The 72,089-nt window shown below is 37.2% G+C and overlaps 2 protein-coding genes and 1 long non-coding RNA gene across 9 annotated transcripts; 1 reads left to right on the forward strand and 2 right to left on the reverse strand.

The window, feature by feature from the left end:
- Positions 1 to 14,898: 14,898 nt before the first annotated feature.
- Positions 14,899 to 32,044, reverse strand: LOC109212965 (ribosomal RNA small subunit methyltransferase B). Of its 4 annotated transcripts, none has more exons than XM_019376706.1 (18): positions 31,735 to 32,043; positions 30,513 to 30,569; positions 30,204 to 30,358; positions 29,935 to 30,048; positions 28,727 to 28,792; positions 27,924 to 28,007; positions 27,760 to 27,846; positions 27,209 to 27,300; positions 27,060 to 27,120; positions 25,307 to 25,366; positions 24,640 to 24,700; positions 23,946 to 24,053; positions 22,991 to 23,109; positions 22,843 to 22,914; positions 22,559 to 22,644; positions 16,747 to 16,843; positions 15,687 to 15,995; positions 14,899 to 15,495 (listed from the first exon to the last, which is right to left on the reverse strand). In XM_019376706.1, the coding sequence occupies exons 1-17, from the start codon at positions 31,907 to 31,909 to the stop codon at positions 15,864 to 15,866; spliced, it is 1,626 nt and encodes a 541-aa protein (XP_019232251.1). In that variant the 5' UTR covers positions 31,910 to 32,043; the 3' UTR covers positions 14,899 to 15,495; positions 15,687 to 15,863. The 4 variants fall into 4 exon arrangements, with proteins under 4 accessions (XP_019232251.1, XP_019232250.1, XP_019232252.1 ...); XM_019376705.1 differs by having other exon boundaries at positions 30,513 to 30,575; XM_019376707.1 differs by lacking the exon at positions 28,727 to 28,792 and having other exon boundaries at positions 30,513 to 30,575.
- A 6,594-nt stretch (positions 32,045 to 38,638) lies between these two features.
- Positions 38,639 to 44,009, forward strand: LOC109212963 (pentatricopeptide repeat-containing protein At5g55840). Of its 4 annotated transcripts, none has more exons than XM_019376700.1 (6): positions 38,639 to 38,827; positions 38,917 to 42,454; positions 42,583 to 42,848; positions 43,047 to 43,118; positions 43,211 to 43,431; positions 43,516 to 44,009. In XM_019376700.1, exons 1-2 carry the CDS (start codon positions 38,737 to 38,739, stop codon positions 42,162 to 42,164), a joined length of 3,339 nt encoding a protein of 1,112 aa, XP_019232245.1. In that variant the 5' UTR covers positions 38,639 to 38,736; the 3' UTR covers positions 42,165 to 42,454; positions 42,583 to 42,848; positions 43,047 to 43,118; positions 43,211 to 43,431; positions 43,516 to 44,009. The 4 variants fall into 4 exon arrangements, with proteins under 4 accessions (XP_019232245.1, XP_019232246.1, XP_019232247.1 ...); XM_019376701.1 differs by having other exon boundaries at positions 43,222 to 43,431; XM_019376702.1 differs by having other exon boundaries at positions 43,255 to 43,431.
- LOC109212964 lies at positions 43,925 to 46,716 on the reverse strand. Its single transcript, XR_002065933.1, has 2 exons — positions 46,462 to 46,716; positions 43,925 to 44,122 (listed from the first exon to the last, which is right to left on the reverse strand). It is a non-coding gene; the product is annotated as an uncharacterized LOC109212964 (long non-coding RNA).
- Positions 46,717 to 72,089: the final 25,373 nt, after the last annotated feature.

The following is a 72,089-nucleotide window of genomic DNA, read 5'->3' on the forward strand; positions in this document are numbered from 1 at the left end:
CTATGTGCCCTTTATTTTAACCACTTTTACTTTATATCTTTTAATAAGAATTGCAACGTCGTGAAAATGTATCTCGAACCACGTTACACCAGTGCACCCGTGGCTTTTGACGCATTTCGACTCCGTTGAGATTTAGAACCCTGTCACATAAATGTGCACCCGTGCTTAAGAAAGTAATATTACAAAAATATGCGCCTAAAGCAACCACGCGTCTTGGCTTTGCGAGGGCCATGAGATTTTGCTAAATGGCACGCCTCGGATTCTAATTGTTTTAAAAAAAATATTTGAACGGGGCCAAGCATCTGAGATTTTATCGGGCTTGGCGCGCCTCAATTTGTTCTAGCTTAACGGTCTTAAACTAATTCATGAGGGTTGCGCACGGCGAGTTATCTAATTAAGGCTCACTTCAATCTAGTTAATGGGCTTAACCCGCTAGAACTAAATGTGATTAAGGGCTTCCCTTCGACTGGCTAATGATTCACACGAGGAGAGTTACTTATTTCGAGCAAGGGATCAGTCTAGCACAAATGGACCTAGGGTCCAACTAATAAACCTGATGTGATTAAACATGGTTGCAGATTTACCACCTGAGGAAATCGGGCTCCAAGTGAAGCCAGGCCCAATGACGTGAGATCAATATTGGGTCCAGTATGGGGCACAGTGGTCCACAGGCGTAAGACTACTTTGAGTTCCGAATTGATATCAATCCAAGTGGGCTCATGAGAGAGCCCAGTTTTTAACGCAGGCCAGCTTCAAACCGCAATGAATTTTCTGGTTCGATACCACGCAACAACACAAGGAAGTAGTCTTCACGTTTGATTTTACAATACATGTTATTCTACCTCAAAGGAATTAAACAATTTCCGATTCTAAAACACATTTCAATACTTTCCATGCAAACACCTTAATCCAAACATCAATACGAGCCTTATTTAAATTATAGCCACCATCTGGGAATTATTATTAAAACTAACACATGATTGTTCCAGCTACTTGCTCACCAAATGATCATTCTTTTCATTTCCTAAATTATTAACAGGCCTATTCGAATTAACACAACGGGCTGCAGAAATAGGCTCAAATTCAAGACTTCTAGTTTTAACCATTACATGCAATATTCAGATGTGAGACCATGAACTACAATCAATCCCAAATGTCTCAACAGTATCGAAAACAGTCTGATCCAATCCCAATTATACAATCCAGCTTTATACACATACAAATCAATTCTAGGCTATACTGTACAACTAAACTTAACGCCTATTTAGCTACCAACACCCACAGTCCAAGCAGCATATTTCAGGATCAAGTAAGAAAGTAATTGTATTCCATTTCAGCTCAGAGTTACAGCAGAGTCAATTCAAGCGTGTACTTGGGAGTCAGTGATCAATAGGAAAGAAGGAAGATCAGCAGCAGTAACAGTTTTAACAGCAACCCAGGAATAAGTTCAAAATTCAGTATTCAATCAGTTGACACAGCAAAGTCAGGAACAGATTTGAAACTCCAGCGATAGATCAAACATAACCACAATTTTTATCACTGAAGCAACCCAAAACCAATTCGAATACCCAGAAATGAACACAGGAAAGCAGACACTCGAATTAAGATCATAGTTGACTCGAATCTCACAAATCCCCTGCCTAGATGACTCAAATTGTCTTCAATCCTCAAATATTGAACAAACACAAGGCAATTCAAGTAGCTCCAAGCTAGAGAATTGAATTCAATGATCGAATCTGAAAATGACCTAGGTAACACTAATATAACATTGATTTTTTTGGATTTTTCTATTAGATTTCTATTGTTTTTGTTTTTTTTTGTTTTTTTGGGTTTTTGAAGATTTGCATTTCTGATCAGGTCTGACATTTGGATAGGAAATTTTGGGGAGGATTTTTTTGAACTCACCAAAAAGAAGACCCCCCTGTACAAGGCAAGTGAATGCCTATTTATAGGCAAATTTAGGGTCCAATTTCAGATTTTCACTTTACCCATTAGTCCCTATCTTAGTTCTATTTTCTACCCCTTGTTTTTTGACTTGTTACACAAGTAACTACACCTATTTTATTAAAATCTATACTAGACTCCACTCTAGAAGGGTCTATACCCATTACAATTCCTGTTCTATCCTTGCCTTGGTTTTGATTTTACCAATCTTAATGAAACTACCCTTTTTTATGCCTAAACTACCCTTTGAACCCTCTTGGAATTACTGAGCTAAACCAGACCATTCCCCTTTTACCCTAGTAACTAGTCAAAAACTAATTCCTATCCTATTCAACTCTAACCAGAAAAATCCTAAAATTAAACTAATTAAACAATCAAGCAATTAAACTTAAGAATCAGTGAACTGGTAATTAGAAAATTGAAACTAGATCAGATTATAAAAAGTGCTCATGAATCAACACAAAATCAAACTAGAAAAGATCGAGGCAGGACAGTATTAACAAGATTAGTCAAAACCTAACACTCTAAATCATCGCAAACCATGAACAAACAATATAGCAGAGTGACAAACTCAATTTAATTTGCAACCTTGTTCGAATAACAGTTTGATTACACAAACAAAAATAGAGGAGATGAAGTAAAAGGCCAAGTATACGATGAAGAGAGAAAAAGAAGATGAAGCAAAAGAGAGCTTACCCCCCGACTCGGATTCAAAGTTGAACTTCTAATTTAACCCTCCGCTACAATGTAAAACCCCTTTCTTTGTCCAGGCACTGATAAAAGCATTAACCTGGGGCAGGCTTAGGACCAAGGAAACCAGAGGAAAGCCTTGCATGCTCGAGTTCCGAATCAATCCTTAATCCAATTCTTAGATTCAAAATTTGGGAAACTTGGTCGATATTCGAAAGGGAAGGAGGACGGATATAGGATGAGGGAAGGACGGGGATGATTTGGTGTTAATTTGGCGTGGTTTGGACGGAGTGACATCATGGCCGGAAAACTTCAAATCAATATTCGAGCATTTCTGGTTGGATTCGAAGGACAGGGTTTGGGGGGTTTGAAAGAGGAGATTGGTTGGATTTGGATGACTTTGCGTCTTGGCCGGAGCTTTTTTGATCCAATATTCGAGCAGTTCGACGGTGTTTTGAGTGAATCTAAGGCCAGATATGGAAAGAGGAGGGGAAAAGGATTCAAGGGTGTTAATTTGGAGGTGGTTGGAACTCCGCCGCCGCCGTAGGCGATTTCCGGCGGCGGACAGCGGCGGAGGGTGGTGGCCTGAGAATCTCTAAGGTTGGGGTGAGAGACGGGAGACGAGGGGGGGTAGGGGGGTGCGTTTGGACACTTAAATATTAAGTGACCCAGGCTTCCCAACCGTCCGATCTTGTAACCTCGACGGTCCAGATTTAATAGACCAAAACGACGTCGTTTTGGGATATAACGGGATTGGACCGGTTTGTTGGGGTGGGTTTGGGCTAATTCTGGAAGGGTTTGGGTTTAATAAATTGGGCTGGGTGATCTGGCCCAATTCTTGGTAGCCATTTTCTTTATTCTTTTAATTGCTTTCTTGTATTTTTATTGACTTGCTTTTATTCTATTTTTGTATTTTTGTATTTATTTATTTTTTCTGATTTTATAAAATGCTAAACAAAACAAAGACCTAACTATTTAACTCCTAAAATTATTTAAAACTTTATTTAAAGATAAGTGCAACAATTAACAATTAAAAGTACAAAGAAACTATTTTTCGCAATTTTCTTTAAATTTTGTTCTAAAACTAATTAATACTAAAATTGTGAAATTAAATCCTAAATGCAAAAACGCATATTTTTGTGTTTTCATATGAATTAAAATGCATGAATAAAAATGCAACAATTATCAAAAAAGGCCACCAAATTCACGAAAAATTACAAAATACTAAAGAAATTGTTTTATTTGAAATTTTGGGAATTATTGCTTAGGGCAAAAATTCCGTGCTCACAATAATACACCATAGTTACTAAAATAAGCATTAATGCGATTTACCCATTAGGTTAGCACCTAAGCAAAGGTTACATCCCTAGGTTTTTTCCCATTTGATAAAAACATCAAAAATAATTACTCGTTTTGTAGTTTTTCTACTTAGTTTAATTTTATTACTGTTAATTTTAGAAGTAGAAAACAAAAACCCATTGTTGGAAGTGCAATTAATTTATTTCACGTACTCTCATCAAGTGCCTACTCTAACACCACTTATAAATTTCCTGTGAAAATCGACCCCGACTCTTGTTGGATACTATTCTTCCAACGACCGTTTTCACTCACTATTAGTGTGGATTGGACGTGGATCAGTAAGTAACTTTAATCCACTTTATTTCAATTCCCTATTACTTTTCATGAGTTTTTAACATCACATCTAGGATTTTCATAGTAGAAATTAGGGATTTGGGTAGAACTTAGAAATTTTGCAAAATTGATAATTAGATCTCAAACTGAGGTCGAATTTCGAAACAAAACACATACCGAACTCGGGGGTGAATGGATAATCGAATTTTAGTCCGAATCTCAGATTTTAACCAAGCGGATCCGGTGTTGACTTTTTCAAATTCATCAAAAATTGAACCTTTTTCATTCGTGGGTAGAGTCTAAAGCTTATTTTGAATTGTTTGTACGATATTTGGCTAGATTTGGATGCTTGTTCGACAAGAAAAGTCGTAGGTGATTGTTGAGTTGGTTGCGCAAAGAGGTAAGTGTTGTGTCTAACCTTGACTTGAGAGAATTAGGACTTGGTCTATTTGTTACGTGAATTATGTGGGAAACAGGATATATGCAAGGTGACGAGTGTATTAAGCATGGTATTAAGCATGCTGGATTGGGCTATTTACTTCCATGTCTTCATTTATTCCATGTTATCTCTTATACATGCTTTAATTGCTACATATTCTTACTAGTTATCTATGCTTTAGTTGTTGTTTGTTATTTAAATGTTACTTATTTCGATTTATTCATTTCTCACTCAATATATGCTTACCAGCTACATGTTCCTACTTGCCTTAATTGTATATTTTCTCTTGGTCACATGTTTTTACTTGTTTGTATTGTCCTTATATTACTTGATGCACTCTATTATGTTATTTCGATTACGTGAGCCATTTAGCTAATCTTGTATTGATGAATTGTCGAGGTTTGGGATTATAAGGTGTTGGATATTCTCCGATTGTATCGGTAGTTCTTTAATGTTCCGCACCATTTCTCCTTTGTGTTGAGATTACGTAATTGGTTGTGTTGAGTTGGTTATGTTAATAAGTTGATGTTGGGAACGCGTTGTGCCCCGCAATGGTATTGAAATTAATAGATATTAGGATTGAGTCGCATACCGCAATAGATAATGATATGATATAATATTGGAATCGGATTGCACGCCGCAATAGTTATTGTGTTATAGTTATTTGTTGTTGGAGAGTTTTATCTCGGAATTGTGATATGAGATTGAGATCTTGTTATTCTGGGGCCCTATGGTAGTTGTCCTTCAGGTCCGTTTATATGAGTTCATTGCTTTATTTCTATTCTTGTATTTAGTTATTATTATTTTGTACAAGTTTACTGTGGGTGACTTGCCATGACCTCGTCACTACTTTGTCAAGGTTAGGCTCAGCACTTACAGATTACATGGGGTCAGTTGTACTCATGCTACACTTCTGCACTTCTTGTGCAGATTTCGGTGTTGGTCCTAGCGGCACGTAGCGGAGACTGCTCGGATTTAACTTCTATAGGAGGCTTGAGGTAGAGCTGATGACGTTCGCACTCCCTGAAGTCTCCTTCTATCATATTTTACTGTTTATTTAGTTTCAAACAGTTGTACTTTATTTCAAACCATATTTGTATTATTTTAGTTGCTCATGTACTTGTGACTCTGAATTTCTGGGAGTAGATTTAGTTCTATGTCATTTATATAAATACTTTGTTCATTTTTGAGTTTATCAGTTGTTAATTATCATTATTCTGTTACTCCTCCGTTCCAATTTATGTGAACCTGTTTGACTGGGCACGGAGTTTAAGAAAAAATGAAGACTTTTAGAATTCGTGGTTCTAAAAAAGGGGGCCAGAGTATTTGTGTGGTTATAAATGTTTCTCATTAAGGGTAGAGTTGGAAGTTTAAGTTAATTTTTTTCCAAATTTAGAAAGGGATCATTCTTTTTGGAACGGTCCAAAAAGGAAATAGGTTCACATAAACTGGAACAGAGGGAGTATAATTTATTAAAATTGGTTAAGTAATTAGATAATGTTGGCTTGCCTAGCAACTGTTACTGCTACACTGTCTCGTTTTCATCTTATTGTGCCGAGGGTCTATCGAAAACAGCCTTTCTACTCCTCCGGAGTAGGGGTAAGGTCTACGTACGCACTACCTTCTCCATACCTCACTTGTGGGATTTTAATAGGTTATTGTTGTTGTTGTTATTGTTGTTGCTGGCAGCTTGCCTAGCAAGTGAATCTTAGGCGCTATCACAACCCTACGATTGGGATTTCGGGTCGTAACAATAACGATGGCTATTTTGTGAGTAGGTTCAGCTGTGAAGAGGATAAGGATTTGGTCATGTGCTCGAGGCCTTATACATTGAATAACAGACAAGTTATCACTAAGCCATAGACTGCAGATTTTAACTTCAATGACGACGTTTTGAAGACAACTAATTACTCTATGGAATTAAGCTGCCCAACCTTCCCCTCAATTGTTGGATTGTAAACGCCCTAATTAAAATAGGAAGCAGTCTGGAACAAGAATCTATGCAGATGACTGTACCACTCAAAACAACAGGATATCATTTGCCAGGATTTTGGTGGAAGTTGATATAACCAGAGATCTGCCAAACAATATTATAGTGAAGGATCCTAAAGTAAAGATATTTGAACAAGAATTATATTTGATAACATGAAGAGTTTAAAGTTGAATTATTTCTACATTTAGAAATATGTCATTTATTTTGGAATATACTAAAAAGGAAAGTACTTCATGTAATTTGAAACAGAGGGAGTAAGCGCAACACCTCAAACTACAGCACCCCATCCAGAATAAAAGGCAGCGCCACAAGCAAGAAACAAGTTTCAAAAGCAAAGAGTTGAATCATAGCCTACAGGAGTAGATGGAAATGTAAAGCAACAAAACATAGACAAAGGGACTGAAGTGCATAAGGGGGAAAGGACCTCCAACTAAACAGAATGAAATACTGGATCAAAAACAGAATGAGGACTGGCAAGAAGTCGGGGGTAGGTCCATAATAAAGAACAATCAGATACTTGAGAATGATAAGCTAGTAGCTATTATAATTTAATGTACTAGTGGAACAAGGAAAGGCAATACATGGAAATTGAAATCCGAATGGGCCTGGTATAATGCAGTGCAGTACAAGTGGAGGAGCAGAGAATGGAGAACATAATCCCATCAACCTTTACCTATCACGATGATAGTTACCTAGAATTTGGTAGGCTTCAATAATGTATTTACGCACAAGGAGATGAAAGTGTTTGTCAGGGAGAATAAAGCTAGTCTTATGGCAATCAGTGAACATAGAGTTCAGAATACAAAAGCCGAAAAGATCATATTATATATATAGTCCTACCTGGGTAGCATTGGTGTATGATATGGATGGCCTGGAATCCTACCAGTGTCCAGTTCAGTATTATAGAAATGCATACACAATTCATACATGTACCGTCCAGATACAAAGTAACAGTAGGGCTTTCCTTTTCACAGTAAAAGACTGGTAAGCTCCACAAGCAACGAAATTCCTACTATATACCCGTGATTAGCAGACATCGGCAGTTACAATTCATAAGATCTTTTACTAGTGAAGATGTAGTTGAAGCATTAAAGGAAATGGATGATCTGAAAGCACCAGGTGAAAATGGTTTTAATTTTATTTCTTCAAGAAATCCTGGTTTGTCATTGGTAAACTAACGCAGTACTTTAATTTTTTGACACAAGCAACATGTACAATCCAATCAATATTAATATATCAGTAACTCTAATCCCTACAATAAAGAACCCCACATCAATTAAGGAATATAGGCTAATCTCCTGTTGCACTACTCTGTATAAATTCATTTCAAAAATGCTTACCGATTATAATATGTGATGAAATCACTGGTTGAGAGTAGTTAGGCTGCCTTTGCGCCTGGCAGGCTGCTTACTGATAATGTGTTGCTAAGCCATGAGCAAGTGAAAGGGTATGGAAGGAAAGAGATGTCACCAAAGTGTATGATTAAGATAGACATACAAAAAGATTATAAGCCTATTGAATGGATATATTTTTTGAATAAGTACTCACAGGGTTGAATTTCCTAGAGAAGTTTGTAAGGTGGATTATGACCTACGTCAAGACCGTGTCCTATTCTATTGTCATAAATGAAAGTCCAACGACCCTATTTGGGGATAATGGAGGGATCAGACAGGGTGACACATGTCCCCTTACTTATTTGTTTTGCCGATGGAGTACTTGACTAGATTACTGAAAACTTTGACTAGATTACTGAAAACTTTAAAGAACAAGCCAAATTTTAACTATCATCCCAGATGTGAGAAGCTAAACATAATTCAACTTAGTTTTGTTGAAGATTTTCTATTCTTTTGTAGAGGTGATGTAGGTTATGTTTAACTACTATATGAGTGCTTCCAACAATTTATGTAGGTTTTAGGTTTAATTGCAAATCAGAGTAAAATCTGGGTATACTTTGGAGGTGTACCAGAAAGGATGATAGGAAGGATTACTATGTGGACTGTAAAATTTTCATCTTATGCAAAAAGATCCAATTTTAATTATATATTTAATTCGTTTCATCGCAAATCCTTTCCTTACAGAAGAAGATAATCCAGAGAGTTGAATCACTATGTAAGAGATTTGTATGACATGAAAATCTAAGGGAAAAAGAAAAGCTTTGGTATCATGGGACAAAATGTGTTAGCCAAAAATCAACAGGTGGATTGAATACAACCAGCCTACATACCTGGAATAAAGCAGCAATACTTAAACATCTTTTGAACCCAAATGAGAAGGACAGGTTGTAGATATACTAGGTACACATATACTATATAAAAAAAAGAGAAGTGTGAATATAACTGCCAAGCAAGCTTCATGGGTGACTCAGAAGATTATTATACATGCCTCAAAATATTTAAGTAAAGCTAACATAAGAGGTTCTGAATGCAGAAAACTACTCAATCAGAGGCATGTACGACAAACTAAGAGGGGAGTCCCCAAAGGTAACCAGGAAGAGACTGTTATGCAATCATCAAGGAAGTCCCAAATAGTTTTTTGTACTGCATCTTGCCATCCAGAAAAGACTTTACACCAGACAGGCTAAGTAAATGGGGCAGCAATGCAGTACAAGTTGCCCACTATGTGAAGATGCAAAGGAGGACCACTAACACATGTTCTTTAATGCAACTATTCAGCAACCATACGAAGAAAGCTGTTGGTATGGCAGGGCATCGATAGAACTGTAAAAGGATAGAGATATGAAATTTTATGGACCATATCACATGCAAATGAGAGGCGCTCGCAGACTGAGGTATACAGGTTGATACTTGCTAGAACCATCTACAACATATTGCAGGAAAAGAACTATAGATTGCTTCAGCAGAAGAAAAAGGGCCCTAAAGATGTACCAGGCTGATTGTGTAAGAGGTACACTGCAAAGGGAGCTTGAGGCCACAGCTAGCCAGATATATGCAACCACTTAATTACTACCCATAGTTGTATTCTAACTAAGCATAAAAGGATAGAAGTTTAGTATTGATTAGAGACTGGTCTTGAACTAAGGTTGGGGCTTTCTGTCCAACACAGGGTTAAATTATACTTGTACATTCTTGCTCCCTTGGTAAATAATATACTTAATTACCAAAAAAAAGAGATCTATGTTGTGTCCATGCAACATATCAATAACATCATTGTGAAAGAAAACACAAAACAGCCCCCTATATATAGAGAGAGGGGGGAGGTTACTATAGAGATAGGTGGATAAATATTTTTCTTTAGTAGGACCCCATCGCTAATCTTAATTTATCTAACATATTAATTAATATTTAATATATAAATAATTTATTTATATATATTTATATAGTTAATAGTAGATAAGACGAATAAATGAGTTCTTTATCTTTTTATTTTTACGAATTGCGAGTTGTCTACATATATAAAAGTACACACACCATAATTAGCATCTCAAAATTAATCAATACATGTATTTCTTTCTCAACGGATCCCTTCCCTACTTACCAGACTGAAGACATGCATATTTCTTGATAAAAAAATAATGAGCTGCAAATCATGAACCTTTTTGTATAAACATGACAGTTTAACTGTTTGATGTATACATGAACATTCTTTAAGTATGTATCAGACATTCCTATCTATTATGTTATTCTATATGTAACGACCCGGCCGGTCGTTTTGAGAGTTAGCGCCCCGATCTCTTATTAACTGCTTTTCCCGTATCTATTTCTGCTATTGTGACTTGCCGAGAGGTTTCGTTTTGAGTTTCGGAGTATTTTGGGACACTTAGTCCCTAAATGGGAGCTTAAGTCTTAAGAATTTAGACCGTAGTCGGAACAGTATGAAGACGGCTTCGGAATGGAGTTCCGTCGATTCCGTTAGCTCCGTTGGGTTATTTTGTACTCAGGGGCGTGTCCGGATTGTGTTTTGGAGGTTTGTAGCTTATTTAGGCTTGAAATAGCGAAAGTCGAATTTTTGGAGATTTCGACCGGTAGTGGACCTTTTGATATCGGGATCGGAATCCGATTTCGGAAATTGGAGTAGGTCTGTAACGTTAATATGACTTGTGTGCAAAATTTGGGATCAATCAGACGTGGTTTGATAGGTTTCGGCATCGGTTATAGAAATTGAAGTTTCAAGTTCTTTAAGTTTGAATTGGAGGGTGATTCGTGATTTTAGCGTTGTTTGATATGGTTTGAGAGCCGACTAAGTTCTTATGGTGTTTTAGGACTTGTTGGTATGTTTGGTTGAGGTCCCGGGGGCCTCGGGTGGTTTTGGGTGCTTAACGGATCAAGATTGGAATGTATGTTATTGCTGAAGTCTTCAGACTTCTGGTGTTTTCGCACTTGCGGAAGGGAGGCCGCAGGTGCGGGAGAAGCGCAGAAGCGGAAAAATGGAGGAGTGCCAGGGGTCGCAAGTGCGAGGTGCATTCCGCATCTCCGATGCCCGCAGATGCGGTGGAAAGACCGCAAAAGCGACCAAATAGCCGCAGGTGCGGCCTCCTTTCCGCAGATGCGGACCCAGCTGTCTTAAGTGATTTTCGCACCTGCATGATTTTTCCGCAGGTGCGGTGCTGCAGGTGCGATGGATGGACCACAAGTGCGGTTTAACTGGCAGAAAAGAGAGAATTCGAGGGTTTGATTTCATTATCCATTTTTGGACCTAGAGAGCTCGGATTGAGGCAAAATTTTGAGGAATTTCCGAAGAAGCTTGTGTGTAACGATTCTTAACTCCTTTATGGTTATATCCCACTAATCTATGGTTAATTTCATCATTTAATTAAGGATTGGAGTTGGAAATTTGGGAAAAAATGGTAGAAACTTCATAGACTAAAATTTCAAGTTTCGGAAGGCGATTTGAGGTCGGATTCGAGTAATTCTTGTATGGTTAGACTCGTGAGTGAATGGGTGTTCATATTTTGTGACTTTTACTCGATTCTGAGACGTGGGCCCGAGGAGGATTTTTGGGTGTTTTTTTATTTTCTTGTCTTAGCTTTGATTTCATTAGCTAGATTAGTTGTTTGTAGCTATATTTACGTTATGTAATTGATTTGGCTAGATTTGGGCCATCCGGAGTCGGATATTCGTGGAAAGAGCATTGTAACGGATTGATTTAGCTTGGTTCGAGGTAAGTGGTTTGCCTAACCTTGTGTGGGGGAACTCCCGTTAGGACTTTGGTACTGTTTGATATATGAGCACCGTGTATGTGAGGTGACGAGTACGTACACGAGCTATTTATTGTAAAACTCCGTTTTTCACTAAGTCTTAACCTGTTTTTTTTCCTTGTTGAAACTACACATAGTACATGTAATAACCTTGTTTGATTCAAAAAGTATGCCTACTTGTTGTAACTGTTTATTTGAACAAGGTGCAACATGTTTAGTGAAAATTTCCTCTTTTAAAAAAAAAAGTTAGTCTAAGCTGTAGAATTCCTTGTTGAAACTGTTGTTTATGTTTATTGAGCTGCATATTTACTTTGGGACTACGGAATGGTATTCCGGGAGATCTCTCTGCACATTTATATTTGGGACTACGGGACGGTATCCTGGGAGATCCCCCTGCACATTTACTTTTGGGACTACGAGATGGTATCCCGGGAGATCCCCTTGCACATTTACGTTTGGGACTACGGAACGTTATTCCGGGAGATCCCCTTACACATTTACGTTTGGACTACGGGACGGTATCCCGGGAGATCCCCCTGTTGCTATTACTGTGTTCAGGACTGTTAGCTTCCATTGAGTTCTATTCTTGTTAGATTTCTATATTTGTTTTATTGTAATATTCTTCTGTCTTATTTCATTATATTTATACCAGTAGGGCCCTGACCTGATCTCGTCACTACTCGACCGAGGTTAGGCTTGGCACTTACTGGGTACCGTTGTGGTGTACTCATGCCCTTTCCTGCACATGTTTTCGTGTGCAGATCCAGGTACCGCTTATCAGCCACATTACCAATGAGGCAAGCCAGTTGTAGAGACTTCAAGGTAAATCTGCCGCGTCCGCAGACCTCGAAGTCCCTATTTATTCCACCCCATGTCGACCCTTTTGTATTTTTCTTCTTTTATTAGACTCCGGAGTATGGGAGTATTGTTTCTTTCTTTAGCTTGTGACTTATGACATTCCGAATTTTGGGAGAGTTTATGTACTGTTCGGAAGTGATTATTGTATATGTCGAGCGGCATCTCATTTCCTTGTTTAAATTTACTTGTTAGTTGATAGCTTTTATGTTTTCGTTCCCCTTTTCCCGCAAATGTTAGGCTTACCTAATCGTAGAGACTAGGTGCCGTCACGACGGTTCACGGAGGAAGAACTTGGGTCGTGACGCTGTATTACCGTAGTAAAATTCTGTCAATGTTCTAAAACAAAGAGTCTATAAAATATTCTGCATATTCATTATCATGACAAAAAATTCATACACCTTGCCCCACCTTTTGTTGTCGTGTTTACAACAAAAAAAGTTTAAATATAAGCCATGTATTGAAATGGTAATACTCTAGTAATAATGATATAATGAAGTAAACTTTTAATGAATAATCTACTAATATAACCTTTGGATAATTCTAAGCAAAATAGGTCTCCACAAATTTCTAAGACTTAGATATATCATATTACAAAAAGGATGCTGTAAGATAAGAGGTTAAACAAAAATTAAATGCTATTTGCATTTAACAACTTACTGGGTCATCATCATGCTAAGGTACCCGGGGCATTTGCATCTATACCCGCTTTTTGTGTCACGTTTTAATTTGTGCTCGCTTTGCAAAAAAATTGCAAGCATACCCGCTTTTTCGCATAACTTCAGCATACGGGGCTGAAGTAGCAAAGGCAATCACGCAAAACTTCAGCATTCTAGTAGACGGGCCTAAAGTTTTTATTTTTGTAACTGGCGAACTTCAGCTCTAGAGCTGAAGTTTTTGTTTTGTAACCGGCGAACTTCAGCTCTAGAGCTGAAGTATTTATTTTTGTAACCGGCGAACTTCAGCTCTAGAGCTGAAGTTTTTGTTTTGCCTTAGCTATGCACAATCCAATCCAAAGCAGATAGAAGCACCATTTCTTTTGGCAAGTCCAAGTAGAGCAGCACACTAAAAACAAGAAGAATAAAGTCGTACTCTAAAGGGAAAAAGAAAACTAGAAATGGTTTCATAAACTCCATGGTGTTTTACTTGGACTTGCTTAGAATTTAATCCCTACCGCGAACTGTTGTTTCCTACAAACCATCATCTTGGTTTCAGAAACTTTTGGATAAATTTGCTTAGAATGGAAGGACTGTCGAACGGTCCCAGTGTTATCATCTAACAAATCTATCTATGCACAATCTAATCCAAAGCAGATAAAATAGGGAAAATTTCACATAAGAACAACTGGGCTCCCTACTTTTCAATTTTATAGCCCATATTTATGGAAATCATCCCATGAACTGAAGTTCCATAGCAGCATCAACAGCAGCAGAAGAAAGAAGAAGAAGAAGAAGAAGAAGAAGAAGAAGAAGAAAACGAAGGAGGAGACGGAGGAGGAGAAAGGGGGCCGAAGTTATTTAAAAAGTGAATACAAGTTAAAAGTTTTTAAAAAAATGGGTATAGGTTAAATGGAGGCGACCAAATAGGGCGCCCCGTTCAATTTTTACAAGGTACCCTTAGCGCCACTACCTTTTACGGAGTCGAAAAATTAAATGGACAGGGCCGGCTCAATGGTAAAACCACTCAAGCAACTGCTTGCTTGAGGCCCCACATCTAAGGGGCCCAAAATTTTTTGATATTATAATAAATTTTCTGATATTAATAAAAGATGTATCTGTATTTGTTGAATTTTTAAAAAAGTATTTAGTATATAAAAAAAAGTATATCTTTCATAAATAAGAAAACTATGGGACCGATAGAGATAACTTGGGAATAGGAATAGTAACTTACGTGTGAATATACACCCACAACTACTTGTTTTACAACTGTTCTTCTAACCGGCACTAACTTGACTACATTGCACAGCACCTCACTCTTCAACTAACATAACTAACTTTTCCCCCAAATTCTTGATCAGCAAATATCTCTTGCTTATGACATGGCCTCCTAGCTGGCATGTGAGTTGTTTTGCGAGCTCCTTTGTGCATCACTAGAGGCCAGTATGTTTCCCCGAGACCCATTTTAAAAACGTTGGAAAAAAACAAGGGAGAAATACTATTGTAATATTCTGAAATCTTAATGACACTAGAATAAACAGAAAAGAGTTTTGGTTCATACTTCATAGTTCATACGCATCAATCATTATCATTAGAAGAAAAATATTATTCAGAAATGTCTCGTTCGCTAAAGTGGGAAGTGGGAACCTTCACATTATATAATCGGACGGACAAAGATTATCTGACTCAAAATACAGTTCAACCTACAATGTCTGATTCCCAAATTCAATACTTAAGCCGCCAAATTTTTATCACTTGGACAACCCTGCCTGTTCACATTTAGTAATTGAGGGGCCACATCAGTCTCCTTTGTGAGTCTTCCCCTTGGCAGAAGACAGACACCATACACAGCGAGGTTTTTGCAAAGAGACGAAGAAAACACCTCAGAATTCACCTAGCAGTCATTCGAGATGTTTTCCCACCTCAGATTCTTGTGGATGAGAGCAATACAGCGTGCCATCTCTGCATGCCATCTTTCAGCACCCGGCCACTGTAATGCCATACAAAATATATTTCATCTTGCCACAGTATGCTTTTAACTTCTATGATTGTTGTACCACATGATGGCCTTTGAGATCTCAAACCCTGAGACTGGATTAAAATCTCGCATCTAAGGCTTTGCGTCACCAGCCTGAAAATATTGAAGGGAAAAATATAACTAACATAATTAAGTAAATAAAAGTATGCTCTTTCTAGCAGCTTAAGCTTCTAAATTAGTTGATCACACAATTCAACAATGTGATTTATTTGACACGCGCATGTTTTACAAAAGAACTAAGTCAAGCAGGAGCTCATAAATATCAAACTGATGGCCAGTGCTACCTGAGAAATATATGACGAGTGATGCTCTGAACTCTTATGCTGAAAGAGCCCAAAAGTTATGATCAGAGAAGGAAAGGCATAAAAGCGGCACTTTGATTGTCTGCAGCTCCTGAAGATACTTTTAGACGACATACTAAGAGTTTGTGAAAACTGAAACATGCTCCACTCATTCTGGATTTATTGAGATCTAACCAGACGAGCTGCAAAAGCTCCATCAAGTTCATGCTTCACAGGATTAGACAAGTAGAAACCTCGTGTAGTGACAAAATCCTCCGGTACATATCTGTTCACAGGATCAATGTCGAATTCCTGCAAGGAAAAAGATGGAGACGGTTAGAGCGATGTGCGACATTCAACTTTTCTGTTACAGGAATAGCAACTCGAAAACCAGCCCCCTCCCCCACCCTTAAACAGAAGAAGATGGAATAATGCTTTTAATTACAATAAAATACAGCACTATCAACTTTAGCCCTGCAAGGTCAGGAATAATGTTGACGATTAAAATAATAGACAGAACTATCGAAGTTAGCCCTGCTAGTTGAACTTTTAAACACATATTTGGTTCTATTTGTTTCTTCGATAAGTACGTCGCTCTATTATTGTCATGACAAGGGTGAGCAATCTGGTCCCTCGAGAAGAAGACCAATTTATCAGTAAACCAGAGAGAAGACGTGGGACAATCAATTTAGGCATGAGAATTCCAGAATAAGATGCCCAAATTATGAAAAAGAAGATATATGAAGACAAGATGAGAGGGTTTATACCAGCAATCTCTCAAAAAATGATTTCTGAAACTCCAGTTTCTTCTCTCATTTTTTTTTTTTTAAATTTTGGAATTTCATCCGTCTTCTATTGGGTGAGAATTATTTGACAACAATAGGCCTGTGCTTTCTATATAAAGCATATAGTCTCATTTAGCACAGCCTCAATAGGAAGCAAAATCCTCACTCCTTATTGCCTGAAATGGGTTTTGAGCATGATATATGTGCAATATCTGATTGTTATGAAAGAACCAACTTTAAAGATAAGAGATAAAGCAATTTCCAGTCAAAATTCTTACTGGATGCCTTAGAAGAAAAGCTTCAATTCTTTCCTCATTTTCTTCAGGGTCAATGGAACATGTGCTGTATATTAGAACTCCACCTGGCTTCACCAACCTGCAGATGCAGAACAAAAGCATAAAGGAAAAGGAAACAAAAAACAGAACCTCATATGTTAATGTGTAAAGCTAGTCCTCAATCATAATGCATATAACCAAGAGGCATTTCAGATTGTAAATACATGTAGTTGCAGTAAGAAACTTAACCAGCTTTGACTTAATAAAACAGGCAAATTGAGTTACAATTTGTTGGGTTTTGGATGTATTTAATTAATATATTAAATACTTAAAGGAGGGTGAATGGGAAATGGAGGGAAATGAAATTTTTGAGTGAAATTTTAAGTTCCCCTCGGCAAATGGGCAGTGTCCCATATTGGAAGAGGAAGAGATTTTTTATGGGTATATAAGCAATTGCTCTTCTTCTAGCTCTTAAAGAGTTGAGAAGAAGGCAAGCCTCGCGCCGTCGTCGTCATCGCTCGCTCGGCTCGGCTTCGGCTTCGGCTTCGGCTTCGGCTTCGGATTTGGTCAAATGATTGATTGATTAACTTTTTGGACCAAATTTATTTGTTAATAGTAAAATATTAACAGAAATGTTATTAAATATTTGTTTTAATAACAGAATATTAATATTAAATCCAATCCGTTTTTCTGTTTTGGTAACAGAAAAGTAACTACCCTCTTCAATTTTCCCTCTTTATTTTCCCTCTTTATTGTTGAGTAAATGGCCATTTATGTAATGGCATTTATGCTGTGGGCGTTTTGCATAAACAGCCATTCTGAAGAGTTGCACCTCTTCAGATTTCAGTCCAACTTTGGCTATAAATACAACACTATTCTGCTTAGAATTTCACTACGATTTTCTGAGTTTCTTCTCCTTCTTCTGCATACTTTTAGCATCAAACAAAGCAAAAAGTAAGTGTAATTTGCTACCGAACTTTGTGTTCGCTGAAACACTGGGGTTTGAAGTACCACTACACCAGTGTGTAATTCGTTCTATCCTGGGAGGAAATAATCCATAACCTTGGGTACTAGGAGGGGATTAAATTCCTTAAGGAAACACTGTGAATTCAGTGGGCTCGAATTGGTTTTATGTCATTTCTGTTTATGTTCATTTCTCTTTATATTCATTTATATTTCCAGAATTATTTTACAAATACAGTCTACTAACAATAACTCTAATGGAGTTTGTAAGAAATTACAACCACCTGAAGTGGTAAAATTTCTATGCCTTGCCATGATCAAATTCATGTATGATTTGGGCAAACTATTGAAAACCCGTCCCACTGAATTTGCTCTATTCTCATTCCCTTAAGAGAATATGATAGCAGTATGTGATAAGTCTGAAAGAAGACAAAATTATTACTATGAATGTATCAATGGATGTGGACGTGGCAATAGACAAAATTATAATCGTCATCATTGTGGTAATGAGAACAATAAGGATTCTCAAAGTAATCCTTCACTTTGTGAAAGTAATACTTGTCATCGATTTGACATGCGATTTTGCAAAACATATAGATGATTATGGTCCATTCATGATTTGAATGTGACAACACGTGATTTATGAATACGTATTCATTCTTGTAAGAATATGAACGTGCTAGTGGTAGTGAATATACCACACTCACCTCTAGAATGAGGTTTGAGAGAAAATAAGAAAATAATATCATTATTATGGCATGAATGGTCATTGGTCACGTACCTATTGTACGCCAAAATATTTTGGTAATGTGATTCTTAAAGAATAACATTGATGCAAGAAACATATCTTGTATATAATTTTGACCATAATCATAATGGTATAACTTTCTCTTTTTAAAAGAGATATTCACCACATGGATGTTGATGAATATGTGGTAGTACAAAATTAATTGAGAACTCTGCAAGCCAATTATATTATTTTGAAAAAAAAAACACAATTGATTACCAATAGGGTATTGTGTGTTGTAGTAAGTCTCAAAGAAACTTATTCAGTTTTCAAAGTATACGCGAAAGCGATTGATTATATTGAGACTATAAATAAAGGAAAGATTTAATATCTTCTATTACTACAACTTGTAGCGGGGTAATATGTATGTGAAAAGTTATCCGCTTGATTCTTTATTTTATACTACACAAATAAAAGAATACCACAATAAAATGAATGTTTATTGATATAAAAACCCATATCATAATAAGCTTGTGGTTTATTGATAATTGCACACGTCATGGTGTAAATCTGAAGTTTATCAATATTGATAATTTATTCAGTTGGCATAATTGGTATATCCATATCAATTTAAGTATGATATGCAAAAATAATAGAGAATTCACATGGGTAAATATTAAAGAACTAGAAAGTTCTTTACGAATTCTCTTATATTGCTTGTTCTCAGTAATTAATAGATCAACTAAAATTGGGATAAAATCCCATGAATGCTGGAAATATCAAAGGTGAATATGGGCCCATTCACCTTCCATGTATACCACATAAGATGCATCTATGAGAAGGTTACATGTGCGATTATTATTAACCCGCAACATGGTGTTTGCGAGGTAACTTGCTCAATAATTTGATTTAGAGCATAATTTCCAGATTTTTTATTCAAGATAATTCATCTTGATAAGTTGGTTTACATCACAGTTGGTTTAGAAAAATGATTATTGAGTGCCTCCACTTAATAGCTAAACAATTACTTATGAGAACAAAATTTTGAATATCAGTTTGATATACGTTATATAAGAAAGTATATTATTTTCTCCCCTCACAAGTGGTTTGGGGTCAGGAACCAAATAATTTCATCTTATAATTATTGATGTGCGGTGTATATTTTTTATTAACACCATAACGCACAAAGATGGATTTTCAAAATTGAGGAAGCAAGTTAGTTTTTCTAACATGAGGGGAGACAAGATAAACAGTTGAGAAAAAGTTACGTGTAATGAATTATCATGTGCACATCTAGATCCTCGAATAAGATAATATGAACTTGAAGTTCATAAAAGATAATTCCTTTGAAATATATTGCAAAGCATGCCAGACGCATTTGCTGACCCAAAGAAAGTAACTATATTCTCATTGCAAATGCTCCTATTAAGTCCTAGAAGGACAAAGTCTATGGTAAGCTTAAAGCGTATAGACAATCGGTTTCAAATAAACTTCTTGAGAAAGAAAATGAGCAAATGATCAAAATGATCATAATAAAGGAGGCAAGTGATCTAGAAGATCACATGACATAACACTTCATAAAATCTCATGAGAGATTCAGATACCTGAATATATGAATGAAGAGATCTCTATATTATGTCTTTATGAAAAATAAGGAGGTTGGAACCGATATAAAATGTTTGTCGGCGACATTGATTAATAGCACTAAATATATATGAGGATCTTAACTCTGGAGAAACAATTCAAGTAGAATTTGGTTTCATATGAAAGACAAGTAGTTTTGGACCTGCAGTTCAAACACTTAACAATATAAAGATAATGGTGTGTGCTATCACCTTTATGTATCTTATATGTCTGGCATGACATGAAAACTTGATGCAAATCTAAAATCTATTTATATGGCTTATTGATTATACTTATATGGCAATCCATGAACGATTTAAAATGCTGATAGCATATGCAATTCTTGGAGAATTTTTTGGTCACGAATGACCACATCCTAAGTGCAACTTGTGCACAAAGATATCTTTCTATCACTATAAGTATGATAAAGTGATAGCGAGGATTTTCAAGGTGCAACATATTCATTGGAGTTAATATGGCGGATTTATTCACCGAATCTTTGCCGATGTCAACCTTCAAGAAGCTAGTGCACAAGATTGGGATGCGAAGGCTCAAGGATGTGAATTGATGCTCTCGTCAGGGGGAGTTAATGCGCGTTGCACTATTTCCCTTACAAGGTTTTGTCCCACTGGGTTTTCTTTGTAGAGTTTTTTGCGAGGCAACCAAAAGGCGTATTGTTAGATATGTGTACTCTTTTTCCTTCTCTAGAATTTTTTTCCCACTGGGTTTTATTTTAGTTAAGGTTTTAACGACGCACATTATCTGTTGAATAGACATTCAAGGGGGGANAGGAGATCAAACAAAGTCATTTATGACGGTTCAACATTGTCAACTAAACTTTTGGTCCATTCTCGTGATGAGACAATGTTCAGTACCAAGGATAAAGCATTAAGGCTTTTTAATGATTTCTAAATTTGATACGGGGTATATCAAATAGTGTATCTACGGGATGACACGTTTAGGAATCACCTATGTAAGTGTGAAGTGTTAGCCGCTTCAAGGAGAACATTGTAAGGCCAGTTCTCTACGCACTTATGAAACCAGGCGGTGTTCATGGCTGAAACGAACACAATAATGAGAACCAAAGACGGTTAAGGGTTGGTTGTGTGACTTGTGGTTGTCTAAGTATACATTAAAGTTCGACGGTTCAAAGATATCAAATCTACCGATTGATCGAGTATATCTGACATAAGTTCACTAAGGAAAGTTCAAAGGGAAACCTACTTATCCAGATGCAATTAATCCTTACTTGCGAATCACACAGTTTTTCATGCATACTTCCGTGATATAGCCATTCCCCATGCATGTGGGGGATTGTTGGGTTTTGGATGTATTTAATTAATATATTAAATACTTAAAAGAGGGTGAATGGGAAATGGAGGGAAATGAAATTTTTGAGTGAAATTTTAAGTTCCCCCCTGGCAAATGGGCATTGTCCCATATTGGAAGAGGAAGAGGTTTTTTATGGGTATATAAGCAATTGCTCTTCTTCTAGCTCTTAAAGAGTTGAGAAGAAGGCAAGCCTCGCGCCGTCGTCGTCGTCGCTCGCCCGGCTCGGCTTCGGCTTCGGCTACGGCTACGGCTTTGACTTCGGCTTCGGCTTCGGCTTCGGATTCGGATTTGGATTTGGATTTGGTCAAATGATCGATTGATTGATTAACTTTTTGGACCAAATTTATTTGTTAATAGTAAAATATTAACAGAAATGTTATTAAATATTTGTTTTAATAACAGAATATTAATATTAACTATTAATATTAAATCCAATCCATTTTTCTGTTTTGGTAACAGAAAAGTAACTACCCTCTTCAATTTTCCCTCTTTATTGTTGAGTAAATGGCCATTTATGTAATGGCATTTATGCTGTGGGCGTTTTGCATAAACAGCCATTCGGAAGAGTTGCACCTCTTCAGATTTCAGCCCAACTTTGGCTATAAATACAACACTATTCTGCTCAGAATTTCACTACGATTTTCTGAGTTTCTTCTCCTTCTTCTGCATACTTTTAGCATCAAACAAAGCAAAAAGTAAGTGTGATTTGCTACCGAACTTTGTGTTCGCTGAAACGCTGGGGTTTGAAGTACCACTACACCAGTGTGTAATTCGTTCTATCTTGGGAGGAAATAATCCATAACCTTAGGTACTAGGAGGGGATTAAATTCCTTAAGGAAACACTGTGAATTCAGTGGGTTCGAATTGGTTTTATGTCATTTCTGTTTATGTTCATTTCTGTTTATATTCATTTATATTTCCAGAATTATTTTACAAATACAGTCTACTAACACAATTAACATCAACCCAGCTTGTATATCTCATTTTCCAACTCTCTTGTACTCAGTAGGAGAAATGTTTATAAAGATATGCGCCTTATTTTGATCCACTTCTGAACTTGCATTATCCTCACCAGTCACCAACATTACTAGGAAAAAGCTACTCAATATTGGCAGCAACAATTAAGGTCAAGATTGCACTTAGTTTATGAATTAAGAACTATGGTTTTACCTGGAAGCTGAATCGAGAAGTTCATCCTGTAAATGTTTAAGCTGCTCCATATCTTCCTGTTTCCTATTCCAACGCAAATCTGCTCGCTTTTGCAAACAAAGAGGAAATATACATTTCAAAAGTCCCAGCTACTACTACCTATGGTTTAAAGAAAGATGAAACAACAGAAGCAAGAATAACAAACGTGACATAAGACGAAGAGGAATAAAGGACCAAAACTTCTAGCACCCATGCAAGCTTACATCGAACAATAAAAATTGCACACATCTCTAGAATGAAAATACCTTAGAAAGAACACCCAGCCCTGAACAAGGTGCATCCAGCAAGACTTTATCCCATTCTACGACCTTATCGGTCTGCCAAAAGTTAAACCAGGGATTAGCAGTTGGAAACTAATATACCATGTTTTTTTTACAACTTGCAAGTTCTTACAGAAAAAGTTCGAAGATCAGCATGGATAGTACTGATAACATCAATAACTTGGTGTAATTTGGCTGTCTCTTTGAGTATCCGCAACCGACCTTCATTTATGTCAACGGCAAATAATGTACCTGACAAACAAGTAAAGCACTGGAGTGTTGCATTAAAGAGTCAACAAACATAACTTTCATACATAAGAAAAGGTTAATGACCAGAATTGCTGGCCAAGCACTATGCATATAACTATTTACATAATCCACCATTGAAATTGCTGAAAACATGCAATGCTTTAACAAGGTTAAGTCACCAATGATCAATAGTTAAAAAAAAAAAAGGCTTTATCCAGTTGTAAAACAAAAAAATATGACGAGCCATCTTGATTCTGAAACTCTCGAAAGAGAAAAATAGATATTACAAAGCAACGAACCTGGTAACTTTTGATTGAGTTACTTTTAGGCAACAGCAACAACATAATACCCAAATGCGATCCCACAAGTGGGGTCTGGGGAGGGTGGGATGTACTCAAACCTTACTCCTACCTTGTGTGAGGTAAAGAGGTTGTTTCCGATAGACCATCGGCTCAAGAAAAGTGTTTTCAAAACAGGTTTGAAAAATACAAGAGTAAAAAAAAGCTAAGATGAAAATACTGAAGAAAAGAAAAGCATTGCCAGCAAAAGTTACTTTTCGGCACCAACAATTAATAAATGTAATTAGCAATGCACAAGGAAATATGGTGTTTGTATAGCAGACACCATAATCTACTTTTCCAGGACAGGCATCCTCACCTACGTTTTATTTCATTACTGAATACACAAATTTAAATTCTGCATGTGCTATGCTCCTGTCAGAAGATCTTGCCTTTAGTTAGCTCCCAAAATATGTAATAGGACAATATTTTTCCATGTAATTTCATCTCTAAAAGCTTTCATCTGTCAGCTATGATGAGCAAGGTTTGTATGAAGGTTACCTTGGCCATTCAAGCGGGAAGCCATGAACAAGGTTTTCCCTCCTGGAGCAGCACAACAATCAATAATGCTCTCACCAGGTTGAGGATCAACAATAGAGACTACTAATCCTGCAGTAATTAGGGTTATTAGGGGAATGATACACATCCTTTTTCACCATTTATGATATTTGTACAGGTTTCAAACTCGAGTATAAACAAATGCATTATCACAATGAGGCCATCGAATTTGGAATATGAGATACAAGTCAATGACCAACAAAATACCAATCCAATTTTCAAGCAAGTGGACATTAGTTTCCACAGTATATAACTTGTAAAAGGAAGGGGAGACACTCTGACAAAGAGTGTGGATCAAATGAAGCAAATCATCATAGCAAATTATGAACAAATGGGAAGTAAGGATGGAATTTTCTTTTTCTTCGCGATGATATGTGAATGGTCCAAGATATCCAAAAGAAGCTGAACTCTCCTTCCTTAATCGTGTTGACTAGGAAAGCATATGAAAACAACTCTGTGCTGTCAAAGCTTTCTTAAATTGGAACTACTCCCCCTGCCCGCTAAAGGAATAGTTGTATATCAAGCCAAGGTTCAAGGGATAACTGAAAATGAAAGAAGGAATCTCTTGTAACATACTCAACTACACATTTACTACAAGTCCACATACTCCACATTTTGAGTTCTGTGAGGCGATTACCGGCACTTTCATCCTGGACTGCACAGAAGCCTTCTTTTAGTAACCCAGCCTGTATAACATTCTGAAAGAAGAGACCTTAAAAAGTCAATTGAGCTGCAAAATACATAAAATGCACATATGAAACTAAGAATTAAAGACCAATTCAAGTTTTAAAATGACATAAAAATATATGACAACACTTCCAATCGACATTATTTGGTGTCATCTAAAATTCTACATTAAGTATGTGACTTCATCTCATCCATTTCTTCCAGCTGAATTTGTCCATAACCAGAATCAGTACCATAGTGGAAACAGTTGAGACTACCTTTTCTATTTCTTTGATATGGTAAACCCCACCCGATAAACTCCTCTATTCAGGAGTCAATGGTGGCCCTTTTCCCAATTTGCTCTTCTGGTGGCTCAAACCCCAACATCTTTGTTAGAGATGAAGGGCCCTATCACTCACATTTCAACAGTTGACACTAACTTTAAATCAAGTCTCTGCGGTAATTTTGAGAGCTAAAAAGTAAAGGAACACGCATTCTGGTTTCTTCTTTATAAGTAACTAATTATCGATCACTACTGAAGTGACCTATCAAAATAGAAAAAATCTACATCAATGGCATAAAGATGGCCTTATAGTAAAGACTGTTTGAGGATCTTAAGAACCTTGTTGAAGTCATACCTGCATTCCAGTTTTAATACGAACAAAATCATCCAAGTATAGAGAAGGCTCATGTGGAACCTAAAGTTCAAGAAAGGAAATGAATGAGCCATTGTAATACACGAAACAAATGCAGAATCTTGCAGAACAATTCAGAAAATATGATGGTCTCAAGTAGTGTCTAGGACACTCATCCTATTTTGTTATTAAAAAAAAGGCAGAAGAAGACTCTGGTATGATGGACTTCTATTCAGAGTTCTAAAATTCTTAACCACCAATGAATGATATCTATTGAACTCTCTTTGGTCAACTAGACATTCAATATTTTGGCTTCTGAGTAAGGTATATGGTAAATGGCCAAATATATCCTTGTACAATGAGAAAAGATTTAAATATACCCTTCATTATACTTTGGGTCCCAATATACCCCTACCGTTATACTATTGGTTAAAATATACCTCTCTTCCGTTAAGTTTGTCCAAAGTGGACATCCGACATTTGAAGAGGTGGATGCCATGTGGCATGCCACCTTAGCGCCCCTAACCCATTTTACCCCTCCCCTCTCTTTGTTTTTCCACCACTTAAATTTTCTTCCTCTCTGCCACCATTCCCACCATAACCGCCACCATGGACGATATTGAATTTCACTCTAATGGTGATATTGGAAGCGTCTGATAAGATAAGTGGCAGAATAAGGAAGGAGGAATTGGACGGAGTAATGGTGGAACTCTCCTGTCGGGGAACTTGCCCTTCACTCTAAACTCCGTACTTGCTTCTCTGATTACAGTAATGCCCGTTACAACATCTATGATCACAGGTTCGTAACATCTTTAAACAAAATATATGAACTGTAAATGTTCAATTTTGAATCTCTTTATTGTGTAGTGGTGTAGTTAATGATTGTGTGTGTATATGTTATGTTCTTGGCGGTGATAGTGATAGTTTATTGTTTATTTATTTATTTATTTCGTTATTTTTTATCGTGAAATTACAGTAGGAAGATATTTCCAAGTGGAGTAGCGGCGGACTCGTACAAGAAAGCAGTGGACTCGGGGATTCAAAAACTCAGAAGCCAAGAAGGAAATAACAACCAAGAATCCTCTGCTAAAATGTTGTTTTTGGTACATAAATGACACTGTTTTTGGTACCTTTTTTTTAACAGAATTTTTGCAATAATATTTTATTGTTATTTTGGATTTTGTTGCAATACTCCAAAAACATCAAAAGAGCTAGCGATTGACTTCCTTCTCCATGACTTTGAAATGGCAGGTCAATTTTTAAATTTTCAAAGCAGCTAGCAGTGTAATTATATTGAATCTGATGTGAACATGAGTGGAGAAACAAACATATATATAAAAAGACTAAACTTTGAATACAATATTGTTTATGGTGACAGTAATGGCGATAATGGTAGTGGAGGAGAAAAAAATTTAAGTGGTGGAAAAAAAAAATAGAAGGGAGGGGTAAAATAGGTTAGGGACGCTGAGGTGGCATGCCATGTGGCATCCACCTCATCAAATGTCAGTGCCACGTAGGATTGGATGTCCACTTTGGACAAACTTAACGGAAGAGGGGTATATTTAAACCAATAGTATAACGGTAGAGGTATATTTGGACCCAAAGTATCAAGGGTATATTTAAACCTTTTCTCATTGTACAGGGGTATATTTGGCCCTTTTCCGTAAGGTATATTACCAAAGATAGAGAGACAAAGAGTCCAGAAGTGATCCTAAATTTTGTTATCAGTATGGAATGAAATGCATCTAAATATTACCTTCAAAATTTTAAGCCTTGAGACCAGATCAGCCCCTGTCAAACCTTTCCCGGTATTTGCCCTAGTTTTGTTAAACGATACGAACACAAAAAGTGTCACACTATCATCCAGAGAACGGGTAAAAGAGGAAAGAAAGCTTCATCATATACCGTAGACTGAAACTGGGAGAGCTGTTATTCCATGTCATAAGCTTAATAGCTTCGTCCCGTCCAAAATACTTAGTCCATCTTCTTACCATCCACTAGGAAACATGGTAAAGGAATGCATAGAAGAAAGATTAAGATATGTGAAAAGATAGTCATATGACTATGCTTATAATACTATAATCTGTGATGTTCTAAAGCATAGAGGAAAAAGATTTGTGATAAGAGGACCATATAATAGACGTCTCATGAAAAATATCCAAACCATGCAACAAAATGAGGGTCATTTTGGTAAGTTCTTAAACAAACTCGCTAGAACTTAAACCAAATCCATATGATTAAACCCAAGCATCATTTTATCTCCAACCAGAGTTATGAATCAATGACAGAACTCACCGTATGGATGAAGAAATATACATCATTGAAACACTGAAACTTCCAAACACGAATTTATAAAATTTATTTGACACAACCATGGATGTACAGGACATTTTGCTAAAATATCAGACTTGGATCTTCTAAGACAAAAGATTAAAAAAGAAACAGTTCAAACGTACAACTGGATGAGAGTAAAGAGTGGCAAGACCACGTGCTTGCTGACGATCATCACCGTCCACTTTTACTGCCGGAAGGGAATCACTCTCCTGCAGACATGAAAAAATAAATGTCAGGGAACCAGTAGATATTGTTAGATCCTATGTGCTGGTGGAATAATACATACCTTAAGGACAATTAGTTTCCTAAGAATCCCATTAACCAAGTTACCGGCACCAGGCCTAAGAGCAACCTTAGCGAGCTTTACATTCTGCAGTTAGATTTTAACATCCGAAAAAAAGAAGTATGCTTACATTACTTTGCATAAAGAATGTTCATCTCACTTATCAAAATGAAACAAAAAGAGATAATGTTTATTTTCAAAAGATATGAAGTGAACATGATATGCTCTGTATTTATCCTTTTCCATTCTAGGATGTCAAATGGATGCTACTGAAATGTGAACTTTACTCATGAGTCATCTCCTAATGTAGCACCCGATATTCAATTTAAATACAAAAATGCAGGTCTAAGCTGCATAGTAGTTTGTCTCTAGCATAGATTGAGGCAAGACAACCAAATATCAACCATCGTATTATTTCCTTTTTTCATGGTAGACCCCCATCCCACGGAAACCCCACCACCCCCCAGCCCAGGGGTCAATGGTGGTCTTTTTCCAATTTGATCCTCTTGCGACTCAAACATCCAACCTCTTGATTGAAAGTGGAGTGCTCTTGCCACTAGAACAACTCCTCACCTATCACCAAGCATCTTTTTTTCCTTTTCTTTTCCCTCACTTCCTCCAAAATTGTGACAAGGCTCCATGCAAGCTCAAAGGTGGTAAGTAGTTATACCATCAGCTTCGTTTCTAGGTTCCCCAGAATATAAATTCACATCCATCTTTCTTGACAGACGTCAAATTAGCTTCATCAGAATAACTAAATCAAAATAGAACAGCTATTGTAGACCAAAATAATGAGCTAAATGTACCTCGTCTACAACAGCATATGGTGGCATATCTAACTTGGTGATCTCATAGAAACCAATTCGAAGAATCTAACAACATTTTCAAAGCAAAAGTCAGTTGAGAGGGATTATAAATGACCTAGCAAAATTCAAAGGTTAAAAAGACATAACGCAGAAGGGAAGAAAAGAGAGAACTCAGGTCCAACACATTTAATTTCCCAAGTAGTCTTATCAATGTCAAGCACTGCAGTGCCCATACAGATGAAGTGCTTAACTCAAACAATATTCACCAATTAATAGGATAGACCACCATATTGCATTAGCATTTCAGCCTCTGAGATGTGCTTTCTTTAGCATTGAGCATACACCTATTTGCCTCATATGTTATTTAGATTTTAAAGCTTATCACTATGTATTTCTAAATAGAAAATAAATGCTCCGGTAATGTATACTCCATTGGAGTGATAGCCATATTGACTATGACCTACCAATGCCACACGAAATAAACCATTCGGGCATAATGACATTCTAAATCTCGCAAGTACATTATGCTTGACAGAACCTCATCAGCCAACATGTATACTAACCATTGTTTAGATTAAGAAGGCGTATTGTAAGTCAAAGATTGCATTCTATCATCATCATTCATTCACATTAATTTTTGTTCTAGGTGGTTGATACAACTCATAAATTTCTTAAAAGGCATATTTGCCAAGATAACCTTGTTTCATAAAGGAACTCCATAGTGCTCCTCTTTTCCTCTTTAGTTTTAATAATTAATTTCACATGGATGCTATTTTAGAGGATTCTCCAAGAATTAAACCATCGATGAAATAACTTTGTTGAAAAAGAAATTTATGACTACTCCTTTAGTTTTGGTACTTAATAATTTAAATCAAATAGATGCTATTTAAGAGGTTCTCCAATACTTAAACCATGGCAACAAAATATATTCTACTGGATGCTCTAACAGGAAAGAACCCAAAAACAGTACTCCCTCCGGTCCAAAATAAGTGATTTTTTGGATGTTTTCACACAGATTAAGAAATCTACCTTTTAGCATTAATTAGCAATAGAATTGACCATATTAACCTTTACTATCTCACATAAACACTCCTAACACATATTCCAACATTATTTACTCCAAGGACAATGTAGGAAAAAAATAATTAATTCATTCTTGAAATCTGGAAAAATCACTTATTTTGGACCGGAGGGAGTAGCAAATATACCTGCAATAGAAGAGGTTCCATGCTTCTGAATGTACTCTCATCATGGCATAAAGAAAGAATCAAGTGATCAAGATATCTTCTCCAGCGAATGGTACCTCCAACAATCTCTGTGACCTACAACATAAATATTTCAAGAAAACCATAAGTACAAGTGATCTGATATTGTGATGGGAAAGAGAATCTTTAGAAAAAAAATGTGAAAATTCATAAGTGAATTAGAAGACAATCAATGACATGGTAGTAAAGAAATGGCCAAGAGAGAAATAAACCAGTCTTAAATCTCTGTCTTCTAAGTGACGAGTGTGAAATCCAAGAGTTCTTTCAACATATCCCATTTCATTCTCCCCTGAACCCTTCCCTTGCTCATTCAGAAGATCAGCAAATGCACCACCCAGCTCTATGCGCATTAATCTCACCGCAGACACTGTAAAATAGACACGTGACATGAAAATAAGAACAAATAAACAGCAACTGAACAAATTTCTTAACACTAGTAAGAAAATGTCAATTAAATGCAAAACGGAATCAACTTTACAATCCGATAAGCAAATTAAAAAGTTGAAATTACAGTGGCTTACCAGCTCTATGAGGAGAAACTTCCAAATTCAGCTTCTGTGTATTCCTTGGAGGACTGCCTGAATCTTGACATAAAAATTCCCGAGTAAATCCAGAAAAGGGGCAGAACTTGAAGTTAGCCTTAAGGAATTAACTTAGATAGACACACTACAACAAGAACAATAACTACGCCGAAATCCCAAAAGTTGGGGTTGGCTATATGAATCCTCACTGATCATGTGACTTCATTTAAACTCGGGAAACTTACACAAATGTCCCAAATAAATCTCAACTTACCAACCTCTAGCCATTAGTCATAGACTTACCAAAACTAGCCTAACAAAAATTGAAAAACCAAATAATAGGGTTCTTTCTCTCAAAGAATCACATGCAAAAATCACCTTCCATATTTTTAAGCGTGATTAGCAACATTAGATACAAGACGGAAAGGAAATTTCATGGACGGGGTAGCAAATAAGGTGATGAAATACAAAAATCTATACAATATTCCAAAAATCTAAACAAAAAAGGAACTTTTTCAATGGGTATAGTTGAAATTCATTGAAAATATATAGATAAGCCAATATACAAAATTTGAGGAAGATTGGAGGTGATTTGGACTGGTTTTGTATCAAAATTCGTAATTAAATGGAGTTCAAAAAAGTCTTCTGCGACACATGTATCAAACATGTATCACGCATGTATCTCACACACAGGTATACATGTGATACACAATTGATACAAATATGATACATGTGTGATACACAAATGATACATAGTGTGATACACATCTCATTTTTTTCATATTCAGCTTTTACTTCGAATTTTCAATTCAAACCACCTCAAAACTTCACCAAATCATCCCAAAACTGAGATTCAAGCTCCTTAAGTTGTGCCCAATCTATTCTAATAACACCCACTCAAAACAAAGCAAAAATTTGATATTTTTTTGCTACAAATAGCTAATTGGCTAATATTAGTAATATTTTATCAATTGGCCAATTTTTGTAATGAGCTACTTATAAATGGACATAGCTGGTAATTTGTCTTTAAACTCATCCCATGCCAATATTATATAGAATAAAGAATTTTTTTTTAAAAAGTACTAGAAGTCTTTATATTTTTTTACTGATACATCAATTAGGCAAATGAAAGCATTTTCTTTTTGTTTTTCTACTTATACAGTTTTGCCAGTTTTTCTGTCAACTACCCAACTGTTAGTGCTGGAATGAAGATGCTACTTACCTGTTTTTCGGCTGATTTTCTTTGGAAATTTGACTTGTTTAGCGGAATGGGACTCATAAGAAGAAGTTGCAGAGAGCTTTGCAAAATGGAGTATCCGGCCCGAAAGCAATTGGGGCAGTGAAGGCATAATTGTATGTCTGAAGGAAGACGCCGGAGAATTGGATGTTTGCATCATTGTTTACTGTAACAAAAATTGAACCGAATAGTCTGTGGATACTTCAGTGACTATTTGTACTCATCTCTCTTTTTGATAAGCCACGCCTTTAACGAACTAGTGACTTGTGGATTTAGTTACTGTAATGTATTGTTATGAGCATGATAAATGAATAATGAATTACTATAAAATACTCCCCATTTCTATTTGTATGAATAATTGACTTATTATGGAATTTAAGAAGATTTTTATATATATGATGTAAATATGTGTGTGTATATATATTGTAGAATTTTACGGTATATATTACTAGTTTGCACTCTTGGTTTGTACTAATTCTTTGCCTTTATGGTAATCTAGTGATTTGCATTTTCTAGTTTGAATTGTAGTCTTTATTTTATTAAGTCCAAGAATCTATTTCACGTTATAAATAACTTGTCTATAATTGAGTCCTTAAGTTACGTATATTTATCTATTTAAATCAATTATTATCATGATATCTTGATAAATGACATATTTATCTTAAAGAATAATTAATTTGATAGTATTATGTACGTAGGAATATCGACACTGGAATATGCGTTTTATCAGTATATATCTCGTATTTAAAAAATCCATCAAAAATTTAAATAAAAACAAAAAACCGACAAAAATCGAATTATAAAACTGGGTTTAATTGGTTCCAATATTTAACAACTCGACTTAATTGGTTTACTTTCTTTCAGGAGAAAACGATCCAAATCGAACTATGAACCCTGATAAACGGCTAAAAATATATATTTTTCGGTGTACTTTCATCTCATAACTTGTGTGGTTATGCTAGGTTACATGAGTTTTTATAGTGAATTATGCTTATTACGTGCATTCTTATGTGTAGGAGCAAGTTGAACGAAATTTGAGCAAAAGAAGTTGATTCGGGACCAAAAGACAAAAGAAGGACTTTGCTCGTTCACTCTCGCGTGCACACAAGAGAGTGCACGAGCTACAGAGGAAAAGCTTGTAAAAAAACAACGGAGTATAGCAAAAGGCATGGAAGTGCACAAGAGACCTAGAAGAAAAAGAAAAAGAGAGAGAGAACGAGCTAACTTAAAAAGGCTATTTCGAAGTGGGCTTGTATTATTTCACCCCATGCTAACCCTAGCCCATATAAATAGTCTTTAAACTCACTTTTTCGGGGAGGAGGATGTTTTGGAGACAGACTTTGGACCAAGAGAGAGCACAGAACCGCCGTGGAGGCCGGAATTCATCAGATTCCATCTTTCTTCCATCAAACTTAGTAATCTTATGTTTCTTTGGATGAATTGTTGTTTTGCTACCAGGTCTATGTGGAGCTAAACTTTGCGTTCTAGAGTTGTGGTTGTCATGAATATTGAAGTTTATTAATTATATTACCGTTAATTCGAGTTATCATCTTTGGTTGTTTCTCTAATTCTGTGCATAATTGCTTAATTGTTTGGCTAGCAGTTGAGTTCTATTTACTATATATGCTATGCTTGGGAAAGCCGTATTTAGATTAGAGTAGAATTAGAGAGAGCTTGTTTCTGAACCCATGGATCGGGAAAAGATTTCGCGGTTAGGATAGGAATATACCTAACAGTCTTGCTTAGTTGAATATCGTATTATATTCGTTCATGATAGATTCAAGAGTATATGAATATAGAGTTGATATATTGTGGATAGACGGATAGGATTGTGGGAACATACTATTTATATAAACGATCCGGTCAACTAGCAATCATAGATAATTTGGATTAACAGGTGTAGTTACGAACTTAATAGGATTGATAAACCGACCACAACCCTAGAATCTATGTCTCCCTTGGTTACGTGTTTAAATTTCGCAATAGTAGTAGTAATAGAAAAATCAAACTTTTGATTATCCTGGACATTAAATTGATTTTAGTTTGCTTAGTTAAAGGTTAATCTAAGTCTCTGTGGGTTCGACATCCGACTTTCGAGTCATTATATTACTTGACGGCCACGTATACTTGCGTGTACTTGGGGAACCAACAAGTTTTTGGCGCCGTTGCCGGGGACTTAATTATTGATTGTTTATCTAAATTTAGCTTTTAGTTGATTTTTGTTCATGTTTTTAATTTATTTATTTAGTTAGTATTTTCTTTTCTTATGTTGAGATGGCATATTGGAATGAAAATTATTTGAATGATAATTTTGTTAGTGGATATATATATACACGTGTAGATTCATTTTACAGAGGAATAAAATCATTTTCTGCTTCATTCATATGCAAAAATCATCTTTCTAGAACATTCATCCTCTCATTGGGTCGCTAGCCCTAAATTCTCCATTGTTGTGCTCCAACTCAAGCTCGAGCACACAGAAATTCACAAGTAGGAGCAACTCCCCCAGAAAACTTTAAATTTAAATGTGTACACATAAAATCCGAACATTTGATCAACCAACTGATCTTCTCCTCATTAGTTAGTTGAACAAAGCTAGAATAAGAAAATGTACATCATGGAAGTTGGCAACAGCTTAAAACAGACGGAGGAAATGAAAGTTTCAACTTCTTCTTATATTATTTGTACCATAACGCGCAACCACTACAACAAAAATCAGTACACTCGGGCCCCTTCGGAAACCATCTTTATCAGTATTTTATGGACAAACCATAGAATGGTCTCACATTGCATCCAAGTTGTTCAACTACTTCTCCTCAATTTTGCCGTTCACCCTTTAGGGTGAGATCCAGATAATGTAGCCTGAGAATTCCTAGATCCGAGGAAATGCGGATATTTAGTTGCATGAGAATTGAGGCTTTAAATGAATCTCCATGCATATAATGTGGCTGGGTACAAATATAGTAAATGAATGGGGGGAAAAGCGCAAAATGTCAAATCAAAACATCAAAGTAAAATGGAAAACTTTGTTGAAAGATCAACAAATACAAAAGAGCAGAGTAACTAAGACATGAAAACAAAAATGAAAGAAAGAAATGAATAGCTTACCCAAAAAGAGCTAGTTGTCTATGTTTTAGATCTTCTCTCGATCTCTACTATGATTCCTAGATTCAAATTCTTCCTGTAGGGCATTTGTTATCAGGCTCAAACACTTCAGCAGCTCTTTTGTTGCATATCCTCTTTTCAGTAGTACTGCAGTATCAAAAAATGTATGAGAAAGAGTGATTGAATTTATAAGATAGAAACTACATAACATGCAAACCTGTCAGCTTGACACTCTTCTGCCTTCCTTTCCTATACTGCACACTTTGCGATAACTGGAACTAGGGACCCGCATCTATGTAATAACTTTTTCTCCCGTTAGAAGACGAGCATCGGTTGGTCCAAACCCACACGCAAGTGGTCGAAAAGTAATAAAGTGATAATAAAGTATCGTTCCCACGAGGATTTATGATCAGTTATTTTTCAATCTAAGCTATTTATATCTTTAATGCTCAAGTGAGTGTGAAAAAGATGATTGTGATTTTTATAATTAAATTACTATGACTAATTAGCAAGCAAGAAAATAAGATCCCAAGTAGAGAAAACAAACACTTAGAAAGAATTCAATGAGATGGGGATATTCCAGGGTTATGAGATTATCGTCTATCCTATTGCGTTTTTCGGGTTGATGTAATCATTTGACTTATCTAATTTGTTGATTAGAAGGGTTTATTTTGCTCGCGAAGTTCTTTTGACGCTTCGCTCGCCTATTCAAGCCAACCTAAGACTATATATCTATAGAATCAAACTTGACACTAACACATGTATATTTCCTGCAAAAATAACTAAGTAAGGCAACTAGAATATGTCTATCCTAATCGTGAATCAATTCTTCGATGTCCGGATTCAAGAACTTATTCTATTCAATCTTATATGCAATTTATAGTTCCCACTTTCGAGTTCAACTATAAATTCGTAGATAGTACTCTATTATTAGCTACACAATAGAATAATTAAGTGCAAGATTGAATAACAAATTAATATGATAAAATCAAGCAAAACAATCAACCATCAATTTACAATAGTCAAGAACGACCCATAACCCTAGAATAATAAGGTTCTTAGCCACTCATGTTCATAACAATCATCAAAATATTATTTTCAAACATAAAAGCTATAAATACTAGAAGAAGAATAGAAGAATAGAAGAATTGATGAATTCCGTGCTCACGAGTGTTTCGTACTTGTGTTTCTCTCTCAAAGTTGCATTCCCCCTCCATAATAGGTTTAAGTTTGCTTTTATATGAGTTTGGGGCATCTTGGGGTCGAAATAATAGAGTCCAGGGGAACTAGGACAGATTCGCGTCGCTAGCGCCCAAGGTAGCGTGGGGCGCTAGCCCTGTCTCTGGCCGTTTGGGAGATTCTATTTTGTGCGCCACAGATAGCGCCCCACGCTGCCTGTGGCTCTACACTGTGGCTTTTTTCCTTTTCTTCCCCTTTTTGTTTCAATTCGCGCACCTTCTTCCCAAATTGCCGAATGATTCCTATACATAAAAATACCACATATTAGCATAAATCATTACATTACACATTTCGAAATTTACGAAACATGAGTAGAATGCGAGGCAATATGCATATAAATATACATATTTTAAGCCGAATATCAACATCTCCGTAGCTTTAGTCTTGATTGGATTCTTAATTAGGACATTGCATCCAAATTAAACAGATATAGATTCTGCAAGGCACTTAATATTCACTAATCATAGGAATTGAAGCAGTGGCGGATCTAGAGGCTATAATGCGGGTTTTCAGGAACCCAGTAGTTTTTGTCCAGACTTGTAAGATTTATTAAAGATCTATAAATATTTCATTGTGAATCCAATTATTAACTTGAGATCACTGTAGGAACTCATAAACTTTAAGTCCTGCATCACAGGAAGTTCATGGGTTCCTTCTCTCTTTTTGAGCTTCTTGTAGTGTATTTTTGAAGGATCCAACACAGGTGCAACATCAACTTTTGAAAGTCCGAGCAACATAGTCGATAAGTGGCATCTCATGCTGGTTGTCTCCTCTCCATTCCCAACATCCCACCCCATCCCCCGCCCCTTACTCCCATTCCCCACCCCTCACTCCATCGTTTCCATCCCGACCCCCCCCCCCCAACCCCACCCCACCATCCACACACATAGTATATGCCTAGATTGTATATAAGTATTCTTGGAAAATATTTTCTCCTTACTTACCAAACACTAAAATATACGTAATAAAACCACTTACTTTTCAGGAAAAATTTTCCAGGGAAAACATTTCCCTTCATACCAAACACGCCCATAGAAGGTATTTTTTTCTCTATTTATACGTGTTCCTTTTCTTTCTTCTTCTTTTTTTGTCTGGCAATTGCATTGCTATGTTGATCATTCAGACCAGAGGCGGACTCAGGATTTAAACATTGCGGGGGCACCATTATCTTTAACGTAAATATGAAAATAATATCAGTTACAATATAGTCTGGCGTTCAACTATTTGAAAACATAGTGATTACGATTTCGTGGCAAAAAGATGTTCAAAATTTAAAAATTTAAATAAAATCAAGACTAATAAAGGTCTATAAGCAGTCCAAAAAGTCTCAACCGACGTCGCAGAGTCAACGGATACTTGCTACTTTGCCAAAGTAAACGTTGAAGGAAGAAGGGTTTTAGTTGTCTTTATTTTTTTAAAATGAAATAATAATAAAAATTGGTTAGAGATAAAGATTATAGACTAATGGAACTAGTTAATGAAATATTTTACCCTCCTTTCCTACTGTCTTTATGTCTCCATATTAACTTTTCAGAGTCTAGAAAGATGTATCTCCAATGGAGTTTTTGACTATTTTATGTAGAAGATATGAAAAACTAATAGTGAAGAGAAGTTGAGTTTTGGAGCTTAGATGGAGAGATTTTAAAAGAAAAAAATAAACTAAGTGACTTCTATGTACTAGTACTAAATTAATGTTTGAATTACAAAATAAATACACCAAGTTGACTACTAAATATGGAGTACTAAACTATCGTTCAATTAAAAAAGGAAAAAAGAAAGAAATGGTGAAGTAACGATGATGTGGGTCTCGATCCTGGGTCTAGGAGCAAGGGAATGGAACTTTAAAAGCCCGCTGAACCAGTACAACGACGGAGCGATTTGTTCTTTTGGGGGCACAATTAAATTATTATAGGGGTCCTCGACATATATACAGTAATATATACATAGTTTTTCCCGAGCCTATAGGGTGCCAGTGACCTCTCACCTCTCCACGTGGGTCCGCCCCTGATTCAGGCTAGTAATAAGCACAAGGAAGATAGTTTCCGGTTAAAAACAGATAAGGTTTCTAAATCCACATGCTCAACTGATAATAGAAACAACAATTGCTTCAGCAGCATAATAAGGCGCGTGAATTATAAAAATTAATTACCTCCAGATATCTGTATCAAGGTTCATATTTGCACTAGGCTCCATTATCAATTTATCACCATCTAACAATAATAGTAACACTATTACCGTATTCCGGCCAGACAGTAATCGTAACTGAAGCAAATTGATAATTTAGCATTTTAGCTGTATTATAAAATTCTAAAATTTTCTCAGTCAGCAAAAAGAACGAAAAATAAGATAAAATAAACAGTATTGGGGTTTATGTTAAAGCCTAGAATCACAGCTGGGTTTTTACAAGTGTGTGATATTTACACTTGCACCCTTGAGGTTTAGGAAATAGCACTCCGGCCTCTTTAGCTATGCTTTGGAAAAGAGTCGGGACATTTGCTTTTTATAAACACTTTTTGGCTTTATAAAGTTCCATTCCAATACAATTCAGCTGTCAGTACCATTTTCCATTTGGCTTCTGCAGAATGTAACACAAAAACAGTACCGCTACACCGAAAGTCAAAAACAAAATTAACCATTGACGCGATGCGTTTGCGGTTTAGAGCTTTCTCTCAAATGGGGTTCTCTAGAAAAGTTCGCACAGCAAATAATTATCCAGTGAACACCCACGCAGCAAGTACTTTTCGCCCCTCTCCCTTGTTCTCTTCTTCTTTTAATTTTTTTTGTCATGTATATGTTTTTATGTTTATATATATGTGTGAACAGGTGAAAAAATGGAGAAGAGCATCTACACTATTTTAACCCTGGACCGTTGGCACTCGCTCAATCATATGGGGTATAAAATGGCTTCACTGAGGCCAATTCATGGGAAGTTAGCTCTGAAATTTTTGAACTGGTTTATTAAGCAACCCGGTTTAGAATTCAGTCACATTATTCATATGTATGGTATAACTACCCACATACTCGTTAGAGCTAGAATGCATGACTATATTAAGTCAATTTTGAGGCATTTATCTGACATTGGTGTTACGCCAAGTTCTGTTTTTGAGTCTCTTATGGATACATATCGTCTTTGTAGTTCGAACCCTTCTGTTTTTGATATTTTAATTAGGGTTTATGTGAGAAAAGGTGCACTTAAAGATGCTCTTCAGATTTTCCATTTGATGAGTTCTCGAGCATTTAAACCGTCGGTTTACACTTGTAATATGCTCTTAGCTGCGATGGGGAAGCAGCAGAATGCTGAGTGTGTATGGTCGTTTTTCAAAGAAATGCTTGCTAAACGTGTTTGCCCTAATGTTGGTACATTCAATATACTTTTACAAGTTCTTTGTGCCAAAGGAAAGGTCGAGAGAGCGAGTTATTTGCTTGCAAAGATGGTAGAGAGTGGTTATAACCCTGATGTGGTTACTTATAATACTTTGCTTAATTGGTATTGCAAAAAGGGCAGGTATAAAGCAGCTTTAGAATTGATCGATTGCATGAATTCTAAGGGTCTTGAGGCTGATGTTTGTACGTACAATATGTTTATAGATGACTTATGTAGGAATAATAGGAGTTCGAAAGGTTATTTAGTATTGAGGAAGATGAGGAAGAGATTGATTGTTCCGAATCATATCACTTATAACACTCTTATTAACGGGTTTGTGAAAGAGGGTAAGATTGATGTTGCAATGAAGATTTTTCATGAGATGCTGACATTAAATCTTTCACCAAATTGTATCACTTTCAATGCTTTGATTGATGGGCATTGTCGAGCAGGAAATCTTAAAGAGGCTCAAGAAATGCTGAATGAAATGGAGCTAAGAGGTTTAACGCCCAATGAAGTTAGTTATGGGGCTCTCTTGAACGGTTTCTGCAAGCATGGCATATTAGATTCTGCAAGAAATATCCTCAAGAAGATGAAGTTTGATGGATTATCTCCTAATCATATTGCATATACAATGTTAATAGAAGGGATGTGCAAAATGGGGTTACTTGGAGAAGTTGTACCTTTACTTGAGGAAATGTTTGAGAGGGGTATATGTCTTGATGTTGTTGCATACTCAGTGCTTCTAAATGGATTTTGTAAAGCTAGAATGCTAAATACAGCAATGGAAATATTAAGTAAGATGTACAGGTTTGGAGTTTTTCCAAACGATGTGGTATACTCTACTTTGATCTACAACTTCTGTAAGCAGCAAGATCCCCTAAAAGCAATCAGAGTCTATGCAATGATGCAAAAATCAGGCCATATTCCTAACACTTTCATATGCAACTCACTAATATCTTCTCTTTGTACATGTGGAAGAGTAAGAGAGGCAGAGGATTTCATGCGTCACATGCATAAGATTGGTCTTGTTCCCAGTTCTATTGCTTTTACTTCTGTTATTGATTGCTACGGAAGTGTAGGTGAAGGGTTAAAAGCACTATCCTGGTTTGACGAAATGATTAACTTGGGTAGTCAGCCTAGCTTGTACACCTATGCAAGCTTACTTAAGGGAATATGCAGAGGAGGAAACCTTACAGAGGCACTTGGATTTTTTGATAGACTCCGTGGAATTTGCTGTGCTACAGATGTTGTTGTCTACAACTCATTGCTGGCTGAGCTCTGTAAGTTAGGCCACTTCCACATGGCATTAATCCTTATTGATGAGATGGTTCAGAATAACGTGCTCCCTGATAGTCATACATACACCAATCTCCTAGCTGGCTTGTGTGGGAAGGATAAGTTGGTTGCTGCAATTCTTCTGTTGGGAAGAGCATTAAATAGAGGAAACCCCTCTTCAAACCAGGTCATGTATACGTGTATCATTGATGGTCTTTTCAAGAGTGGCTTGCCTAAGGTTGCCCATTACTTCTATGATGAGATGACAAGGAGTGGACTTACCCCAGATACAGTGGCACTGAATGTGATGATGGATGGTTACACAAAACATGGTCAAATGGATAAGGTTAGCAGTTTCATTTCTACAATGAGACAGAGAAATCAAATGCCTTCCTTGGCTACATACAATATTCTATTACGAGGCTACTCGAGACAGAAAAACATATCTGAGTGCTCTAAGTTATATCAGTCACTTAGAAAAAAAGGTTTTGCTCCAGATAAATTAACATGCCATTATGTGATTCGTGGACTCTGTGAGTCGAGCCTGCTGGATATTGGAGTTAAGTTTATGATAAAGATTATTGTGGGAGGAACAGTGGCAGATAAATTCACATTCAACATGATTATCAGTAAATATAGTGAAAGGGGTGAGATGAAGAAGGCCCTTGATCTACTTACTTTAATGACTGCCGTTGGTGTTTCTCCTGATGGAGACACTTACAACTCAATATTTAAGGGACTGAAAAGAACATTGGACTTCGAAAATTCACGTCGTCTCTTGCATAAAATGTTCGAAGAGGGTTTCATCCCAATTGACAGACAATATAGTAATCTAATCACTAGTATGTGTAAAGTTGGAGATGTAAAAGGAGCATTCAAAGTAAAAGATGAAATGGAGTTGTTAGGTGTTAGTTCCCGTAATGTAGCTGAGGGTGCGATTATACGGGGGCTTGTGCATCGTGGGAAGATGGAGGAAGCAATGCTGGTACTTGAATGTATGCTTCGGGTGCATCTAATTCCAACTGTTGCCACGTTCACAACTGTTATGCATGGACTTTGCAAAAGTTCTAAGGTCTCTGAGGCCTTAAAATTGAAAGCGACAATGGACCTTCATGGTGCAAAGCCAGATGTTATTGTTTACAATGTCCTGATAACAGGCCTTTGTGCTGGTGGCTGTATTGATCATGCGTTTGATCTCTATGAGGAGCTGAAAGAGAGGAGTCTGTGTCCCAATGTTACAACTTTTACAGTTCTTGTCAATGCCGTCTGTTCTGCAAACGATCTTGCAAAGGGTGAAAGTCTTCTAAGTGATCTGCAAGAGAGAGGATTGGCAGGTGAATATTCAAGCACCGAAGCCTTATGTGAAAGATTGACAGTCGTGAGAGAGAAGCTAAATGCTTTAAGAAAGAAGAAAAAGAAAAGAAGATAAGTATTGCTGTAGAAAGACGAAAAGCTGATCAATTTAACACTGGGAACATTTATCTTGCTTGCTGGAGATAAGGTCTCCATGGCGGTCGGTCTCTAACTTAAACCAGCTTCAATAATTGAAATCAGGCTATCTGTTACATCTGCAGCTTGAACTTTGGTCGCTTCTACCTTTTGAAGGCTATTTCTGCGTTTGATATCCTTTAAGATATCCGTCATACAAGGTGGTTATAAGAATTATTCTGCAGTTCACGAGGTGGTGTACTGTATACCGACACTGATCTGTCAGAATAGGTATTTGGCATTCCTTTGTTTATTCTGTTTTAATGCACTAGGGCTGTCTAGTGAGCTTCATCTGCAGTCTGTTCAATTAATTTGTTTCGGCTTATTGCTTGGCCTTTATGTTTGGATTACTTCTGCAGCTTAAGTGCTCACAACAGGTGAATATTGTGGCTAGGTTAGCCGAAAGATGGTTATCGGTTCAAGAACGTAAGGTGTCCCTGCTTTGTCAGGGTAAGAAGGGGTAGAGAAAATGCCTTGAGCCAATGTTCGAATACCAGGCGCTACGGCGCTGAAGTAACCCATGCCATACTCCCAGGAAAAGCTGGAACGACTTTGAGTTGAAATCTTGCATAAATCACAGCGGAGCTTCAGCATTACTATAAAGAAGGCCAATTGTGAAACATAGGTAAAAGAGTGCGCTTGAACTGTTCAGCATTAATGTCTAGAAGTATCTATCTGATGCTTTAACTTATTAGTTTCTTTTGCAAATTTCACAACCAGTACTGTCCATATGACAGCAAATTGCAATAGCATAGCTGAAACTTTTTCCATCTTTGAGACTAAGAGTTTGCAGAATATTCTTGTTATAATTTGGTCTATGCAGGTGCTGTTCTCCGACTCTCTGCTAAAGTTCGAACAAATCCTGCATCCACTGACTTTCTGAAGTAGAGATAAGGTATCTTCAATTGTTGTTGATCATAATCCTATTCAATATATTCTCCCCTTCTTGGTTATTTGAAGTCAGATCATTTGGGTGACTCTGGTCAGGTATTTGACAGTTCATTAGCATGACATGCTCTACTGGTGACAAGCTTTTTCTTGTAGCTCGTTTCTCAACACCTCTGTCCAAAACATAATAAGGAAAAAAAGGCAGGTCATATGGAGATGATGTGGATGGATCATCAGGAAACCATTTATGGACTTAATTACCTTGGAGACTGCATTCTCCAGACTTTTTGAAGCCAGTTTATAACAGATCTCCTTTTTAAGTTAGTCTTTTCTTAAACTACATTTTGTTTTGAGAACTGTGAGTTTCCACTGTTCTAACTGGTTGTCATTCTGTTTTCACCTAGGACTGGTTGAGTATCGGAGTATTGGATGCTGAGAAGTCATGATCTTAAAGGTCATGATATACGATCATCAGCCCCAGCTTGTTCTCGATTTGCAGGAAGATGAACTCAGTAGCAATGGCAGCTGCACTTCTCCTCAGACAGTTTACTGAGACCCCATCATATCTGCAAATTCTCAACAAGGCAGCTCGATATATGGTGTACCGCAACATCTTTAACATATGTAAACCTAATAATGAAGGCATGCAGCTGGATAAAGGTGTGGGTCATCAACTTGCAGCCATATCTGAGGCAATAGGAGGAAGTCTGGCGGAGAGATAAAATGTGAAATGCCCATTTGCTTTAGCTTATTTTCTTTACTAGGTTGGCTCGGCCCGTGCCGGCACGGGCCCAACAAAGTAAGTAGACGATATTGTATGCTAATTGGTAGATGACTATTTACATATGGTTTTGATCAAAATATACATTTACATACATGAGAGCGTCAGATTTAGGGATGCTTAAAGTACCACAGTAGTTACAATTTACATATTAGCAAAAAGAGATGCTATGTGTGCGGTGTTTGGTCTTCTTTCTGGTCTTCTTTTTAGTAGTTCTTTACCAAAAATGGCTGCAAAAAAATAAATATGTTATATTTGATAGTCAAAGAAAGCCAACATATTTTCAAGACAAATAATGTGTTGCTAAGTTAGTAATAAATGGCCAATCAGTAAACATAGAAAATTATATCAGAAAGATTATGGAAGTATTATAGATGCATAGTAGAGTAGAGACTAAAAATGGAAATCCACAATTCCTTATAATTTATTGAAGGGATTGCAGTAGTCCAGAAAGAAGTGGCAAAAATGAAGTTAACTGCATTCAAAAACAGCAATACCAATACAGGAAAATATGTTAAAAGTCCTACAATATACACATAGTATACAAAATGCAAATATAGAGAACACAATAGGTTTGGTCGAATAAAGTGTATTATAACAACTGAACTTCAACTCTTATTCCTTTAGATTAATGTCTAACTCCAAATGCTAACTCCAACTGAACTTTTTACTATATATGCATCAAGGACTTCAATCACCTCGAGCTAAGTTTTTATAGCCTAGAATTGTTTCCACTCCTCCCTCAAACATAACAATTTACTAGTTACGATTCCACTTTGATCAGCCAAATGTATTTAAAGCAGTACAACTCACATACTGCAAAGGACATATTAGCAAAAGGAACCACTAAGTAAGTTGTAAATATAAATCTGATATTTAGGAACAGCCAAAAGAAGAAAACAAAGCTATGTGTATATATATATATATATATATGTGTGTGTGTGTGTGTGTGTGTGTGTGTGTGTGTGTGTGTGAAAGTAACCTTTTCTAGTTTCATCAGTTTCATTTGTAACCTTTTCCGGGTTATTCCTATTTTCTGTTTCATCAATTCCATTCCCTTAATGAACTATTTGCCTAATCTTTTGACAAATAAGCTATATGTTGCTAACATGAAGTGATGTAAGTGTAGCATGAACGGTTACAAAGTTTTATGACAAATCCACTAATTAATGGTGAGGTAGGTAATAATAAATTAGTGGATTTAAGGCTATCTTTATCTTGCAATCAGCTAGAATTCTCGTTTAAACTAAATGCTATGTAATCAAATCAACAACCAACACAATCAGACTATATGAGTAGGTCATTTGCATAATGGTAGCCTTCAATCACAAGTTTCACAAGGTTTCAATGGATTCTCCTTAGCCATCCCTTTCAAAGCAGTAAGTTAGCAAAAGTCAGAAATATGCTAGAAATAGAATTTAGCCCCCAACATAAATGATATTCATGTGACAATCAGAAGCTAACCAAGCAAGCATGTTATTTTCACATAACCATTAAGCTTGTGCAAGGAATCAAACTGAAGTAATGTAGTAAAAATATCATCTCTGTATAAATTAAATGGAGTTTTCCCACTGGCATGTACATATCTGAGTTGTCAGTTTTGGTACTCTCAATTCAATTAGGTGCTCCAAGAAAAAACAGACAATGTAGAGCTTTCAGATAAACAGATAATGGTACAGTAAAATTAGAGATTGTTTACTCTTTATATCCAAACACGCACCCAAAGGAGAATGAATACTGAAACGATCAAGTTTTTATTCTCGAATGATAGGGAGTGCAAGAGCTATGTAGCACAAAACATTCTTTTGCCCTCAATTACAGCTATTGTGTTATTCGACTAATTCCTAGTGTTGTGAAGAGCGTGAAGCAAGGAAAAGTGACAGGCCTCTCCACGCTTAAAGCGTGAAGCCAAGCGCGCGCTTTCTTTGAAAAAACGGAATTTTTTTAAAAAAACCAATCATAGTTTTTAAGGTTGTATAAAATCAACAACAAAGCTCATGTTAGCTTTTGCTAGAATGCTAATGGGTGCTCCAGGATCAATGCAATTACTTTATCGTTCCTGTTAAATACTACTTTCTCGTTCTAGCGATAGGCTCCAAGCACGATTCTTATTCTAAATTTTACTTTCTGTTTTGGAATGAATCAGTTATCCTAGAAATATGGCTAAGAGGCAAAAATAGTGGCCAAATCGCAGGTACAATAGAGGCCGAAAACCAAAGAGCAAATAGAGAAACCCAAAAAATGAAATAGAAATTATTGACCAGAGGGAGAAATAGTTCAGCAAACAAAACAGGGATTGTGAAAATATGAAATGAAGAGTTATTAGTAAAACCAACTGAAGACCTAGAAGAGTGCTCAACTTTGTTCCTCTTCCACATGTTTTATCACTTTTTTCCAATTTTTTTGGTCAGATTTGGGCATGGATTAATAGAGCTGAAATTTTTCAGTAGGGTTTACCTAAAAATGGCCGAGAAAACTCCAGCACTATAAACTTCAAATTATTTATCAATAATATCAAGAAGCGAAACCCTAAGATTATTCATTAATAAGCAAACAGACAAAAGATCACCATTTATCGGAACTTCAATCGTTGGGATCGTCAAATCCATGCACTGGTGAATTCGTGCTAGCAAGAAAAATCGAGGAAAGCATTGAAGGATTCTAGAGAAAGACGTTGAAGATAGAAGGATTAGCTAATTAAGCTCGACCATGGCGATGAAGAAAGAGAGGAGAGGACCATGAAAAAGGGAGATGAATCAGAGCAACGATGGCCAAATGATACGTGGCTACTCAGTTTCATGGTAAGGCCACATTTCATTAGGTGATCTGAAAAGACAACAATATCCTTAAATTTTCTTTTCTCCATTTAGTTACAATTCGTTTGTGTTTCTCTCAAAATCTGAATGTAAAATTGCAACAGAACCAATGAATAGAGTCTTGTTAAGGTAATTTTACATATACAACTGAAATCAGGAAAAGGTACAAGTTAGGCTAGAAGTAGCTCATTCCTTCTCCTATTCAATAAGGGAAAACTTTACCGGCTACAACTGCACCGGGAACGAAAACTGTCTATCCCCATTCCCTGTTTCTGTCTAAAGAGACGTGCTGTTCCTAATCTAGTGTTTAAAAGTACGCCATATTAATCAACCCATGAACAAACACCTAAAATTTTCTTTCTCTTAATTAGACTTAATACCTAAACCAGTATCATCAATGAACAGAAATTTGTATGCGGGTTAAAACTAATAGAAAGAGCAAAAGAAGGAGAAATAAATACCGAAGTACAAAATTGAAGTTCAAGAGGGCACAGAAGTATGAACAGAACCGGTGAAACTTGAGCAAGATCTGTAAAACTATAACCAAAAATTTCTTCTTTCAATTTAGGTTTAATACCCATACCAATATCATCAATGGACCGGAAATCTCAACAAAAAAAATTGCATGTTGGATGAAACTAATTAAAAAGGCAAAAGAAGGAGAAACAAATACAAAGACAAAACACAAAATTGAAGTTGAAGAGGAAAGAATTGTTTTTTATATCAGATGTGTAGCGAAAAGCATGGGTAAAATTGATTAAAATCGTACCTGGATGTAGAAGAAATTTAGGAAGAGGAAGAGAATTGGACAAGTTCAGAAGTTGAAATTTATTACAACCTTGAAGCATATTTTATTCAACTAGTTTCTCTCCACGTGCGTTACCAAATTATGTAATACTCGTATAATTTGTGAATACTATATTATTAAAATTAAAATAAAACTTTGATATTTTTTTTACTGAACATCTATTTTTACATGTAAATATAGATAGATAATCTATGAAAATTAACAACAATAAAAGTATTAGAAGAATTATGGATTAAAATGACAAAAGCAAGACTATAAATCAAATTTTGGATATATGTAGTTATGGTAGCACCAGTTACTTTAATTTAAGAAAATACTAAAACTGATATCTATAATGACACCCAACAATAATAATTTTTTGACAGATAAAGATTTAATTATTTCATAGTATATTTCACTATAGGAAACACTACTATAAAAAAATCATATATATTGTGAGTATATTTGTAAAAAGTTATTTATGCATATGCAAGTAAATTGTCTATATCATTGGCTATCTTCACTTCTTTGGATTTTTTCATTACCTTACTTGGTATTAGTGCAATTTTTTTTATTTTCTACCTTTATGGTACATTTGCGTTTATTTTACTTTATTTTTCTCTATGCGAAACTCACTAAAATTAAATTACCAAAGATTGGACACTTAAAAGTTGAGGATTATACAAAACATGAGTCTTTATAGTCAGATGAAAATGATGCACAAATCAATATATATATATATATATATATACACACACACACTGGTTAATTATAAAAAAGGAGTCTTTATCCAAACTCCAAAGTCCTAAATTTTTCTATCGCATAAAAAGTTAGAGAGAGAAAAAAAGTACACTTTTCACACAAGTTTTCTTCGTTCTATTGTTTCTTGCATATCGTCTATCTCCATTCTTTACTTTGCTTAACACCATCTTTTTAAGAGAAAATACTTTTCCTCGTTAGTACAAAAATCTAATAGCTAAACATATAATTAGATGTCACTCCTTCATTTACCTTTAAAAGAATAGGAATCAAGTTTCAGTTCCATATATGCGAAAGTAAGCATGAAAAAAGAATGAAATCGGAGAGATTAGAAAGATTATTACCTTCTTGAAATAGTATCAACCTCTTGGATTCTTCAAGCAAGATTGAAGACAAAAAATAAAATTTTAAAATGAATCTACCACCCAATAAAATCATAGATTAAATATGGCATTCTTGGGTTGCTTAGGAATTCACTTGAATGATTGTGACTGTTCATGAAAAAGCATGAAGGTTGGCTGGGGAGATTTTTTTTTTTTTTTGATAAGTAGGATATTTAAATTATTGAAAGGGATATTTTAGTAATTTAACATTTGACTAAAGGGCTTCCCACTTTTAATATAGTATATATAGATAGGAGAAAACCCCTAATATGCTCCTTAACAGACGTGGACTCCTCTAAAATATACACGTAGTGGTTGGGCAGAAACATTAAGACACTATATTACGTATTTGTAGATTTGATATGAAATGACATAAATGCCCCCAGGCTTTTTCAAACTAAGCACTCAGGTCGAAACCACCGGCTCTTCTATAATATAGTAACTAGACGAGGAAAGGCCTGTATACGGGCCCAATATTGTAATTTTATAATTGTTGTTTGTTGTTGATTAGTTAATTTTTTGATAAGTAAATAATTATTATTATATCTCTTTTATCACGGATAGAGAATGATATTGGGGATCACAATTTACAATTAATTTATTTTAGTAATTTAGATAAAATTAAAATTAAAATTATAATCTGTTTAAGTTGCTCCAATTAACATTAAAAATTACGTGCTATGATACTCATTTTAACCTTCGATCAATGTCAAACACAAACATCAAATTAGAAAATTGATATCAATGGTATTATTTTTTCACTGTATTTGAATGTTTTACAAGAGAATACATTAAAAAGCTACAAGTGTCATCTATATTAATATTTTGGAATAAAAAGCATATCAATCTATTGTAAACTAATCTAAAATACATCCAAATCGGTCTTGCAAGTGTTTCTACAGTGGGAACAATCAACTACTTGATGAAAGTTTAAACGAACAACATCATCTTTTACAATATGATAAAAGATGGAAAAAAAACTATAACTTTAATTCATATCTTGTATACATCAAAATTAAAAGAAATTTTTAGTACAATAAACAAAGAAAACTTCCGTGGAAATTTGCATTCCCATTAAGGTAATTTACTACTTCAAATAAAGAGAACAATAGGCATTACAACAAATATGAATATGACATAAATTGTAGTAATTCAATATAGAAGTTCACTTTATATTTTTTTATAATTCGTTTAAAATAATAAACTGGTGATAAAATAATAAATATTTAATAGAGGTCTATATAAATTATACGAGTTTTTTTTTTCAATTTAAGGAGATGAGAGAAATGTTTTCATTTTTATACAATTATCATATGTTAATTTTTATAATGAAACAATACAAAAAATATAATAGATAATGTTTAAGACTATTTATTGATATATGAAAACTTATTATGGAAGAATAGAGTTCAACCATATAGATAAATTTCACATCAATTAAGTATATAAGAGATAGCTTCCTAGTACAGTAGGAACAAATCTCATTACTTAAATTAAATTTTGAGGTTTAACAAACTATACTTTTTATAAATACTTTTGAGTCTAAATTTGTTTTGTTTGAAATCGCCTTCAAATAATAGTGTGGATACATAAAAACCATTTAATTTTTATTTTTAAATTGCTTTAAAATAGTATGGGTAAATATGAAAATCTCATAAAAATCTATATCGATACTTCTTTTTATTGCTCTATTATTTAAAAATTAATTTTACTTTTTCTATAAAACTTCTATTTTCGACTAAAACAAAATTACTAATATTACCAATTGAGAAAAAAGGTCTGAAATGAGCATTTGCATGTCGTACTTCCTGCAAAAACAATCTAATCAACACTGGCACATTGCATTTAAAGGATAGTTGTGACTAGGGGAATGTGGGGTCCACGTGTTTCAATGAGGACAAAGTTCTACATTTAAGAAAAGCAAACAATGTAGGAATTTTTATGAAATGACATATATGTCCTTGGTTGACCATCTTTCCTTTTCTATATAATAGAAAAATGTAGCAGAAGATTGTCTTGTTGTTCCCATGGCAGATAGAAAATGTAGGCCACCTAAACTTAGGCTATGACCATTTGAACACTTTAGCTATACCAAAACTGTCTCATTTAGACACACTTTGCTTACATGTTGTTGTACATGATTCGCACCTCATGTGAGAGCGTGACATGCGATATATTATTGTTCAAAAGAGGGGGGATAAACAAAAAAGATATTAGTTCTTCTCTTTCTCCTTCTCCGAGTATCTGGCCAGTTCTCAGCTATCTATGCCTCTTCTTCATCTTGTCAACATACTCCTTTTATCTTCCCGGTGTTGGGCCTCACAATTCTCAAACTAGAGGTGTTTACGGGACTATTGAATTGACTAACTAATTCATCTAGTTTATTGGTTGACATGGTTAATATTGCTCATAAGAATCTGTCGAGTTCTTACTCACCTATTCAAGCTAACCTAACACCTATATGTCTATGGAATTAGAACCAACAAGAATGCATTTATAAATTCTGTACATCAACCAAGCAAGACAATTAGGTATATGTTTATCCTAATCGTGAATCCATTACCCGATGCCCATGTTCAAGAACTTGCTCTACTCAATCCTATATACAATATAGAATTCCCACTTTTGAGTTCAATTCTAGATTCATAAATAATATTCAATTGAGTAACCAAATAATTACGTGCAACATTGAATAAATAAACTTATGCGATAAATCAGGAAATCAAAATTAATATTGGAATAACAATAGTCATGAAAAAACCACAACCCTAGAACATGAAGTTTAGCTCCTCATAGATATGGTAGCTAAACAACAAATCATCAAAAAAAAATATAAATTACTAAGTTTGGGGGAAGAAAAGATAAAATTCAGCCTCCACGACGGTTCCTTGCTCTCCCTAGGTCGAATTCCCTCAAAAAGTGTGTTTAAGGACTATATATATGTGTAGGAAAAGTCCTAGACGATTTTAACCAAGCCCAAGCAAAACAGAAAAAAGTTAGCCTCTGAAATATACTGGCGTGCCGCACTGTTTATGGCACTGAGCTTGGGTGCTATGGTAAGTGTGGGCACTGACTATGGCACTGAAATTCGGTGCTACGGTGGGTGCTAGGCACTGACTATGGAACTGAATCGTTATTTCTCCATTCTTCTTCCAATCACTCCTACACAGGTAAAGAACATAATTAGGCTCAAAATATCATAATGCACTCTAAGTATCACTATTATTACATTACAATATGAGGCAATTATCATCATATTATATGTACTTTTATCCAATTATTACCGGGGCAATGTAATCCATTTTTTGGCGATTATATGTACCCATGAAAATAAGTTATATTTTTATTGTTAGTCCACCCTTACATGTATTAATCTACCCTCACATGCCTTATTTGACATTGTTAACACTTGTTCCATCTTTTACTTGTTAATTGCTCTAATATGTTTTAGTTGAAGTTATTGTCTTCCTTATTGTCCGTTACTTCTTTAATTGTTGAATTGTTTACTTGATGTTGTTGTTTTCATGGAATAGCTTCTTGTTGAGTATTTGCGTTGAAGTTTTAAAAGCCGTGATCATATTGAGGCAAAGTTGTTAATTGTTGAAATACCATTTTTGTTGAGCTATTCACTTTCAATTTGCTATTGTTGAGACTCTTGTACGTACTGCAGTTGAGCCATGAGCTATTCATGGTGGAAATATTGGTATTGTTGATTCTTTTGCCTAGTTGTGGCATATGGGAACTTGTGCTGCGAGTTGTGATTATATTGTGATATTGATGCACATGCGGCGGTATAAGGATAGGCGTTAATGTCCATGCGGCGGCATAAGGTGGGATTTATGTGCGTGTTGCTAGTAAGGGAATTACTTGAAGCCACGCGGCTACATAAGGTGGGCTAAAGTGCGCGTAGCTATTTCGGAAAAACTGTTTTCAAAACTATCTAAATGTAAAGCTCATGTGGTGGTATAAGGAAAGATTGTGATTGTGAAATGAGATTACGAGACGGTACCTCGGTTGTGATTCTTGTTGTTATGTCTCATTTATCTCACTTGTATTTGTCCGTATTATTTTCTTGATATTCTTATTATGTGTTTCTTCCTTGTTGCATTTATTGCTTTAAATTTAGTTGTAGTATATCTTATTGTATTTCTTTACTGCCTCATTTTTCTCGTTTCCATTCTTATGCCGTATTAAACTTGTTCAACTTCTTTTTCTTATCCTAATAGGTGTCTTTACCTGGCCTCGTCACTACTCTACCGAGGTTAGAATTGATACTTACCGGGTACCGTTATGGTGTACTCATACTACGCTTCTACATATCCTTTTGTGCTGATCCAGGTAGCTCATATCAGGATAGGCATCAGTTATTTGGTTATTCATCTTGGAGACTTCAAGGTATACCTGCCCGACGTTCGTAGGCCTCGGAGTCACTCTCTGTCCTTCTTTTTCTATTGCATACTCTTTATTTAGACAGCGATGTATTATGGATGTTTCAGTATATTCGTGTAGAGCTTATGACTCAATCTCACTAGATTTTGGGAGTTATTGTCAGCAATATTGTTGAGTTCTGTTATGGTAGCTTGATGGTTTAAATTTGAAGTTCAACTGCCATTTTCGCTATTTCTTAATGTATGTTAGGCTTACCTAGTCTTAAACTAGGTCCCATCACGACATTCTACGGTGGGAGATTGGGGTCGTGACACTATTGGAGATTTCAAGGTAGCTCTGCTATTCCGTTCGCAGGCTTTGGAATCCCTTTCCTTACTTTTGTTATTACTGTTTATGTACTTCAGACAATATTGTATCGTTATTCAGGCCATTGTACTTACTTATTCTGTAGATCTTATGTACTCGTTGACACCAGGTTCTGGAATGATATTTCAGTTGTATCACTATTTGGATACAATTATTTATTTTATTCCGCTTTTGAGACTATTTCTTACTGTTATTGAAGTCTATTCCTATCACAACCCAAATCTCAACATGTCGTGATTGCACCTATCATAGTACTAGGCAAGCTGACAATCACAAAATAACTACGCATTTTAAATTATAAGCATTGTATAATAAGTTTAACAGTGAAAAATCTCATAAATAACCGATAAGAACAACTGCGACTCAACTACAAAATCCCCCAAAATCCGGGTGTCACCGAGTACATGAGCTACTAAGTGTCAACACATTCTAAATTTCTAATACAAGTGTCTGGAAAAATTGAATGTATTGAATAAACTGAAAAGAAGGAGAGTCGAGTTCTGCGGGCGTCATACCAGTTACCTCAATAGTCTCCTAGCAAATACAGCTCCATGTCTAGCAACCACCGGGTCCAGATGTACCTAGATCTGGACACGAAGTGCAGGGTGTAGTATGAGTACAACCGACTCAATGTACTCAATAAGTAACATGACTAACCTTGGTGACGAGCTTTGAAATGTACAGTCCAAATCCAAATAATAACAGTATAGATATAACAGGGAAATAATAGTAATAACTTAGAGAAATCCCATAATCAAATCGTACACAGTATAGAAATGTAGACATGCTTTCATGTTCAACAATTTAAGCTCAATACTGATAAAATATGCCATGTATAACCATCATGAGTAATGTTACGTCTCTATGTCTACATATCAAATATGCATGTCACATGTAATGCAACACAAAAATAAACTCATGTACTCACACTCTCAGAGTACTCAATTTTACTGAGCACGCTCAATCACTAGCACACTAAATTGCTCAACACACTCAATCACTCAACACTCTTACTCAGCACTCAACGGTACCTGCACTCACTGCTGGTATGTCAGACTCCGGAGGGTGTATCGTACCCGAGCGCTAATATAAGCCAACATGATATGCTGCGGCGTGCAGCCCAATCCCATAGATGTGTCAATAAAGCCTTCTGCAGCGCATAACCAGATCCCATAAATATCACTCACAAGCCGGCCCTCAGGTCCCAATTCAGTTATCAATATCTCTAGTCTCTCAGGCTCACAATTATCATGCCAATCAGCCCAAACAATAATAACATGATGTAACAATAAATGATAACAGAGACCGAGATATGATATATGTAAATGATGAATGTAACAGAGTATATAATTGTAATTTAAGCAAATAACTCAACAGCATAAATGACCTCAGTGGGTCCCAACAGAATAAGCATATAGCCTAACCATGATTTCTAACATGGATCGCAGCTCAATTACTCTAACATGTAGGGATTACATGAATAGAAACAAGATTTGATAACTACACAGTACCACGGAATCAAACGAGTCACAATTACCACGATGCACGCCCATACGCCCGTCACCTAGCATGTGCGTCACCTCAACACCAACCATATAACACAAAATCCAGGATACCATCAGGTTTAGAAGTGTTACTTACCTCAAACCGCGAAATCACAACTCCAACAAGTCCTTGCCTTGCGAATCAGCCTCCGAACAACTCGAATCTAATCAGAAATAAGTTAATACAATCAATACAAGCTATAGGAATCGATTCTATACGATAAAGACAAGTTCTTTAACCAACAAAAAGTCAACTCCTGGCCCACGCCTCGGAACCCGATAAAATTCAAAATTCGAACACCCATTCAATATAACAAGTCCAACCATACCAAAATCATCCAATTCCGACCATAAATAGGCCCTCAAACTCTCAAATCTCACTCTCCAATACATGAGTCAAAAATCCCCGAATTCTAGCTTAGATTCCTGATAAATAGGTGACATAATCAATGCGTATTCAAAAAGTGGTAAAAAATTACTTATCTTTACAATCTAGGTGAAAACCCGTCAAAATATCGCTTCAATCCGAGCTCCTAAAGTACAAAAATAAGAAAATACTCTAACCCTCATTCTTATAATTCTGTCCAGCAGTTCCGCTTCTGCGGACTCACCAATCGCACCTGCGACATCGCTTCTGCTGAAGAAAGCCCGCTTATACGGATTTTCATAAAACTCCTAACCAGGCGCTTCTACGGCTCAAATCCCGCTTCTGTGGGTCCGCTTTTGCAGTCTAAGCTCCGCACCTGCGGATACATTCCGCTTCTGCGACCGGTGAGCCTCCGACCGAAATTTGCATCTGCGGGCTCGTAGATGCGAAAATCCCCTCGCACTTGTGACCATTGCCCGACACACACAGGACCGCACTTGCGACCCCATGGCCGCTCTTGCGGCTCTGCTCCTGCGGCCAATTTCACGCAGGTGCGGTGGCACCAGAACTGAACACACCAATAATTACACAAGTCCAAAACTCAATCCGATTTCAATTCGAATCACACTCGAGGCCCCCAAGATCCCATCCAAACATACCAACCCATCCTAAAACATCATACGAACTTAGTAACATGTACGAAATAATAATAACAAAAAACGAGAATAGAATAAAGTAGTAAACTCATATAAACAGACCTGAATGTCAACTGCCAGAGAGCCCCAGAATAACATAATCTCAAATCTCATATCACAATACCGAGAGTAAACTCTACAGCCACAAACAAATACTACACATCAAATCCGTTACAGCGTGCAACCCGATCCCAATAATTAACACAATACCATGATCCGATATCCATTATCATGTCATATCATCATATGTTTATATCATATTCCGTCCTTATCTCTTTATATCATATCATTTCCTGTTCCGTTGAGGCGTGCAACCGGATCCTCCAATATCAATTCGTTTCAATATGGTTGCGGCGTGCAACCCGATCCCCCAATATCAAATTATTAACATAAACAACTCAACACCAATATTTACAAAATATCAACACAAAAAGAGGATGAAACGTACAAAACATTAAAGAACAACCAATACTACGGAGAGCATCCAACACCTCAAAATCCCAAACCTTATTGATTCATCAATACAAGAATAGCCAAACGGCTCACGTAAGCGAAATAACATAATAGAGTGCATCGAGTAATATAAGGACAATAAAAGCAAGTAAAACATGTGACAACAAGAATATCCAATTAAGGAAAGTAGGAACAAGTAGCGGGTAAGAAAATTATTGAGTGAGAAATGAACAAATCAAGCAAGTAACAATTAACAAGTAAAACATAAATGTCAAGTAGGAACATGCAACAATTAAAGCATATAATAAGAGATAACATGGAATAAACGAAGACATGGAAATAAATAGCCCATGATAACTCCCACGACGGTGCATATACACTCTTCACCTCGCATATACGCCGTTTCCTCACATAATTCACATAAACAATACTACAACGAGTCCTAATTGCCTCAAATCAAGGCTAGATACAACACTTACCTCTTTCTGCAATCAGTACTCAACCATGGTCTTTCCTTCCGAATTAGCCTCCAAATCGATCAAATATAGCCAAATAATTAAAAATAAGCTTTAGAAACTACCCACGAGTGAAAAAGATTCACTTTTTAATGAAATTGGAAATAAGGAACAAAAGTCAACCCCGAGCCCACCCGGGCAAAATCCGAGTACATCTGGTATTTTGGGCTGGTGAGGATTCCTTCTACGCGAACGCGAGGATGAGGTCACGGACATGAAGTAGTGGAGGGATTACCCTTCGCGAACACGACCTCACCTACTCGAACGTGATGGGTTAATGGTTCTAGGGGCAGGCTGGACTACACTTTACGCGTACGCGAAGGCCAGGTGGATGAGGCCATCACGACATGGAGCGTATCTCGCAAACACGAAGGACATTTAGGTCTCTATGCGTTACGATCGTGTCGAGTGTCTCTCGAACACAAAGAAAACATGACGCCCAGTGATTTAATGTTTCAAAAATCGGGATTCTTCTCATTTTTCACCATTTTCAGGTTTGAGGGCCTAAAGGCGATTTTGAAGAGATTTTTCATCCCAACTTCATAGGTTAGTAGTTTTTAACTTGTTTCCTTACATTTACATAAAAACCGACTTTTAACCTTTAATAAATGCTTATTCATGGTAGAAATTCGGGATTAAAGTAGAAATTGAGGATTTTGAGAAATTAAGATTTATACCTCAAATTGAGGCCAGATTTTGAAACTAATCACATAACCGGGCTCGGGGATGAATGTGTAATTGGGTTTTGGTCCGAATCTCGGATTTTGTCCAAGCGGGCCCGGAGTTAACTTTTTTCAAACTCATTAAAAGATTGAATCTTTTTTACTCGTGGGTAGTTTCAAAAGCCTATTTTGAATTATTTGAACTATATTTGGTTAGATTTGATTGGTTTGGAGGCTAATTCTAGAGGAAAAGCCACGGTTGAGCATTGATATGGCTGGAGAGTAAAGTAAGCATCGTGGTTAACCATGACTTGAGGGATTAGGACTTGTTGGTCTATTTGCTACGTATTTTATGTGTGAGGACAACGTATATGTGAGGTGACGCGTATCTATAGGTTGTCATTGGGATAAAACATGCGGGTAGAAATTATTTCTTTGAATTGTATTGTTTCATTGATCATGTTTTCCATGCTTAGGTTAGATTATTACTTCTTTTAATTATTCGTTTCGTATTTATTGTTTATTTCGAAGATGTTGAATATCTTGAAAGTTGAGTTTGATATCACGGCACCATAATTGAAGTTAAATTATTTCCTGCCTTGCTTTTATTATTCGGAAATGTATTGTTGCTTTGTGAGGAATAGAGAAGCACGAAGGGTGTTGTCGTGCCTTATTTGCATTCATCATCACATTATTGAGAGATTTGAGAGTAAAAGCACGAAGGGTAATGGGTGATTCCGTGACGGTGAGTAAAAGCACAAAAGGTGATGTTGTGCCATTATATTCATGATATTACACGGTGAGGACGAGAGTAAAAGCATGAAGGGTGATGCCGTGCCATTCATCATTTCATTACCTTGTTTGATTTTCGATTTGAGTGATTTTCCTTGGTTACATTGTTTCTTATTTCGGAAGATGTTATTTTGTGATCTCATACGTACTATGATATCTTCCCCTTCGCATGTCCCCTCCCATGTCAATATTTTATCGTTCTACTTGTTATTTTGCCGCTTCATATATATTTATACAGGGTTTCACGTAGATGTCTTATCAAAGCCTCGTCACTACCTCGTCGAGGTTAGGCTCGACACCTACGGCGTACATTGGGTTAGTTGTACTCATACTACACTTTTGCACTTCTTGTATAGATACTGGTATTGGTCCCAGTGATGCTTAGAGGTACGTCTGCTCGGATCACTTTGCTTTGGAGCCTCAAGGTAGATCTGCTGGCGTTCGCAGACCTTGAAATCCCCTCCCATTTCATATCTTTACTGCTTATCTCTTTCGAATAGTTGTATTATTTAAAACTATGCTTGTAGACTTCTAGTTGCTCATGTACTTGTGATTCCGAATTTTTGGGAGTAGTTAGTATCACGTTGGTTATGTTCGCGCTGTGTTAAATTTGGAGTTTATTTCTCATTTACGTTTATTACTTTTAAATAATTGTTAAAAATTGGTTAATTTTCGTATTAACGTCAGCTTGCCTAGCAAGTGGATGTTAGGTGCCATCACGGTCCCGATGTTGGAAATTCTGGATCGTGACAAGTTGGTACTAGAGGACTAGGTTGCTTAAGTCTCACGAGTCATGAGAAAGCTTAGTAGAGTTTGGAGGATCGGTACAGACACATCTGTACTTATCATATAGAGGCTATGGAGCTTTAGAAAAATTTCACTTCTTTCTTTCTCTATCATACGATTTTTATTCTATCATTGATGTTTGAATCATTCCATTCTTGTTCTCTCGCAGATGGTGAGAACAAGCACAAGATCTATTGCCGGGCAGGAGCTAAAGCCCCCTATTGCAGCCACGACTAGGGGTAGAGGCCGGGGCTGGGGCCGAGGTCGAGCCAAAGGCAGAGCTCAAACTAGAGCTCGTGTAGCACCACCCACCGTGGAGCCTCAGATTAATCATGAGGAGAAGATCCCAGCTCAAATCACACCAGTCGGACCCACTCAGGTCCCTGAGAGATTTATAGCCACTCCCGTTCTTCAGGATGCTCTAGTCCATTTATTGGGCCTTATGGAGAGTATGGCCCACACCGGTACATTTCTAGTGGCACCAGCTATCTTTCAAGCTAGGGGAGAGCACAGACTCCCGCTGCTCACACTTCGGAGAAGACGACTCCCATATATCAGACTCCAGCATTCCAGCTAGTTGGGGTAGTTCATCCTGTTGTTGCTACACAGACCGGGGAGAGGCCCATGATATCTTCTAAGGGATTGGTGAGGTTGGATAATCATACAAAGCCCTCCCCTTTTCACTTCAGTGGTGCACCTTTTGAGGACCCACATGATTATTTGGACTGTTGCTTCTAGGTGCTAAGCAACATGGGTATTGTTGAGTCTAATAGAGTAGACTTTGGAGTATTTCAGATGTCCGGTTCGACCAAGAGATGGTGGCAGGATCATGTGTAGAGCAGACTAGCTGGTTCACCGCCATACACCCGGGATCAACTTTTGTAGCTTTTTCTGGAGAAATTCATTCCTTTCACTCTGATAGAGGAGTACCGCAGGCACATCGAGTGCCTTCAGTAGGGTAGTGTGAGTGTTACCCAGTATGAGACATCATTGGTGGACCTAGATTGCCATTCAGTTATCTTACTCCCTACTGATAGGGAGAGAGTGAGGAGATTCATTGATGGACTTACTTTCGGTGTTAGGATACAGATGGCCAAGGAGATCAGAGATGATATTTCTTTTTTGAGGGCCGTTGAGATTTCTTGACGGATTGAGATGATTCATGGAAAGAGTAGGGAGGCAGTATCTAAGAAGAGGCCTCATTATTCTGGTAGTTTTAGTGGTGCCTCATTTGGAGGCAGGGGTTCATTTGGTAGGGGCTATCCTCCCAAGTCATTTCAGTCAGTGCTTCAGGCATCCTACGGTGCTTCGAGTAGTCGTGGTTCTTATGGGTCTCATCCTGAGCAGCTAGCCTACAACACAACATCTGCTCCATAGTGCACCTCCGATCTAGAGTTATCAGGGTGGTTATGCAAGTCGACAAGGCCAGTTCAATGGTCATCAGTCACAACAATCGAGGGCTTGTTATACTTGTTGAGATCCTAAGCACGTTGCTAGATTTTGCCCTAGGTCACAGAGCGACATGACACAATGGAGTTCTTGTGCCATGGTTCCATTACTGGTTGCTTCGCCGTCTGCTCAGCCAGCTACTAGAGGTGGAGGTCTAGCCATTAGAGGTAGAGGTCAGACCATTTGAGGTGGAGGCCAGTCAGTTAGGGACCGTATGAGAGGCGAAGGTCTGAGTGGTAGGGCTCAGCCCCGTTTTATGTATTTACAGCTAGACCTGAGGTAGAGTCATCTAACGTTCTCATCACAGGTATTGTTTTAGTTTTCCTTAGAAATATTTTAGTTCTATTTGATCTAGGCTCTACTTATTCCTACGTGTCATAATATTTTGCTTCATATATAGTTATGCCTCGTGATTCTTTGAGTGCTCCTGTATATGTATCTACGCATGTGGGGGATTCTATTATTGTAGATCGTGTTTATCGCTCGTATGTTGTTTCTATAGGGATCCTTGAGACAAGTGTTGATCTACTACTTCTTGATATGGCAGAATTTGATGTTATCTTGGACATGGATTGGCTGTCACTTTATCACGCTATACTGTATTGTCACGCCAAGACAGTGACCTTAGCTATGCTAGGGTATCCTCGATTAGAGTGGAGAGGGTCCCCTGACTATTCTACTAGCAAGGTTATTTCTTATGTGAAGGCTCGACATATGGTCGAGAAGGGATGTCTATCATATTTGGTCTATATTCGTGATCCTAGTGCGGAGGTTCCTTCCATGGATTTAGTACCAAATGTGTGTGAGTTTCTAGAGGTGTTTCTTACAGATTTTCTGGGGATGCCACTCGACAGAGATATCGACAGAGATATCGACTTTTGTATTAACTTGGCTTCGGGCACTCAGCCTGTTTCTGTTCCACCTTATCGTATGGCCCCTACTAAGTTGAAGGAGTTGGAGAAGCAGTTGTAGGATTTTCTTGATAAGGATGTGAATTTATTATCAGCAGTTGAACAAAGTCACAATCAAGAACAAGTATCCTTTGTCAAGGATTGACAAGTTATTTGATCATCTTCAGGGTGCCAAAGTGTTTTCGAAGATTGATTTGAGAGCTTTCTACCATCTGTTGAAGATTAGGGCATAAGATGTCCTTAAGACAGCATTTCCGACTTGGTATGTGCATAATGGTTCCTAGTGATGTCATTTGGCTTGACGAATGCCGCAGCAACATTTATGGTTTTGATGAACCGAGTATTCAAGCCCAATCTGGATTCTTTTATGATCTTCTTCATTGATGATATTTTGGTATACTCCCACAGTCGGGAGGAGCATAAGCAACATCTTCAGATTGCACTTCAGACCTTGAGAGATATACAGTTATATGCCAAGTTTTCAATGTGTGAGTTTTGGTTGGATTCTGCTACCTTTTTGGGGCATGTTGTATCTTCCGAGGATATAAAGGTGGATCCTAAGAATATTGAGGTAGTTCAGAACTGGCCTAGACCTACTTCAGCTACAGAGATTTAGAGCTTCCTTGGTTTGGCGGGTTGTTATCGCCGATTCGTGGAGGGGTTTTCATCTATCGCAGCCCCATTGACTAGATTGACCCAAAATGGTGCCCCATTTAGGTGGTCCGATGAGTGTGAGTTGAGCTTTCAGAAGCTCAAGACTTCTTTGACTACATCTCTAGTGTTGGTTTTGCCTACACGTTCCTACACCGTGTATTTTGATGCATCATGTATTGGACTTTGTGCAGTATTGATGCAGGATGGCATGGTGATTGCAATGTCTCTCGGTAGTTAAAGGTTCATGAGAAGAATTACCATGTTCATGACTTAGAGTTGGCAGCTCTTGTTCATGCAATGAAGATTTGGAAGCATTACCTCTACGGCGTGTCATGTGAGGTATTCATAGATCATCGAAGTTTACAGCACTTGTTCAAGCAAAAGGATCTAAATTTGAGGCAGCTGGGGTGGTTAGAGCTGTTAAAAGTCTATGATATTACTATTTTTTACATCTCGGGAAGGACAATTTGGTGGCCGATGCCTTGAGTAGAAAGGTTCTGAGTATAGCCTTGCATATATTCCAGTTGGTGAGAGACCGCTAGCATAAGATGTTCAGGCCTTGGAAAATCAGTTCATGAGGTTAGATGTTTTGGAGCCTAGTCGGGTTCTTACTTGCACGGTCTCTCGCTCTTCTTTGTATGAGCACATCAGAGAGCGTCAGTATGACGACCACCATTTGATTGTTCTTAAGGACATGGTGCAGCACGGTGATGCCAAGGAGGTTTCTATTGGAGAGGATGGGGTGTTGCGGATGTAGGGTTGGATTTGTGTGCCCAATTTAGATGGGCTTCATGAGTTGATTTTTGAGGAGGCTCACAGTTCACGGTATTCCATTCATCCAGGTGCCGCCAAGATGTATCAGGATTTAAGTCAGCATTATTGGTGGATAAGAATGAAGAAAGATATAGTTGAGTATGTGGCTCGGTATTTGAATTGCCAGCATGTAGTAGGAGCATCAGAGGCATGGCAATTTGATTCAGAGACTTGAGATTCTCGAGCGAAAGCGGGAGCGTATTACCATGGATTTCGTTGTTGGGCTCCCACGGACTTTTAAGAAATTTGACGTAGTATGGGTCATTGTAGATAGGTTGATCAAGTTAGCGCATTTCATTTCGGTGGCAGCTACCTATTTTTCAGAGCAGCTGGCTTAGATCTATTTTCACGGTGTGTCGGTGTCCATTATTTCTGATCGAGGCACATAGTTCTTATTGCATTTCTGGAGGGCCGTACATTGTAAGTTAGGCACACAGTTCGAGTTGAGAACAAGCTTTCACCCCCAGACGGATGGGCAGTTCGACCGCACCATTTAGATCTTAGAGGATATGCTTCACGCCTGTGTTATGGATTTTGGGGGTTCTTAATTAGTTCTTGCCGCTTGTGAAGTTTGCCTACAACAATAACTACCAATCGAGTATTCAGATGGCTCCTTATGAGGCCTTATATGGGAGGCAGTGTTGTCCTCTAGTTGGTTGATTTGAGCCGAAAGACTCTCGGTTGTTGGGTACTGAATCAGTTCGAGATTCCATGGAGAAGGTCAAGATGATTCAGGATCGGCATCGTACAACACAATCTAGGCAGAAGAGTTATGTTGATCGAGAGTTCGTGATATTGCATTCATGGTTGGAGAGAGGGTTTTGCTCCACGTTTCACCCATGAAGGGTATGATGAGGCTCAGGAAGAAGGGAAAGTTGAGCCCTCGATATATCGGACCTTTTGAGATCCTTGAGAGAGTTGGTGAGGTGGCTTACAAGCTTGCACTGCCACCTAGATTATTAGCAGTTGACCTGGTGTTGCAAGCTTCCATGCTTTGGAAGTATCACAGTGATCCGTCCTATGTATTGGATTTCAGCTCAGTCCAATTGAACACGGATTTGACTTATGAGGACGAGTCGGTGACTATTCTAGTACGGCAAGTCCAGAAGTTGAGGTCTAGAGTTATCCTTATGTTAGAGTGCAGTGGAGAGGTTAGACGATCAAGGCAGCTATGTGGGAGTCCGAGTCCAATATGCGGAGTATATACCCCCACCTTTTCACCAGTCTAAGTACTTTTCTATGTTCGTTCGAGGACGAACGTTTCTTTTAGAGGTGGAAAATATGATGATCCGATAGGTCATTTTGAGTTCTATAACTTATTTCCGTGTTTTGAGACCTCTATTAGCTCATTTTAGTGTTTCTTGATTTGCGCGCGCAGTCCGTGTCTTGTCCCGGAAAGATTTTATGTGAAAATTTGAAGAAAACATGATTTTTAGCTTTTAAAATGACTTGAATTGACTACGGCCAACATTTTGAATAAACAACCCCAAATCAGTATTTTGATGATCCTGGTGGGTCCTTATCGTGATTTTGGACTTGGGCGTATGCCCGAAATTGAATTCGGAAGTCCCTAACTTGATTTGTTGAAAACTAGTAACTTGAAGATCTAAAGATTTCCAAGGGTTGAGTGTAGGTTGACTTTATTGCTACCGGGTTCGGATTTTGATTCCGGAACTTGGTATAGGTTCATTTTGTTATCTAAAACTTGTCTACAAAATTTGGTGCAAAATGGAAGTTGGTCTGATAGGATTCGGACGCTCGGTTGTGAATTTGGAAGTTCTTGAGTTTTTTTGAAAATTTCATGCATTTTGATGTCTGATTTGTAATTCTAGGTGTCATTTGGTGTTTTGATTGTGTGAGCGAGTTTGTACGATATTATTATACTTGTGTGCATGTTTGGTTTGGAGTCTGGGGGGCTCGGCTGAGCTTCGGATAGGCTACGGACCATTTGAACTTAAAAAAATTGTTAGTTCAGCTATCTGTTGATATCTGGTGTTTTGGGCTGGAGGCGGATTCCTTCTACGCGAACGCGAGGATGCAGTCGCGAACGCGAAGCAGTAGAGGGATTACCCTTTGTGAACGCGACCTCACCGACGCGAACACGATAGGTTAATGGGTCTGGGGGCAGACTGGTCTATACTCTACGCAAGCGTGAGTCTAGGCTAGCGAAAGCGAAGGACAGGTGGGTGAGGCCATCGCTAATGTGGAACGTATCTCGCTAATGTGGAACGTATCTCGCAAATGTGAAGGTCATTTAGGCGCTTATAATTTGCGATTGCATCAGGTGTCTCGCGAACGCGAAGAACACCTGATGCCTAGTGATTTAAAGTTTCAAAAATCGGGACTCTTTTTTCACCATTTTCAACTTCGAGCTCGGCCTAGAGGCGATTTTGAGAGCTTTTTCATCCCAACTTTGTAGGTTCATAAATTTTAACTTATTTTCTTACATTTTCATAAACATCCATTGATTTTTAACCTTTAATCTATGCTTTTTCATGGTAGAAATTAAGGATTTAGGTAGAAATTGGGGATTTTGAAAAATAGAGATTTAGACCTCAAATTGAGGTCGAATTTCGAAACTAATCACATAACTGAGTTCGGGGGTGAATGGGTAATTATTTTGCGTTCGAATCTCGGGTTTTGACCAAACGAGCCCGAGGTTGACTTTTTCCAAAATCATTAAAGATTAAACCCTTTTCACTCGTGGGTGTTTTCTAAAGCCTACTTTGAATTATTTGAACTATATTCTGTTAGTTTGATTGGTTTGGAGGCTAATTCTAGAGGAAAACCACAATTAAGCATTGATTTGGTTTCGAAGTGAGGTAAATGTTGTGGTTAAAGCATGCGGGTGAAAATTGTTTCTTTGTATTATATCTATTCGTTGATCATGTTTTCCATGCTCAGGTTAGAGAATTACCTCTTTTAATTATTTGTTTTGCATTTACTGTTTATTTTAAAGATGTTGAATATTTTTAAAGTTGAGTTTGATATCATGGCACCATAATTGAAGTGAAATTATTTCCCGCCTTGCTTTTACTATTCAGATTTATATTGTTGCTTGGTGAGGAGAACAGCACGGATGGTGTTGTCGTGCCTTATTTGCATTCATTATCACATATTTAGAGATTTGAGAGTAAAAGCACGAAGGGTGATGTTGTGCCGGTGAGTGAAAGCACGAGGGGTGATGTCGTGCCATTATATTCTTGATATTACATGGTGAGGACGAGAGTAAAAGCACGAAGGGTGCTGTCGTGTCATTCATCATTTCATTACCTTGTTTGATTGCCCGTGTTAGTGATTTTCCTTGGTTACATTGTTTCTTATTTCGGAAGATGTTATTTTGTGATCTCATACGTACAATTTTTATGATATCTTCCCATTCACATGTCCCCTCCCATGTTAATATTTTATCGTTCTACTTGTTATTTTGTCGGTTCATATATATTTGTACAAGGTTTTCACATCGATGTCTTCTCATAGCCTCATCACTACCTCGTCGAGATTAGGCTCGGCACTTATGGAGTACATTGGGTTGGTTGTACTAATACTACACTTCTACACTTCTTGTGCAGATACTGATATTTGTCCTAGCGGTGCTTAAAGGTACGTCGGCTCAGATCACTTTGCTTCGGAGCCTCGAGGTAGATCTGCCGGCATTCGCAGCCTTGAAGTCACCTTTCATTTCATATCTTTATCGTTTATCTCTTTTGAACAGTTGTATTATTTAATCTATGCTTTTAGATTTCTAGTTGCTCATGTATTTGTGACTCCGAATTTATAGGAGTAGTTAGTATCACGTTGCTTATGTTCGCACTGTGTTAAATTTGGAGTTTATTTCTCATTTAATGTCATTACTTTGAAATAATTGTTAAAAATTGGTTAATTTCTTTATTAACGTCGGCTTGCCTAGCAAATGGATGTAAGGCACCATCATGGTCCCAAGGTTGGGAATTCCGGTCATGACACTGATGGAGTTTTTGGAAAATTTCACTTCTTTCTTTCTCTATAGTGCGATTTTCATTCTATCATTGATGTTTGAATCATTCCATTCTTGTTCTCTCGCAGATGGTGAGAACATGCACAACATCTATAGCCGGGAAGGAGATGGAGCCCCCTATTGTAGTCACGACTAGGGGTAGAGGCCGGGGCCGAGGTCGAGCCAGAGCCAGAGCTCAGCCTAGAGCTCGTGCAGCAGCACCCACTGTGGAGCCTCAGGTTGATCATGAGGAGAAGGTTCTAACTCAGACCATACCAATTAAACCCGCTCATGTCCTGGAGAGATTTATACCTGCTCCCGTGCTTCATGACACTCTAGTCAATTTAGTGGGACCTATGGAGAGTGTGGCCCAGATTGGTACATTTTTCGGTGGCACCAGTTGTCTCTCAGGATAGGGGAGGATCACAGACTCCTGCTACTCAGACTCCAGAGCAGGCGGCTCCCATATATCAAACTCTAGAAGTCTAGCCAGTTGGGGTAGTTCATCCTGTTGGTTCTACACAAACCGGGGAGAGGCCGGCGATGTCTTCTAAGGGATTGATGAGGTTGGATAAGTTTACAAAGCTCTTCCCTATTCACTTCAGTGGTGCACCTTCTGAGGACCCACATGATAATTTGGACCGTTGCTTCGAGATGCTAAGCAACATGGGTATTGTTGAGTATAATAGAGTAGATTTTACAGTGTTTCAGATGATCGGTTCGGCCAAGAGATGGTGGCAGGATCATGTGCGGAGCAGACCAGCTGGTTCACCGCCACACGCTTAAGATCAATTTTCGTAGCTTTTTCTGAAGAAGTTCATTTCGTTCACTATGAGAGAGGAGTACCGCTAGTAGTTCGAGCGCCTTCAGCAGGGTAGTATGAGTGTTACCTAGTATGAGACCCGATTTATGGACCTAGCTCGCCATGCAGTTATCTTACTCACTACTGAGAGGGAGATAGTGAGGAGATTTATTGATGGACTTACTTTCGGTATTAGGATACAGATGGCCAAGTAGACCAGAGATGATTTTTCTTTTTAGAAGGCCGTAGAGATTACTAGACTGATCGAAATGATTCATCGACAGAGTAGTAAGGCAGTATCTGAGAAGAGGCTTCGTCATTCTGGTAGTTTCAGTAGTGCCTTGTCTACAGGCAAGGGTTCATTTAATAGGGGATATCCTACCAGGCCGTTTCAGTCAGCGGTCCAGGCATCCCATGGCGCTTCAGGTAGTCATGGTTCTTATGGGTCTCATCCTGAGCATCTAGCCAACAACGCACCATCAGCTCCTATTAGTGCACCTCTGATCCATAGTTATCAGGTTGGTTTTCCAGGTCGACATAGCTAGTTCCAGGGTCATCAGTCACAACAGCCGAGGGCTTGTTATACTTGTTGAGATACGAGGCACGTTGCTAGATTTTGCCCTAGGTCACAGGGAGGCATGCCACAATAGAGTTCTAGTGCCATGGTTCCGGCACTGGTTGCTTCACTGCCCGCTCAATCAGCTAGAGGCGGGGGTCAGGCTGCCAGAGGTGGAGGTCAGGCCATTAGAGGTAGAGTTCAGACCATTAGAGGTGGAGACCAACCAACTAGGGGTCGGCCAAGAGGCAGAGCTCAGAGTGGTAGGTCCCAGCCCCGTTTTTGTGCATTTTTAGCTAGACCTTAGGCAAAGTCATGTAACGTCGTCATCACTGTCGCGCCCTTTTTTCTCGCGAAATTGGGTTTCGACACATGATAACTCTTTTAAGGAAGGTGTTAAAAGAGGAGAGTCTCTACCTAACGGGTTTGAGGTGCGTTAGGGCACTTATTTTGCAGATAACTCTGTTTAACTAGTTTGTGTCACCAAAAATCGGGTAAGGGCTCGAAATTACCTCGAAGAAATGGTGTTAGGCACTCTTCAAGGTCCACAACTGTCGGTCCCAGCCGAACTCAATTATATGAATTAGTCAAGGTGATCAAGTATAGGAAAATAAGGAATTTGGGAAGTTTATTATTGAAAACAAGTAGTTGATTTAAAACAAGATGGGGGGTCCTAAATTTTTTTGCCTAAAGGATCACCCCATGCAACATAAGTAATACTTCGTAACTCCCTCAAGCTGGGGTGTTACTCATATTATTCAGCGAGCACAGACTATCATCTCCTGCTACCCGATTACTATCTTTAAGTTGTTACCTAAAGCGCACTAGTTGGTTCTAAACCGTACCATATGCGTGCACTACCCGTCCCATGCCTATGGTCCAGGAGGCTTTGGACATCTATTTAGGTAGTCTTAGACTTCAACTTAGGCTGCTCAAAATGATAAAACTAATCGACATGCAAAACAGGTTGGACTTCAGATAAAAGAAATTAAGGGCTTAAGTTAGCCTCCACACTTTGACAACGAATGCACGCAAACACATTGAGTATTTGATAGTTGCAGATTTTAATAAGTTATTGAATCCTATATGTATGATCTCTACATGATTCTGGATTTCAATACATGCAACAGTTTCAGATGTAAATTCCTTCCCTTTAATACGATTTCTAAAAGCCTACACAGTTGCCTACTGATTACAAGCATAAGAGATAAAACCCATATGCATGATGTCAAGGTGATTCACGCAGTAACTAACAATGGTGATCACAGGAGTATGTTCAGAAGTACTTAGTCGAGTCCTATAGGCATGGTTTCTAATAGTGATAATTAGCACAGTATTGAAAACTCTTTATAGAAATGAGCAGGACAATAATTATGACTGATTTTAGACCCTATAGACATGATTTCTATAGTCATAATTAAAACTGGTTTTAGATCCTATAGGCATGATATTTATAACTAAAACTGATTTCAGATCCTATAGGCATGATATCTACATCATAAATTAGGCAGTGAGCAAGTTACCAGAATCCTATGCGCACATTTAGATATTAATCGTTCAATATCCTATAGGCATGATTTCTACTTTCTAGCAAGTGAAAGCAGAACACATTCGAACCAAATTAAGAACCTATAGGCAGGATTTCTAACACATTATAATTGAACATGTTTGAGCATAATGACACATTCTGAACAAAATAGAATACCTATAGGCAGGCTTTCTACCCATTTCGATGCAAGTGTAAGATAAAACCCCTTCCCCAATTTTACTAATACCCCAGAATATTATTACAAGAATTATTACAGACCCAAAATGAATAGAATAAATTACAAAAATAAATAACTATAGGGAGCCTACAGCAGGCCCAAAGATACACCCGGCCAGACCAGGCCTTCATTCCCATGGTTCACAATAGCCCAGAAATTACATCTTCATGGACATAAGGTAGCCAGGAATTAAGTGATTCACCCAGTGGGTATAAAACAGAGCTGAGCATGGAGAACCAAGGCCCTAGTGTGTCAGCGTTCTCAAAGGCTTCAAGAACCCAGGGCAGTGCTCACACTAGGGAGGTTAATAGGGATAATCTAAGTAGCATTGGCTTTTAGCCGACTAGTAATAAGAACTCAAAGGGACCAGACAATAAAGGAATAAAATGAGGTTAAGGGACACCACTGAAGGACAGAACCAAATTGAGCACACAAAACAGATAACAGACATGCTGGGATTTAAGACAAACTTAACCAAGTTTCAGGAAATGAGATCAAATACATAATGCACATATCAACAAGACAAGCTACAAGATAGTCTCATATAGGAAAAATAAGAGAGTTTAGATTTGGCTAAGTACAGAAGGCTAGTCTCACAAAGAAGAAACCATATCAATTAGCAATAGACCCTAACATGCTGAAAACTAATTAGGGAAATTATTGGAAAAGTCAAGACATGATGGAAACAGGATCAAAACAGGCTACATTGCAACACATTCAGAAACAGACTTGTTATTCTCTTAATGAGTATACGCATACTCAGTCAGCTAATCCATAGAAAGGGGATATAAGTACATGTTCAAAGAGCAGTTCTAAACAGAAGAGGGGTGGTTATCGATAACACATAGACTAGGCAGAAATGAGAGAAATTAATCAACTCAGGTCTAAACATGTCTCAAACTGCAAACGTAATGACATTTTAGATTAGCAGAGTCTAGAATTGAATAACACATTGAGTAAAACGGCAGGCAAATCAGAATGAAATGGAGAAGGCTTGGAAACTCACCAGTTAAAATGAAACAAGAAAGAAAGGAATCCCACAGTATTGTGAATATCACCAAAAGAGCAAGAACTCAGAATTTCTGGCCTTGGCTTTCAGCCGGCCAGGAACTAAAGTACAGAACAAAATTATTCAAAAGCAAAGAGCACACAACTTAGTTTTTGTAGTTTTCTTAATGATTTTCGAACTGTTTCAAAGGGGAATGGGGAGGGGTTTATATAGTGTAGGAGTTGAACACATAAACATGGAAATAACTAGTCAAACACTAGAAAGGCAAGCATTTAAAATCAGTAAGGAAGGAAAAAATTTAAAACCCTAATTTTTAGGTAAAATACACAAATCTGCAGAAACAAAAGGCAAAAGAATCACATGTTGCATAGAATAAGATGAACATAGACATGAATACTATTCAAAATAAAAGAATCGAACCAGATTTGGTTCGATTTAAAAGAATCTGAAACCCTAAATTTAGGGTAAGTAAAAAAAATCGGCAGAAATAAACAAATTTACACATAATAGGGCGAATATAGATGAGATAATATATTAAAATCAAAGGCTTGAACCCATTTGGTTCGAATCAAAGAAAATCTGTAAACCCTAGCTTTAGGGTTAAATACGAATCAGCAAAATATGAACAAATCAGACTCCCACGGTGTAGAATAAACGTGTGTGGACGCAATATCGTCCAATTTCAAGAGATGAAGTCAATCGGACAGAATCAAAGTAAGAGTACTTGCCATGTTTAGGCAATTACTAGGTAATACCGTAGATAATCACCCAGTAATGGAAATATACGGATATGGTAAGTAATGGGAAGAAAATCCCATTAGAAGAGGGATTAGGATAGGAGTTTTTGAGAGGCGGTGGGTTAGGGTTCTTTAGAGAGGAGAGAATAGAGAGGCGGCGGGTTTGGAGGGAATGGGGTTAGGGTTTGGGGTTGAGTGATATAAGGAAAG

Source organism: Nicotiana attenuata, unplaced genomic scaffold (assembly GCF_001879085.1).
Source record: "Nicotiana attenuata strain UT unplaced genomic scaffold, NIATTr2, whole genome shotgun sequence".
NCBI lineage: Eukaryota > Viridiplantae > Streptophyta > Magnoliopsida > Solanales > Solanaceae > Nicotiana > Nicotiana attenuata.

Coding starts and splice junctions, on each gene's coding strand:
- LOC109212963 (XM_019376700.1), top strand. CDS start 38,737: ATGCGTTTGCGGTTTAGAGCTTTCTCTCAAATGGGGTTCTCTAGAAAA. Junction 38,828..38,916: donor AGTGAACACCCACGCAGCAA/GTACTTTTCGCC, acceptor ATGTGTGAACAG/GTGAAAAAATGGAGAAGAGC.
- LOC109212965 (XM_019376705.1), bottom strand. CDS start 31,909: ATGATGCAAACATCCAATTCTCCGGCGTCTTCCTTCAGACATACAATT. Junction 28,793..29,934: donor TGGAACCTCTTCTATTGCAG/GTATATTTGCTA, acceptor AAATGTTGTTAG/ATTCTTCGAATTGGTTTCTA. Junction 24,701..25,306: donor GTATTAAAACTGGAATGCAG/GTATGACTTCAA, acceptor CTCTTCTTTCAG/AATGTTATACAGGCTGGGTT.